Below are 72,089 nucleotides of genomic sequence, written 5' to 3' on the forward strand. Positions count from 1 at the left end.
AAAAGCAAAAAAATAATTTTTGACCGCTCGCTTATATGGAAATACCCCATAGTGCAATGTGGGTTTGTGGAGTATGCGTACGAAACAACGTGGCTGCTTTCAACACGCAATTCGCAACCGTCTCTGACCGCAACCCGACAGCGCAGCTCCTCGCTCCAGGAGTCACTCGATCGCGAGCTCACCAGCCTCAACGCCCAACTCGGTGTGGTAGCGCAAGAAGTCACCCTGCTGACGGACGAGCAGGAAGAGCTGCTGACCGCCCACGAAGCGCCCCCGAAGCGGGACAGCCTGACCGAGCAGGTTGAGGAGTTGACCGAGTCGGTGGCGGTGCTAGAGGAAGATCGGAACACGTTGCGCGAGGAAAAGTGCTGGCTGGAGGCGGAGTGCGAGCGGGTTGACGGGGAGTAGTGCGGGAAGTTGCTCGAGGAGCTGGCTCGGAAGAATGAGGAGGTTAGAAAGTTGTAGGAAGGGGTTAGGGGGTTGGAGAGGAAGCTTGGGGCAATCATCGAGAAGAAGCGAGCGGTGAGAAGGTTCGACAGCTGGAGGAGACAAATAGGACGCTGGAGGGTCCGCTGTCGGAGAAGGAAGCGATTCAGGGTAAGGTCGTCAAGTTGGACAAGTCCGTGGAGCAACTGCAGGCTGAGAAGAGTACGCTGGTAGCGGATAGATCTGCGTTGACGTAAAAATTGAAGATCTGAAGGAGTTGGACACGCAGGAAACGTCGAAGAAGCAGCTTGAAGTGGAGAACGGTGAAAAACCGCAATTCGAGCGCATGTAAATGTGCATGTTGATGTGAATTTCTAACTTTTCTTTTTAATAAAAGCTTCCAAAATTGTAGTTTAATTTAAATTTACTAAGGAAAACAAAAATGACTCTATAAGCACAATATTCCCTCTATTTCTGCACCACTATTTTTGCCACCACCAAAACAAAAATTACACATTGGATGCGTTTTTGACCAGAATCCAGCCAATGTGTTCCGGGCTGTTTACACGGCGTGATGGTTGAAGCGTGGTCTTGTGCGAAAATGGTTGGATTTAACACTTTTTGGCAAGCTTCCCATGCGCCAGTGTCAACGCACACCGCGGGTTTGGTTTTCTAGCTTCGGTACGTGCTTGAACCCATTTGTGTATTGGTATCTTGGTACATCGTGCCAGCGCACCACGATACTCTCGGCTCGCCCCATCGGTTTTGTGTCTGGCACTCACCCATGGCATGAACCCAGCGTGCTGTGGTACGCGCCGTGGTATTGAACCCGTTTTGTACCGCCAGCGCATACCACGGCACGTACCTCGGCTCGTACCGAGTGAAGCACCTTGGTTCATACACCGGGTTCATGCCATGGGTGAGTGCCAGACACAAAACCGACGCGGCGAACCGAGAGTTTCGTGATGCGCTGGTACGATGAACCAAAATACCCTCGGTTCGTGTAAGTCGGGTACGGGTGTAAACCGAACAAAGCAGGCGCAAAGCAAACCCGAGGGACAAGTGAACCGCGTGTACCGCACGGTGCAGGGAAGCTTGCTTTTTGGCGTAATTCTAATCTTCAGTGGCTACACCATGGGTCCCGCAATTTTTTTTATTTTTAGATTTGCAATTTTACATTTGTTTTACGGTTTTCTTGAAGTGTAATTTTACTTTTATTGTGATGGCTGCTAGTTTTCATAAAATTATTTTTATTATGTCCTTTTCGGTACAGGGACCTGGTTAGGACCGAGTAGGCTTTTGTAATAAGGGGTCTTGGTTGGCACTGCTGCACTATGGTGTATCAGGTGGCCATAAATCAAAAAACCGAAACACTCTAATTATTTTTTTGGGTTTTTGACAAAGAACTTTGTCCTAAGGTTTCTATACGTGGTGTCAATCCAAAATTTTCGCGAAGCGAAAACGTTACGTGACGAATTCCCCTCTCGGCCCATGATTTTTATTTTGGTGTCAAAAAATAAATGAGATGTGTGCCGGGAACATGGAGTTAAACTTTTGCAGTAAACTTTATAGCAACTCGACAAAAAGTTTAACTCCACGTACCGTTTTTTTCTTAACATTGTCAAAAACAATTAAAATTACAATAATAGTAAGATTAACACTCGAATCAACCCCTTCTGTTTTTAACCGTTACGTCCTTCCTAGTGTCCTGTATCCGGCATTTCAGCATGTACATGAATGGCCAAAAAGCAAGACGTGGCGGTTCCGGAGCGTAACATGTCAATTCCTGATGAGAAAGGCTGAATTACTAGTCAAAATCCTGTTTTTTGTTTGTTTTAAAGCTTACCTATAAACAGAACTAAGCACGTTCGCGTAACAGTACTTGTTGCTCAACAGTTATGACTATCTGCTTGGAATAAATATCTAAACAGCTGCTGTGACGATCCCACAACGATACCTAGTCATTAAAAAATTGTGTACTTTTGTATAACTATTCTACATCCATTCTACAATAGTTTAAATTTATAAACAATTTTTGTGATTTTTCTTAACCAGCTATTTCGCTTAATCAGCACTTGTTTACGTAAATAAACATTTTTGACGGATTTTTCTGTCTGGCAATCAATATTATTTTTGGATAACTTTCGCTTTCAAGCGAGTTTTAAAAACCAAGTTTGCCAGTGGTGCCCGGTTTTTTAAACTTGAATCTTAAATTGTTATGTTTTTTTTGCTTTGGTAGATAATAATAAATATTTAAATTGATTACATAAACATTTGTTTTAAAATTTTAAAATTATTTCCATTGTTGCTTTTAATGGTGAACTGCATTACCGACACACAGTGTTAAAAGGGCTGAAGCCAAAACTTGGAACCCTACAAATGTTCTGGGTACAAAGGATTTTCTTTAACGGGAATCGTAAGTACACTGTAACTGAAAATAGCACTTTGCTGTGTTCGTTTTCGCACCTCCCCATACGTTTTTTTCAGTTCAAATACGATTACACTTTTTTGTGTAATCGCAGTCCAACTGAAAAAATCGTATGAAAAAGTGCCAAAACAAACTCAGCAAAGTGCGATTTTCAGTTACAGTGTATATGATTACACTGTCCAGCAAAATTTCAGCATGCTCAATTCTTTGGGAATCCCCTTAAACACTAATATTGAGACAAATATCCAGAGTTTTTTTTTTTTTTTAAAAGGACCAATAATTGTCCTATTGTCTTTCATATGTTTATAGGACCTAATTAAAAAACCAGATATCTTATGTCATAACCGTGGTTCTGTTCTAACAATAGCTGATTCAAACAATTACAATCCCAACTTTTATCACACAATTGACGTGGCAGAATGTCCTCTTTAAGATCCTGTTATTGAATTTGCAGAAAAAATAACAAAATTCTTGAAAAATACAATTAAAAATTCAAATAATTATTCGTACCCCTGATAAAACTACGAAATCCTCTCGATTTAAGTGAATTCTTTTAGTAAACGTTGTTACTGTTTTAATACAAGTAGCTTAAGCTAGTTTTACACAATTTTGATCTTCTGATAACTTTACTTTTACTTTTTACTTATCAGAATATCAGATTTGCAAGGGTGGAGAATTTGGTACAAATTGTGCAATATGCTCATGAAAAACTATTTTTATTAAATTGTTATTTTATGTTATAAGAGCCTCTATTGAACTAGTTTCAACAATATTTGTTTAAAAATACATTGTTTATGATATATTATCGTCAGAGCCGTACCTAGGGTCCACGGCGCCCTTGGCGAAGCATCAATTTGGCGCCCCTCCAAATTTTTCATCATTTTGATATGTTTACTTAAATTTTCAGCGATTGCTTCGAAGGGTTTTAATAATATAATGGTAATTGATTGAATAAATATAACAGCTAAAAAATCCAACCACAATTTAATTCTTTGAAGAATATTCAAATTAATGTTTTATTATTTTTAAACCATTTCAATCGATTTATATCTTTCCAATACAGATAGGTTGTAACGAAAAGGTGCTTTAGGATTAATGTTTACTGAAAATAGCAGAGTGTTGTTTTATCGTTTTAAACAGAATTTGATCTGACCTAGCTTACATTTCATTGTATCAGCATTTTCCTGCATTTCTGAAAAATTGTTTAACTGATTAGAAAATGGACTCCTTTTCAAACTTGTTTTTGGATGGATTCCTTTTGAAACTATTTTTTTCAATTTATTTTTGAAAACAATATTTCTCTTCTCTGTGACTGTGTTTTTTGATTGATATAAAATTCCTAAAATTTGTTTTTTGAAAATTCATAGCTTCAAACAAAGGCAATTAGTTTTTACCTTTTTAACACATTGAAATTTTTTGTGTTTATTTTTCGACATCTAAAGTTTCTTAAAATTTTGAAAAACCATTACACTCAAATAGAGGGTGACGAGCGGGAATTCCGGGAAATCAACCAATTTTGGACCTCTCGATTCCCGGGAAATTTGGTCGAAGCAAAATTTTATAAACAAATAAAAAAAAATGGAAATTCGAAATTGTTCAGAACGTTGGGTGTTCAATGTAAGATGTTCAAGTTCGAATGAACTAATGCTTCTCTTATCTTCTAATTCAGAAAGTGTAAATTTTAACTTATTAAAAATTCCAATAACTATAATTGGGAAAACTTAAAATAATGTGGACCCCAAAATTAACCTTAAAGCATACTTAGCAGTTAGCCACAAGAAGAAAGTCTAATTTTTTTATATTTTTGTTTATTATTTCTAAGAGTATAATTTTCATATCCTCTTTCAAGCATAGCAATTCTTATAATCCATTTTTTTTATTCTTATTATTTTAATTTCGCTGTATCAAGGTAATTTCCTTTTTTGAAGTCATGGAGTCATTTTGTGTTTCGCTTAAACCTCAATATTAAATTATATCATAGAAAAAAAACTCTGGAAATCTTTGTAAAGTCCGCCAAATGTGAACATTCGGGTTTTCCGGATCACTATTTCTTCAATGCATATTTACAGTTTTAAAAAAGAAAAAAAAATATATTAAAATTGTTGTTTTGAGTCGCTATTTATTATATTGTAAAAATCCCGATACTGGGAAATTATATATTAGCTATTTTGTTATTTCACAAAAATCTAATAACAAGTTCATAAAACAAGTTGTATTGCAGATTCAGAAAAAAATCAAGAAGTAGATCATAGTTCCCAAAAATAATGAGGCTACTAATTAACGTTTCGTTAAATAAGCATGAACAAATCGTAACTGAATTCATTGAAAAGAAACACATTTATAACTTTTCTTTATACATTACTGGCAATATTGGCATAGTTATAAACACTACCAGGTCCCGGGAATTCCCGGGAAATTTCCAAATTCAACTCTCGATTCCCGGGAAATTGAAAATCTCGAGAATAGTCACCCTCTACACACAAAGCTTTTAGAACCGTTTGTGTAAATGTGAAAATTTAGGCGAAGTTTCACTGGATAGCCCAACACATGGAATCCATGAAATAAAAAAAATGTATGTGAAAGATAAGCAACTTTATCCATTCCATTAAAACATAACAAAACAAAAATTTTCAAGGAAAATGTTACTAACATTCTTCAAATTATTGACCCTAGAAGCAAAATTAAGTGGAACTTTGTGTTTTCCCAAAAATATTGCTGTTTTTGGAGTTGAAATTTTGCTTTGGTTTAAATTCTAATGGGTCCGCGATAATGGTGTTTCTGCAAATCAAAATTATACAAGAAATTGTATAATATTTTACTTTTACGACTAAAAAATTGGTGGGCATGCCAATCTATGCAACTTTGTCGAAGACACCCAAATTTTACTTTTCCACTCTTGCTACAAGCAATTGAATACAAGCAGCAGAATATAATATATTTAGAGCAATTTATGTGCTCTTAAAAACCAACATTTTTATGTTGAAAAAAATATTTTGCTAGAAATTTAACAAAAGTCAAAGCATTTTTGTGTTAGAAATATTCAATTTAAACACTTCAGTATTTCGAAAACGTAAACTTGAAATATCTTATTCTTTTATTTCAGATTTTTAATAGAAATCTGTAAATTTCAATTAAATAGCTGATTATATAAAAAAATACTTCAAAACATAAAAAAGCTTGATGGTTCCTGATGCTGGAAAAAATGGTGAAATTTAAATTGAATTTTATATACTGTAGTTGGAATATAAAATCTCTAGCTATTTCAAAGAATTGTTATAAAACCCTGAAATTTTTGCCACTTGAGTGCCCCCTTTGATAAATGAATTGAGAGAATTTAATTTTAAATTTAATTCTGGTATAATTATTGAAATAGTTGATTTTGGCGCCCCAAGTGTTATAAGTGATATTTGTAATATTACGACCAAGATTATCGAGTTATTTTGTAGTCCTACTTTAAAATTTGGCGCCCCTTTTGTTCTGAATACCTTTCTATGATTTTATAATAACATGACAAATTTGTACAATCATCGTTTTCGGCATGCCAACTGCGCCAACCCCTAGGTACGGCGCTGATTATCGTTTTAATTAACAGTTTTGACAAAACCGTGAAACAACCCGGATTTTCTCGGAACCGGTTTGATAAAAATAATTTTATGAAAAAAAAACAAAACACACATAGTAGTCTTCAGAGCTATTTAATGTTTATCTATCGATAATGGAACACTTTGGCATTGATAACAGTGTTGAATAAGACTATGATCCATCCATCGCTTATGTAACTTAACGATTCCTGGTTGTATAGAAGAATGACACTTGTGATCAATTAAATTTTCTTTAACAAAGTATGAAATTTTCATATAATAAATTGAGTTCTAAATTTTGGTTAAATAGTAATAAATTCAACTGCTGGAGGGTGGCTAGGGAGGGTAAATATCTGTACTAAAAAAAATCTGGAGGGTGGAGGGTAAATATCTGTACTAAAAAAATCTGGAGGGTGGAGGGTAACTAAATCGCGCTGCAACGCGGGACCACACGTGGACGGCAGGATCTGATTGGAATACGTTTGTTGCCTGAAAAAAAGATGCGTCAATCATAAATTGGCAAGCATTTATAAATAAAATTCAGATTTGAATAATAATAACATGAAAATTTCAAGATACTAAATTTAAAAAAATCCTCAAAAAATAAAAATTGCATGACTTTTTAAAAGTTTAAATCATCTAAGAAATTTAAAAATGCTAAAAAAATTAATGTTCTTATGCTTGAATTTCAAGATTTCAATTTTTTTGAAATTCAAAATTCTTTGAAATATTTTATGAACCGTCATCAGAGGTGACATTCTGTCATCAGGGGTGAGATTGGGTCAAACAAAAATGCTGAAATTTGTTTGACCCAATCTCACACCCCACACCCAATGGAACTATATAACTTTAATTTTTAAGGATTACAGAATGTTAAAATTTTAGAAAATATCAAATGTAACGAATTTTCAAAATATTCAAAAATTCTTAAAGTTAACAAATATCAAAACATAAAAAATGTATTAAAAATAATCTAATCAAAAATTTCAAAATTCTAAAATTCTAAAATTCTAAAATTTCAAAATTCTAAAATTCTAAAATTCAAAAATTCAAAAATTCAAAAATTAAAAAATTAAAAAATTAAAAAATTCTAAAATTCTAAAATTCTAAAATTCTAAAATTCTAAAATTCTAAAATTCTAAAATTCTAAAATTCTAAAATTCTAAAATTCTAAAATTCTAAAATTCTAAAATTCTAAAATTCTAAAATTCTAAAATTCTAAAATTCTAAAATTCTAAAATTCTAAAATTCTAAAATTCTAAAATTCTAAAATTCTAAAATTCTAAAATTCTAAAATTTTCTAAAATTCTAAAATTCTAAAATTCTAAAATTCTAAAATTCTAAAATTCTAAAATTCTAAAATTCTAAAATTCTAAAATTCTAAAATTCTAAAATTCTAAAATTCTAAAATTCTAAAATTCTAAAATTCTAAAATTCTAAAATTCTAAAATTCTAAAATTCTAAAATTTAAAATTCTAAAATTCTAAAATTTAAAATTCTAAAATTCTAAAATTCTAAAATTCTAAAATTCTAAAATTCTAAAATTCTAAAATTCTAAAATTCTAAAATTCTAAAATTCTAAAATTCTAAAATTCTAAAATTCTAAAATTCTAAAATTCTAAAATTCTTAAATTCTTAAATTCTTAAATTTAAATTCTTAAATTTAAATTTTAAATTCTTAAATTTAAAATTCTAAAATTCTAAAATTCTAAAATTTAAAATTCTAAAATTCTAAAATTCTAAAATTTAAAATTTAAAATTCTAAAATTCTAAAATTCTAAAATTCTAAAATTTAAAATTCTAAAATTCTAAAATTTTAAAATTCTAAAATTTAAAATTTAAAATTCTAAAATTCTAAAATTCTAAAATTCTAAAATTCTAAAATTTAAAATTCTAAAATTTAAAATTCTAAAATTTAAAATTCTAAAATTCTAAAATTCTAAAATTCTAAAATTCTAAAATTTAAAATTCTAAAATTTAAAATTTAAAATTCTAAAATTTAAAATTCTAAAATTCTAAAATTCTAAAATTCTAAAATTTAAAATTCTAAAATTCTAAAATTCTAAAATTCTAAAATTCTAAAATTTAAAATTCTAAAATTTAAAATTCTAAAATTCTAAAATTCTAAAATTCTAAAATTCTAAAATTTAAAATTCTAAAATTCTAAAATTCTAAAATTCTAAAATTTAAAATTTAAAATTCTAAAATTCTAAAATTCTAAAATTTAAAATTCTAAAATTCTAAAATTCTAAAATTCTAAAATTTAAAATTCTAAAATTCTAAAATTTAAAATTCTAAAATTCTAAAATTCTAAAATTTAAAATTCTAAAATTCTAAAATTTAAAATTCTAAAATTCTAAAATTTAAAATTTAAAATTCTAAAATTCTAAAATTCTAAAATTTAAAATTTAAAATTCTAAAATTTAAAATTTAAAATTCTAAAATCTAAAATTCTAAAATTTAAAATTTAAAATTTAAAATTCTAAAATTCTAAAATTCTAAAATTCTAAAATTTAAAATTCTAAAATTCTAAAATTTAAAATTTAAAATTCTAAAATTCTAAAATTCTAAAATTTAAAATTTAAAATTCTAAAATTTAAAAATTCTAAAATTCTAAAATTCTAAAATTCTAAAATTCTAAAATTCTAAAATTTAAAATTCTAAAATTCTAAAATTTAAAATTTAAAATTTAAAATTCTAAAATTTAAAATTTAAAATTTAAAATTCTAAAATTCTAAAATTCTAAAATTCTAAAATTTAAAATTCTAAAATTTAAAATTTAAAATTTAAAATTCTAAAATTCTAAAATTTAAAATTCTAAAATTTAAAATTCTAAAATTCTAAAATTCTAAAATTTAAAATTCTAAAATTTAAAATTAAAATTCTAAAATTTAAAATTCTAAAATTCTAAAATTTAAAATTTAAAATCTAAAATTCTAAAATTCTAAAATTTAAAATTCTAAAATTTAAAATTCTAAAATTCTAAAATTTAAAATTCTAAAATTTAAAATTTAAAATTCTAAAATTCTAAAATTCTAAAATTCTAAAATTTAAAATTCTAAAATTCTAAAATTCTAAAATTCTAAAATTTAAAATTTAAAATTTAAAATTCTAAAATTCTAAAATTTAAAATTCTAAAATTCTAAAATTTAAAATTTAAAATTCTAAAATTTCTAAAATTCTAAAATTCTAAAATTTAAAATTCTAAAATTCTAAAATTCTAAAATTCTAAAATTTAAAATTCTAAAATTCTAAAATTCTAAAATTCTAAAATTCTAAAATTTAAAATTTAAAATTCTAAAATTTAAAATTCTAAAATTCTAAAATTCTAAAATTCTAAAATTTAAAATTCTAAAATTTAAAATTCTAAAATTCTAAAATTCTAAAATTCTAAAATTTAAAATTTAAAATTTAAAATTTAAAATTCTAAAATTCTAAAATTTAAAATTCTAAAATTTAAAATTTAAAATTTAAAATTCTAAAATTTAAAATTTAAAATTCTAAAATTCTAAAATTTAAAATTCTAAAATTTAAAATTTAAAATTTAAAATTCTAAAATTCTAAAATTTAAAATTTAAAATTCTAAAATTTAAAATTCTAAAATTCTAAAATTTAAAATTTAAAATTTAAAATTTAAAATTTAAAATTTAAAATTCTAAAATTTAAAATTCTAAAATTTAAAATTCTAAAATTCTAAAATTTAAAATTTAAAATTTAAAATTCTAAAATTCTAAAATTCTAAAATTCTAAAATTCTAAAATTTAAAATTTAAAATTCTAAAATTCTAAAATTTAAAATTTAAAATTTAAAATTCTAAAATTTAAAATTCTAAAATTCTAAAATTTAAAATTTAAAATTTAAAATTCTAAAATTTAAAATTCTAAAATTCTAAAATTTAAAATTTAAAATTCTAAAATTTAAAATTTAAAATTTAAAATTTAAAATTTAAAATTTAAAATTTAAAATTTAAAATTCTAAAATTCTAAAATTCTAAAATTTAAAATTTAAAATTCTAAAATTTAAAATTCTAAAATTTAAAATTTAAAATTCTAAAATTCTAAAATTCTAAAATTCTAAAATTTAAAATTCTAAAATTTAAAATTCTAAAATTCTAAAATTTAAAATTCTAAAATTCTAAAATTCTAAAATTCTAAAATTCTAAAATTTAAAATTTAAAATTTAAAATTCTAAAATTCTAAAATTTAAAATTCTAAAATTCTAAAATTTAAAATTCTAAAATTCTAAAATTTAAAATTTAAAATTTAAAATTTAAAATTTAAAATTTAAAATTTAAAATTTAAAATTTAAAATTCTAAAATTTAAAATTCTAAAATTTAAAATTCTAAAATTTAAAATTCTAAAATTCTTAAAATCTAAAATTTAAAATTTAAAATTTAAAATTCTAAAATTCTAAAATCTAAAATTTAAAATTTAAAATTTAAAATTCTAAAATTTAAAATTCTAAAATTTAAAATTTAAAATTCTAAAATTCTAAAATTCTAAAATTTAAAATTCTAAAATTCTAAAATTCTAAAATTCTAAAATTTAAAATTTAAAATTTAAAATTCTAAAATTTAAAATTCTAAAATTTAAAATTTAAAATTTAAAATTTAAAATTTAAAATTTAAAATTTAAAATTTAAAATTTAAAATTTAAAATTTAAAATTCTAAAATTTAAAATTCTAAAATTTAAAATTTAAAATTCTAAAATTCTAAAATTTAAAATTCTAAAATTTAAAATTCTAAAATTCTAAAATTTAAAATTTAAAATTCTAAAATTTAAAATTCTAAAATTCTAAAATTCTAAAATTTAAAATTCTAAAATTCTAAAATTTAAAATTTAAAATCTAAAATTCTAAAATTTAAAATTCTAAAATTCTAAAATTTAAAATTTAAAATTTAAAATTTAAAATTCTAAAATTCTAAAATTCTAAAATTTAAAATTTAAAATTCTAAAATTCTAAAATTTAAAATTTAAAATTTAAAATTCTAAAATTTAAAATTTAAAATTCTAAAATTTAAAATTTAAAATTCTAAAATTTAAAATTCTAAAATTTAAAATTCTAAAATTTAAAATTCTAAAATTCTAAAATTCTAAAATTTAAAATTTAAAATTTAAAATTTAAAATTCTAAAATTTAAAATTTAAAATTCTAAAATTTAAAATTTAAAATTTAAAATTCTAAAATTTAAAATTTAAAATTTAAAATTCTAAAATTTAAAATTTAAAATTCTAAAATTCTAAAATTCTAAAATTTAAAATTCTAAAATTCTAAAATTTAAAATTTAAAATTCTAAAATTCTAAAATTTAAAATTCTAAAATTCTAAAATTTAAAATTCTAAAATTCTAAAATTCTAAAATTCTAAAATTCTAAAATTCTAAAATTCTAAAATTTAAAATTCTAAAATTTAAAATTCTAAAATTTAAAATTCTAAAATTTAAAATTTAAAATTTAAAATTCTAAAATTTAAAATTCTAAAATTCTAAAATTCTAAAATTTAAAATTCTAAAATTCTAAAATTCTAAAATCTAAAATTCTAAAATTCTAAAATTTAAAATTTAAAATTCTAAAATTCTAAAATTCTAAAATTCTAAAATTCTAAAATTCTAAAATTCTAAAATTTAAAATTTAAAATTCTAAAATTCTAAAATTCTAAAATTTAAAATTCTAAAATTCTAAAATTCTAAAATTCTAAAATTTAAAATTTAAAATTCTAAAATTCTAAAATTCTAAAATTCTAAAATTCTAAAATTTAAAATTTAAAATTTAAAATTCTAAAATTTAAAATTCTAAAATTCTAAAATTCTAAAATTTAAAATTCTAAAATTCTAAAATTCTAAAATTCTAAAATTCTAAAATTCTAAAATTCTAAAATTTAAAATTTAAAATTTAAAATTTAAAATTCTAAAATTTAAAATTTAAAATTCTAAAATTTAAAATTCTAAAATTTAAAATTCTAAAATTCTAAAATTTAAAATTTAAAATTCTAAAATTCTAAAATTCTAAAATTCTAAAATTCTAAAATTCTAAAATTCTAAAATTCTAAAATTCTAAAATTCTAAAATTCTAAAATTCTAAAATTCTAAAATTCTAAAATTCTAAAATTCTAAAATTCTAAAATTCTAAAATTCTAAAATTCTTAAATTCTTAAATTCTTAAATTCCTAAATTCTTAAATTCTAAAATTATAAAATTCTTAAGTTCTAATATTCTTAAACCTTAAAATTCTGAAATACATAAATCATCCAATTCTTAAGTTCTAATATTCTTAAACCTTAAAATTCTGAAATACATAAATCATCCAATGCAGTTCACGTAATTTCTTAAAATATTGAAAAAGTTAATAGTTCTTAGAGTTATTCAAAGATTTCTGGAGTTTTAAGAAGTCTTACAATTTTTAGGATTCTAGAATTTTTAGACTTTTGAAATTGCTAATTTTATAATTAATAGAGTTTTTCGAATTTTTAAAATTTTAGAAATTCAAAATATAAAGCTATCAACAAATTTGATTGTTATTTTATTTTTGAATTTTTTGAATTTCAAACTCATAATTTTTAGAATTTTTGGATTTTGTTTTTATTTCAAGTATTTTGGGAATATAAGAATTTTAATAATGTTAAAATTTAACAATTAAAGTATTTTAGAATTAAAGAATTTCAGTATTTGAGGGTTTTTTTTTTCAATTGCAAAATTTAAATATTTTAGATTTTCAGATTTTTAAAGGGAAATGTCTTGAGAACTTTAAGATTTCGAAAATTTTATGAATTATTAGATTCTATAATTTAAGAATATTAAAAATTTACACAATTCCATGAAGTAATAATTTTTCGATTGAATTACGATGTAAAACACAGCTGAAAGGAACACTAAAACTCTGTTGTGAACCTAAATGATCTCACTGTAACTTGATTATTTACAAATAAAACAGAATTGAATTAAATTGAACACTATTCCATGAATTTAAAGAAATTTTTACTCTTCGAATTCTTGCATTCTATAATTCTGAAATACTAGAGTTTCAAAATTGAGAATGAAAAACTTTAGAATTTTACAGTTGTAGTGTTTAAGATTTTTTAAATTCTGGTAATTTTTTCTGTGGTTTGGAATTATTGGGTAAAAACAATTTTGATGTTTTGAGGTTTTGAATTTAATACAATTTCACACAAACACACACTTCGTTTCTAAAACATGACTCACCAGTTTCATCAGGTATGTGCCCCAACCTCCCGCGGAAAGTAAAACACCAACCGCTACCTCGATCGCAAACCGGTTCCTTCCCATCTCGTCTTCCGCCACGAAGACCGAAATCTGGAATAAAAGACACTTTGATTCGGTCACTCGCGCACCCCGGCCGGAACATTTCGGCAGCAAAAATATCACAATCTAGCAGGGCCGTATCTAGGGGGTGTTATGGGTGTTCAACACCCCCCATGGAAAAAAATGGCTCACACCCCTAACGCCCCGTAGGGCCGCCATTTTTATGACTATCAAAATTTGACACCCAGAGAAAAACTTCACTCTCACTAGATACACCACTAGTGAAACCTCAACTCTCAGTAAATACGCCCTCATAAAAACATTTGACGCTACGAAAAAACTCCACTTCACAAAACACGCCCATCTAAAAATATTTAAAATAACTATGTTCGTTGACGCCAAGAGAAAAGTAAACTCTTACTCAATACGCCCTCATGAAAATATTTGCAAAAAAAAACTAATCGTTGACGCCTTGAGAAAACCCAACTTTCATTAAATACGCCCTCAAGAAAATTAAAAAAAAACTTTGATCGTTGACGCCTTGAGAAAAACTCTACTTGCACTAAATACGCCCTCAAGAAAATATTTAAAAAAAACTTTGATTGTTGACGCCTTGAGAAAAACTAAAGTCTCGCTTAAAACGCCTTCATAAAAATAATTTAGAAAAACTTTGATCGCTGACGCCTTAAAAAAACTCAACTTTCACTAAATACGCCCTCAATAAAATATTTAAAAAAATCTTTTATCATTGACGCCTTGAAAAAAAAAACTCAACTTGCACTAAATACGCCCTCAAGAATATATTTTGAAAAAAACTTGTATCGTTGATGCCTTGAAACTAAACGATACTCTTAATTATTTCATAAAGGCGTATTTACCTTCATAAAATAATTGAAAAAAACTTTGATCGTTGACGCATTGAAAAAAAAAACTTTCATTAAATACGCCCTCAAGAAATTATTAAAAAAAAAACTTTGATCGTTGACGCCTTGCAAAAAAACTTCCACAAAATACGCCCTCAAGAAACTATAAAAAAAGCTTTGATCGCTGACGCCTTGAATAAAAAAACTAAACTCTCGCTTATTACGCCCTCAAGAAAATATTAAAAAAAACTTTGATCGTTGACGCCTTGAAAAAAATTAAACTGTCACTAAATACGCCTTCAAGAAAATATAAAAAAAGTTTTGATCGCTGACGCATTGAAAAAAAACTAAACTCTCGCATAATACGCCTTCATAAAAATTAATTAAAAAACTTTGATCGTTGACGCCTTGAAATTTTATTTTTCACTAAATACGCCCTCAATAAATTATTTAAAAAAAACTTTGATCGTTGACGGCATGAAAAAAAATTCAACTGTCACTTAATACGCCCTTAAGAAAATATAAAAAAAGCTTTGATCGCTGACGCCTTGAAAAAAACTAAACTCTCGCTTAATACGCCTTCATAAAAATTATTTAAAAAACTTTGATCGTTGACGCCTTGAAAAAAAAACTTTCACTAAATACGCCCTCAATCAATTATTTAAAAAATAACTTTGATCGTTGACGGCTTGAAAAAAATCAACTGTCACTAAATACGCCCTTAAGAAAATATAAAAAAGCTTTGATGGTTGACGCCTTGAAAAAAACTAAACTCTCGCTTAATACGCCTTCATAAAAATTATTTAAAAAAAACTTTGATCGTTGACGCCTTGAAAAAAAAACTTTCACTAAATACGCCCTCAAGAAATTATTTAAAAGAAACTTTGATCGTAGACGCCTTGCAAAAAAATGTCCACTAAATACGCCCTCAAGGATATATAAAAAAAGCTTTGATCGTTGACGCCTTGAAAAAAAACTAAACTCTCGCTTAATACGCCTTCATAAAAATTATTTAAGAAAAAACTTTGATCGTTAACGCCTTGAAATTGTATTTTTCACTAAATACGCCCTCAATAAATTATTTAAAAAAAACTTTGATCGTTGACGGCTTGAAAAAAAATTCAACTGTCACTAAATGCGCCCTCAAGAAAATATAAAAAAAGCTTTGATCGTTGACGCCTTGAAAAAAACTAAACTCTCGCTTAATACGCCTTCATAAAAATTATTTAAAAAAACTTTGATCGTTGACGCCTTGAAAAAAAAACTTCCACTAAATACGTCCTCAATAAATTATTTAAAATATAACTTTGATCGTTGACGGCTTGAAAAAAAATCAACTGTCACTAAATACGCCCTTATGAAAATATAAAAAAGTTTTGATCGTTGACGCCTTGAAAAAAAACTAAACTCACGCTTAATACGCCTTCATAAAAATTATTTAAAAAAAACTTTGATCGTTGACGCCCTGAAAAAAAAACTTTCACTAAATACGCCCTCAAGAAATTATTAAAAAAAAACTTTGATCGTAGACGCCTTGCAAAAAAATTTCCATTAAATACGCCCTCAAGGAAATATAAAAAAAAGCTTTGATCGCTGACGCCTTGAAAAAAAACTAAACTCTCGCTTAATACGCCTTCATAAAAATTATTTTAAAAAAACTTTGATCGTTGACGCCTTGAATTTTTTTTTAACTAAATACGCCCTCAATAAATTATTTAAAAAATAACATTGATCGTTGACGGCTTGAAAAAAATTCAACTGTCATTAAATACGCCCTCAAGAAAATATAAAAAAAGCTTTGATCGCTGACGCCTTGAAAAAAACTAAAGTTTAGCTTAATACGCCCTCATAAAAATCTCGAAAAATCGAAATCGCACTAAAAACGGCCAGCTATTTTTATTATAAAGCCTTTGACTAACTGGATGGGCCCTATATGGTGGTTACTAACCGAACCGTCTCAGTTGAAATATACTGTGGTCATGGCCAAGTCCTGCCAAGGCGGGGGTTCAAATACATACATACATACATACATACAAAATACTTAGATCGTTATCGGCCAGATCCAAATCCAACTTTGACTATGTACGCCAAAGTGTTTTTTTATATAGGGTCATTTCTCCCCAACTGGAAACAAAAAAGTACAAATTCAAAATCTACTTTTTCTGATCCTGCTGAAATTTGGCGAAACTGTTTATCATATCGAAACATGCAAAAATCTTCTATTTTTTGGCACTGCCCCAAAGTTTTGCGATTTTCGCCAGTTAAAAAATATTGTCAAATATTTTGGAAAAAATGATAGAGCAATATTCGACTGCAATTTAGAAAAAAACTTGACGCTGATTCAATTCAGCGTCAACATTTTGATTAAAATCAAACATGGCAGCATTTTGAGCAATTAGAATAAATGATGCAGGGATGGATGTAGGTAAATTCTGCTACTTTAAGCTTATAAATTTGAAATTCTCAAGAGATATCAACTTGTCCTGACAAGTAAAGTTTGATTCGAATAAAAAATTTGATGATGCCATATAATTCAGCGTTTCTTAAAAAAGCAGTCGATTTTTGCTTTTTTGTATCCCAGACATGGCCATTTGAAAACTAATTTAAAGAAATAGATGAAAATCGTAAAACTTTGGGGCGGTGCCAAAAAGGAGGGATTTTGCATGTTTCGATAGGATAAACAGCTCCGCTAAAATTTAGGCATATTCAGAAAAAAGTCAACTTCGAGTGGTGTTCCGCTTCGTGAAATGGCCTCGTAAGCAATTGTATGGGCAGCTGTCAAACTTCTATGGAAACTTGTACGGACAAATCAATGTTTTTTTTACGATATTATCTTTTTTATCTACAAACTGTTCTCTGAAATGTGATTGATTCGAAAATGTTTAAAAATGTTATTGTGTGATATGACGAGGATTGAAAAAAAAAAATGTTAGTTGGTAGGGGAACAGCATCTAATTCCAGCGTGCCTCTAATGTTGTCATATCAGTACTTTGACATTCAATTACAGCTTATTAAAAGCGTTTTCGACTGAAATCGAGTGATAAATAGCTCAATAGGAAGTGAGCAAGCAAGTTTCTATCGAAAGTTTTGCTAAATTAGTTCTTTAAATAGTGAAAATCAGCAAATTGGATGGAGTTGGGAGCGAGAGATTAACCTGCCAAACATACGAAAATTTCCCTATGTTACATTTGACAAGAAAAAAATATCTGTCAGCTTTGATGTTTGTCTTCTTTCAAAGAAAGCTAGAAATCTGGTAAGTTTGGTACGAAAACTTTTTGTTGATTTTGATTTTCCAAAAACTTTATGAGCTTATAGTTTAAGTTTTAAAGAACAACTTTGTTGAAAACATCGAAGAGATACGTCTACATCGCCTTAATTTTTTTAAACTAAAATCTAACTAACTATGTTAAAAAAATAATAAAAACTGCGAAAACCCAAACGCATAGATAATACGAGTTGATTTCCATTTTGAATTGATTTGGCTTGAGATGCTCGAGTTCGTTACCAATCTGGCTTAAGCTGTGTATAGATAAAAAAAAATGCTCTCATGTAAAATTTTCTCGAAAAACTAAGGGGCAAAACAAATTACTGAAGAGAAAAAAAATAATTGGAAACAAAACAATCTAAACTATCAAGGGATTCAATGGCGTTATTTCAATATTTTCTATCACATATATCACATCAATGATATATGCAAGAATAACAATATTTTCATGAACTTATTGAATTTTAGATATTTTTTTAGCATTACTGCTACAATATATAAAGCAAATTTCACTTTTTTGTTTGGTACGCATTTGTTGACTGTATACGCCCTTCCTATAACACACATACACCCCTAACGCCTTATAAGGGAAAACACCCCCCATTGAAGAATTCTGGATACGGGCCTGCAATCTAGAACTAAACTTACCTATTATCCGTCGAAAATCGTCCAAAATCTTCGAAGCTCGTAAACCAAATCCCAAAAGAAACGACAGCTGGTTCGATTCGGTTGCAATCAAGTCCGAACAAGACACGGAACAAGATCAACTGAAGAGAACTGTCAAACTGTTTGTGTCGTCGAAAATCGTGACGTCGAATTGAAAGAAAATCGATGGAAAAACAATGTCCGGCATGTCGAGTGTTTGGCGTACGTTTGTCGTCCTTTCGACCAATCGATATCGAAACGGTAAAATCAAAACCGTGCGACAACTCGTACGACGTGCGACATTTTTCAAACAGGGAATTTTCCGTCAAATGTTACGCTCCCAATGTCCCATCCCAGAGGGTCCCGGAGTACCAAACCTTCTTAGCATGGTGCTCCCAACGAATACAACCAAATCTCGGAGCGTATGGTGGTGTGTCCCCACGCTTCTTCCTCCCTGTCGATTCAGAATTGTGTTGATGTTCGAACACTCAGTGCTCAAACTCAACCCAATTACGAGTCATCTCTGCGATACGGCTTTACGCAGTAGGCCTGGCCGCTTTAACGCTTGTGATGTGTCAATGCATTATGCGCACTACAAATGTTAATAAATGACCAGAAGAGTGCTAGGCGTCATCTAACCTAAGGCACTCTCCAGGATCCCTTCGAAAGATTGGCTGCGCTAGTGTCTGATTAGATTAGATTAGAAGCAAATCAATCAGTTAGCGATCATTTTTGTTGTTTTTCGATTGTGTAGTGATACGTATTGATCTGCATTGTTTTGACTGAAATAAATGAATCATTTTGTGACGTGAGCATATAATTTTAAGTGATAACTTATTTTGTAAGAAAACCCTCGTGATTATATTTGCTTTGATGCTTTGAGACAGTCGAAAATATTGATATGAAATATTGATCGTTAAAAATACAAAAATTGCCGTAACACCCGTCTGACCTGTGTCCGATTGTTGGCCAATTCGGTCTTACCGGATCACCTGAAAATAGTTTTGCTTGTAAACCTATCAATTAACTCGTAATGAGGGTCCCTTTGTTCTCTAACTCTACCACGTCCTCGTGTAGCGTTTCCTTCGAAGACCGGAAAAAGGCACTAACCAGGCACTAACTGTTGGCTGCATTTGTCCCTGGGAGCCTGTGACAGTTCTCTATCTGGAAGAATTTACCAGCAGAGCTTTTTTCTTCGTCTTTGGCTGGATCCGGGTTTGTTATGGTTTGGTTTGCCATGAAAACTGCTTAGTGTTGGGACAACCTAATCAGCGATGGTCCCCACCAGTCCGCACGCCGCTGGACTCGAACTTGGCGTCTGGAACGCCCAGGTCACGACGTCACCACAGCGCATACGTAGAGGAGGTTCCGGTTGTCAAATGGATTCAATAAAGCCATTCCGTGTTTAATTACTTACAAGATAACACGTTGTTTTATTTGTTGGACATTAAGTCTTATTTTGTCCTTGCTTTTAATTTGTTAAATGTTAATTGTCTCTCACGTACGAAATCGGCCACTGGGCGTACGTGGTGATACAAAAGTGGCGACTCGGGTTAGTTTTGGCCTAATCTTTACGGGTCCAAGACGACGCCCACGCGGAAACGTAGAAGACTTCGGGAAAGTTCCGAGAGCTCGATGGACGGCGACGAATCCATGAACGGCCAGGTTCCGCCGAACGGGCAGGTGCCGCTGAGCGGACAGTTGCCGCCGAACGGACAGTTGCCGCCGAACGGGCAGTTCGGGCAGCAACCACATGGATTCCGACCTGGGGCAGATCCGTACATGCAGTGGTTCTCGCAGCAGCAGCAAGTCTACGTGACGGAGATGTTCCGCCAGCAGCAGGAGGTTCTCCAGCAGCAACAAGCGGCCATGCAGCAGCAACAGCGAGCGTTCATGGAGCAGCAGGAGCAGCTTCTACGGAACGTCATGACTCGGATCAATGTACAGGTCCCGCCGAACCCGGAGGTCATTCTGGACTCGCTTGCCAACAACATCAAGGAGTTCAGGTATGATCCGGAAAACAACGTCACCTTCGCGGCCTGGTACAATCGTTATGACGAGCTCTTTGCGAACGACGCTAGCCGGCTGGACGATCCGGCCAAGGTGCGCTTGCTGCTCAGGAAGCTGGGGATGTCGGAACACGAGCGGTACACGAGCTACATACTGCCGAAAACAGCTAAGTTTTTCTCGTTCGCGGATACCGTGGCAAAGCTTACGTTACTGTTCGGTACGGCCGAATCGGTGATCAGTCGACGGTACCGCTGCTTGCAGATCATGAAGCAACCTTTGGAGGACTATGTCACCTATGCCTGCCGCATCAACAAAGCTTGCGTTGAATTCGAACTGCCCAAGCTCTCGGAGGAGCAGTTCAAGTGTCTTGTTTTTGTGTGTGGTCTGAAGTCAGAGAAAGACGCAGAAATAAGAACGCGGTTGCTGTGCAGGATCGAGGAGCGAGCAGACATAACACTGGAGCTGATTTCGGAAGAATGCCAACGCCTTCTCAACATTTGGCACGACGCGGCGATGATCGAGGAGCAGGTAGCCGCGGTGCAAGCGTTGGATTCGAAGCCGAAGTTCCCGAGGAAGCAGTTCAAGTCTGGTCCAGCTGGTGATCGCACGAAGTCCGGTAGAAGTGGTCCAGACACGGCCTGCTGGTTGTGTGGTGGGATGCACTACGCAAGGGACTGCTCGTTCAAGGCGCACGAGTGCACCGACTGTGGACTGGTTGGCCACAAAGAAGGCTACTGCCGGAGCGCTGAGAAGTACGTCTCGACGAAGGTGGTGAAAGTTAACACGTGCAGCGTGGAAGATCGTCGGAAGTACGTGCCAGTCGTGATGAATCGCACCTCTGTGCGGCTGCAACTCGACACCGGGTCCGATATCACCATCATCTCAACGGGAACGTGGCGCAGCATTGGAAGTCCACCGATGTCAACAACTTCCGTCGTGGCAAAAACTGCTACGGGCAAGCCCTTGGGGATCGACGGTGAGTTCTGGTGCGAAATGGTGGTCGGGGGACGAAATTCTTCTGGTCTGGTTCGAGTGACAAGTCAACCTCTGAATTTGCTGGGCTCTGACATAATTGACAGCTTTGGGCTGTGGTCAGTGCCGCTTTACACCATCTGTCATCTGGTTGAAACGTCAACAACAACAACAACAAATGTTGATGCACTCACATTTCCACATTTGTTTTCTGGAGAGTTGGGCTTGTGCGTGAAGACGAAGGTGAAACTTGAGTTGAAGCCGGAAAAATCACCCGTTTTTCGGCCCAAGAGACCGGTTGCTTACGCGATGTACCAAGCTGTGGATGATGAGTTGGACCGACTCGAACGCTGCAACATAATTTCTCCTGTGGATTTTTCGGAGTGGGCAGCTCCGATCGTGGTGGTACGAAAGGCAAGCGGGGCAGTACGAATCTGTGGAGACTATTCCACGGGGTTGAACGACGCGTTGCAGCCCAACCAGTACCCGTTGCCTCTTCCCCAGGACATTTTTGCTAGTCTGGCCAGTTGTACCGTCTTCAGTCAGATTGACTTGACCGATGCGTACCTGCAGGTGGAGATGGACGAAAGCTCGCGTGCCATGCTCACCGTCAACACGCACTGGGGACTATACCAGTACAACCGCCTGGCACCTGGAGTAAAGCCAGCACCGGGAGCTTTCCAGCAAGTCATCGACGGGATGCTGTCCGGGCTCGTGAGGACTTGTGGTTATCTCGACGACGTGGTTGTCGGGGGTTTGGACGAAGAGGACCATAAGAAAAACCTACGGGCGGTGCTGCAGCGCATAGAGGAGTTTGGTTTCACGATTCGTGCGGAAAAATGTTCGTTCGGTCAGCCGCAAATTCGCTACCTGGGCCATCTTCTTGATCTCCAGGGATTGCGGCCGGATCCAGCTAAGATCGAAGCAATCGCCGATCTCGCCGTTCCGACCGATGTCAGTGGAGTTCGGTCATTTCTGGGAGCCATTACGGCAAGTTTGTGGCGAACATGCGCAATTTGCGGTATCCCCTCGACGAGCTGCTGAAGGATGGGAACAAGTTTCGGTGGACGCCGGAATGCCAGCAAGCGTTCGACCGATTCAAGCAGATTCTCAGCTCCAACTTGATGCTGGCCCACTACGATCCGACGCAGGAGATTATTGTCTCGGCCGACGCGTCATCCGTTGGGCTAGGCGCAACCATCAGCCACAAGTACACCGACGGCTCGGTGAAAGTCGTTCAGCATGCAGCTCGGGCGCTGTCGAAGGCGGAACAGGGTACAGCCAGCCGGACAGAGAGGGTCTAGCCATCATTTTTGCCGTTACCAAGTTCCACAAGATGATCTTCGGTCGCTCGTTCCGGCTCCAGACCGATCACGCGCCGCTGTTGCGGATCTTCGGGTCGCGTAAGGGCATTCCCGTGTATACGGCGAACCGGCTGCAGCGTTACGCGTTGACCCTTTGCTGTACGATTTCACCATCGAGCACGTCCCGACTGAGAAGTTCGGTCACGCCGACGTGCTGTCACGGCTTATCAGCAACCACGCCAAACCCGACGAGGACTACGTTATTGCTAGCATCACCCTGGACAACGATTTGAGGTCAGTAGTAGTTGACGTAGCAAGTGCCCTTCCTCTCAGTTTTAGGGTTGTGGAGCGTGACACGCAAGTCGACCCGTTGCTGAAGAAGATCTACCGTTACCTGCGCAATGGCTGGCCACAGAAGCACACGATCGTCGACTCGGAAATTTTGCGCTTCTTCGCTCGGCAGGACTCGCTGAGCACTGTGGACGGGTGCGTTTTGTTTGGAGAAAGGCTGGTCATCCCTGAACGGCACCGGCAGCGGTGTCTGCGCCAGCTGCACCAAGGACACCCGGGGATCTCACGCATGAAGGCCATCGCCCGAAGCTATGTCTACTGGCCTTCGATTGACGACGATGTGGAGGCACTTGTGAAGGCGTGCAAGCATTGCGCATCAGCGGCACGATCCCCTCCGCACTCAGCACCAGTTCCGTGGCCTAGACCGACGGGACCATGGAAACGTGTGCACGTGGACTTCGCTGGTCTGATGGAAGGTGCGTGCTTTTTGCTGATTGTAGATGCCTACACCAGTCTATCCAGCATTCTGTCGAACCTGTCTATAGACCACCTCGGAGGAGCATAGCAGCTGCAGTAGAAGACTTCGTTAACCTTAGCGATCACGAAGCCCTCCTCTGCTGCTACTAGCTCCTGAATTGGGAACTGACCCGTCACCCAGATTGCCGCAGCCTTGGGTGGGTCGCTGGATAGACTGACGGATGCGCTTACAGGTAAAAGCCCTGCAGTGGTGGCCGGCGACTTCAACGCGTGGTCCACACAGTGGGGTAGCCGCGAGTCAAACCGCAGAGGCCAGGACCTACTCGAGGCACTAGCCAGGCTAAACGTTGATCTAGCCAATGAGGGATCTGCGAGCACGTTCCGTAGGAACGGAGTCTCGTCGATTGTTGACGTTACTTTCTGTAGTCCCAGCCTTCTGGCAAGCATGGACTGGAAAGTGGACGAGGGTTACACTCACAGCGATCATCAAGCGGTATCGTTTCAGATCTGCCGTGTGGCCCCACGTCCTGCACAACCGGCACCGCACCAAGTGTGCCGGTGGAAGACATCGACCCTGACAAGTGAGGTCTTTGTCGAAGCGCTAAGAAGAGAAAGTGCCACTCGGGACATTCTAGAACTCGACTGCGATGGACTAATGACCATCCTAGTGGGCGCCTGTGATGCAGCAATGCCGAGGCAAGCAAAGCCACGAAACGCGCGGACCCCAGTTTACTGGTGGAACGACGATATAGCGGCCATACGTGCGGCCTGTCTGAGGGCCCGGAGGAAACTCCAACGAGCTCGCTTTGACGAGCAGAGGGAAGCCAGGCGGGTGATCTACAAAATCGCTAAAGCTACCTTATGCAAGGCGATAAAGGAGAGCAAGAGGAACTGCTTCGGCAACCTCTGCCAGGAAGCCAACAATGCACCATGGGGTAACGCCTATCGGATTGTTATGGCTAAGCTAAAGAGTGGTGCGGCTGCCATTGATCGTTCTCCTGAAATGATGTCACGAATCATTGACGGGCTGTTTCCTCACCACGAGGTTCAGCCCTGGCCAACGACCCCCTATTACCATGCGGGGTTGACGGAAGATGAATCCAGCATCACGAATGAGGAACTTATCAAAGCCGCATCAGCCCTCAAAGCGAATAAGGCACCGGGGCCCGATGGGATCCCCAACCAGGTCCTTAAACTGGCGATAGAGGAAAACCCGGACATGTTCAGGTCGGCTCTCCAGAAGTGCATGGACTCGGGGATCTTTCCGGATCGGTGGAAGCGACAAAGGCTAGTCCTGTTGCCGAAGCCGGGGAAGCCACCCGGCGACCCATCCGCGTATAGGCCCATTTGTCTCATAGACACCGCTGGCAAGTTGCTTGAGAGAGTTATTCTGAACAGACTAACGATCTATTTAGAGAGGGGTCTTTCGGACCAACCATTTGGTTTTAGGAAAGGGAGGTCCACGGTCGACGCGATCAGAGCTGTCCTCGAGAAAGCCAAGATTGCCGTTGAACCAAAGCGTCGAGGGATGCGCTTCTGTGCCATCATCACTCTAGATGTCAAGAATGCTTTCAATAGCGCTAGTTGGGAAGCCATTGCGAGATCTCTCCATAGATTCCGCGTCCCCAACTACCTGTGCAAGTTGCTCAAAAGCTACTTCGAAAACCGAGTCCTTCTCTACGAGACGGACGAGGGTCTTCGCGAACTGATCATCACGGCGGGGTCCCACAAGGCTCCTTGATCGGTCCTGGGTTGTGGAATGGTATGTACGACGGGGTGCTGACTCTACAGCTTCCGACGGGCGTTAGCATAGTTGGCTTTGCCGACGACATCGTCCTGATGGTGCTGGGTGAGTCGCAGCTCCAAGTCGAGGTACGAGCAACCGAAGCAATACGGACAATCGAAGAATGGATGGGTCTACACCATTTAGGGCTGGCGCATCAAAAGACTGAGGTGGTTGCCGTGAACAACTTCAAGTCTGCACAGTGCATTAACGTCAGGGCAGGAAACTGTACAATCGACTCCAAGAGGTCACTACTATACCTGGGTATCCGGGTGGATGATAAATTGAGCTTTAACAGCCATATTGCGTATGTCTGCGAGAAAGCAATGAAAGCGATAGCATCCCTATCTCGCATGATGGGGAATAGCTCGGCGGTCAAGAGTAGTAAAAGGCGTCTGCTGGCGAGCGTAGTTACCTCCGTTCTCCGCTATGGAGCGCCGGCATGGGGCGCCGCCCTAGAAGCAAAGACTAACCTCCAGAAAGTTACGAGCGTCTACAGGCTGCTTTGCCTTAGGGTATGCAGCGCGTACCGCACCGCATCAGCAGAGGCGGCCTGCGTTCTAGCTAGCATGGTACCGATTGGACTGCTTGTCCGAGAAGACATGCGATGCTACGAGCTAAGAAGGGTTGAGGGTCACCGTGCTTCGGCCAGGATAGCCACTATGGCTGAATGGCAAAGAAGCTGGGATGACTCGACCAAAGGGCGATGGACATATCGCATGATACCCAACCTGGCGAGGTGGGTAAATAGGACGCATGGGGAAATTAATTTCTACCTGACCCAAGTCCTATCAGGGCACGGGTGTTTCAGACAGTACCTGCACAGATTCGGACATGCAACCTCACCCAACTGTCCGAACTGTACGGGTACCGTTGAAACGGTGGAACACGTGGTATTTGACTGCCCACGGTTCCAGACGAGTCGAGAGATCTTGTTGCTGGGTTGTGGGATGGACACAACGCCAGACAACTTGATAGACAGAATGTGTCTTAGTGAGGAAGCGTGGGTGCAGCTTCCAGAGCCATCACTCAGATTATGCTCAAATTACAGAGGAAGTGGCGTACGGACCAGCGTGCGTCCCGGAACGAAGGGTCTTCACCCAGTAGTTCCGTTCGAGAGGGTACGGGATGAGAAGGATTCAACTCCATCTCATAAAGAAGGCACGCGCACGTACAAACGTACGTACCAGCGGGTGTCCCGGAACAAAGGGCTACGGGCCCAACCGTTCTGTCACGAGTGCGCTTATTTAGCGCTGCCCTCCCTGAAGTAATGTCGAAAGACAGTTCCGGGAGGCTTGAAGGCCTACCGTGATAAAGTGGCGTTTTTAGTGAGTCGGACTCAACTCCAACCTCACACGATGTCTGCAGACAGATTTTTCGTCCTACTGAAACAAAAAAAAAAAAGATGCCTACACCAAATGGCCGGAGGTGATTAAGACGAATCGCATCACTTCGGTAGCAACAATCGGCATGCTTCGCAGCGTTTTTGCTCGTCTGGGTATGCCAGAACTGCTGGTCAGCGATAACGGGACACAGTTTACGAGCGCTGAGTTCCTGGAGTTCTGTACAACTAACGGCATCCAGCACCTTACGACGGCCCCGTTTCATCCGCAGTCCAATGGCCAAGCGGAGCGGTTTGTGGATACGTTTAAACGAGCAGTGAAGAAGATTCAGGCGGGGAGGAGCTCAATCGACGAAGCGCTGGACGTCTTCCTGATGACGTATCGAACTACACCGAATCGTCAGGTCGAAGGCGGCGTGTCACCATCTGAAGCCATGTTTGGACGCCGCATCCGGACGAATCTGGAACTGCTCTTGCCACCACAACCAAAACCACCAAGCGAGTCAACGGAGTTAAAAGGTGGTTCCCGGAAGCGACGGTTTGAACCACACGTTCTGGTTTACGCGAAGCTGTACAGCGGAAACAAGTGGCACTGGGCGCCTGGCGTTGTTTGCGACCGGGTTGGCCAGGTGATGTATACCGTTTGGGTTGAGGACCGCCGTATGCTCCGATCGCACGCAAATCAGCTTCTCAGTCGTGCAGATTGGGATCCGAGGACAGATGGAGCAGAGAAGCCGATGTTGCCCCTCGACATCCTGCTGGATTCCTGGAATCTGTCGAAACCAACACCGGCTGCGGATCCAACAACACCGACGGTCTTGGACGCGTCACTACAGTCAGCAAGTCCGGATCAACGCTCGTCACATGGTGTCCCAGAATGCTCGCCATCCATACCAAGATCACCCGAGCAGGTTGTACCACCTGAAAGCGAGCCTGCGTCGCTGGTACCGGGGCTTCGTCGTTCTACACGAGTTCGAAAGAAGCCTCAGCGGTTCAACTCGTACCAGCTCAATTGAGAAGGGGGGATGTTGGGACAACCTAATCAGCGATGGTCCCCACCAGTCCGCACGCCGCTGGACTCGAACTTGGCGTCTGGAACGCCCAGGTTACGACGTCACCACAGCGCATACGTAGAGGAGGTTCCGGTTGTCAAATGGATTCAATAAAGCCATTCCGTGTTTAATTACTTACAAGATAACACGTTGTTTTATTTGTTGGACATTAAGTCTTATTTTGTCCTTGCTTTTAATTTGTTAAATGTTAATTGTCTCTCACGTACTACATCGGCCACCGGGCGTACGTGGTGATACAAAACTTAACATTAAGTATCTTTGATTGAATTGATTTTTCCACTGGGCCCAAACCCGCCCGGTGTTTAATTTGATCTAAACTTAATTAATAATCATGAAATTCCAAAACTTGCTCGCCAATTCGCTGAATGTTTTCCTCGCTGTGTGAAAATTTGGTCAAAACAGTGCGAAAGAGATGAACGAAAAACAACATCACTACCATGTTTGACTGTGTGTGTGCGCGCATATTTTGTTTCACTGTGTGCGTGTACGGGCATTGAAAAGCGCGACAACTAAGATGTCAGCCCACCAGATGGCTCTGCGGTTTTGATGATTGAGCGTTGTTCCCAGATTTTGGGAGTTGTCTTTTTAAATTAGGTATCTTTGATTTAACTCAGGCTCCGAGTTATTTTGGATGTGCGTGTATTCGACTCGAAGTGATTAACCCGGTGTACACATTCAATGTGTATGGTCAACGCAGATCCGGCGTAATTTAAAACTCCAGTGTACAAAAGCCATTTTTGATTGCCACTCAACAGTTGTTTTTATTATTCGGGCATGGACGCTCCTATTTCTTGAAATATTACAGCAATGTGATATTTTAAAGTTTGTGTTCAGTTTTATAATCTATCTATCTCTATTATCGTAATTTTGAAATTTTCAATAAATTCCGTTTGGTGAGTAAGCAAACAGATCGTTAACATGATATATGCCATTGACCACGCCCGTTTTATTTTAAAAGCTGGATCCGGAAAATGCTGTTTATTTTGTATGTATCAATTGCTTTATTTGTTAGAAATGCTCACAGTCAGAATGTCAAATATAATTTGGGCAACAATCAAAACACACCACTTCAGTACCAATCGTTCAATGGCCCAACCCCTTCAAATGATGACTCATTCTATGCAAGTGTGGGACGCTACAAATCACCGGACAAATTTGGCCTAAGAATGCAAGAAGAAAACTTTTGTCCGGAACATTGGAGAACATATAGAAGCACCTGTCTTCGTATTCATAAGTCACCACGAAAAGATTATGTGAATGCGCAGAAAATTTGTCAAGCATATCAGGGGGATTTGGTGAGCATCGATAATTTAGAGAAACATTCTTTTGTTTTGAAGCTGTTAGACACTGAAACCATAAGCAAGAGCAGTAGATTTTTTATCTCAGCGCGCCAAGCTTCGCCTGGAAATTGGATAAATGCGGACAAGACCCAACTGCTAACCCTGGAGGATGCCTTTAATTATGATACGGAAGTTGATAGCAGTAGCTACGAAGTTATTTTTAACAAAAACAAATTTTCGTCTAAATATGACCAGCGCAAGAAAAATCTTCTCGGTTACAACGATGAGCGAAACAATCTTGTTTATGCTTTTAACATGAATAGCGAGAAATGGCAGTTTGTACCTGTTGAATCAAGCGATCATAACTTGTTTATATGTGAATCAGATCGATTATATTCAATTGAAAACGTGAACATTTTGGCTGATGATAGGCGTGGATACGATTACGGAATTGAAATAAAAGACATAACAAAGGTTCCACGGGGGCCATATTTTATAAAACAGCCTCGTGACACAACATATGATACGGGTAAAATAAAAATAACAAAAGATGTAATGCTGAGTTGCCTTGCTGGAGGTTATCCAATCCCAACGTATTCTTGGTATCGTGAACTTTACACAAATGACAATGTAACGGTTGTCAAACTGGACCCGCTGAAGAATTCGAGATATACAACAAGTGGTGGCAGCCTGATAATTCACGATCCTCAACAAATTCAAGATCAAGGTACGATTCTTATAATTGGGTACTAAAGCCCTATGTCAATTTTTATGTACAACGATAAAAACACGATTAAAAACAATTTCTGATCACTTTTTTTCATTTTAATGCAATTTTTTTTTGACAAGACAACATTTTTTCGATGGATCAACTATGGTCCCCTTGGAACGAGCTGTCAAGTAGGAACTTTTCTGTTAAGAAGGACCGCGAGGTTAATTTTTCAAAATTGATTTAAAAATCCATTTTAAACTCTTTGTGGTCGTACAAAGGGTCATTGTACTCAGAAAAATAAGCTTTATCGCTGTAAACAATAATATCAGCAATCTAAGCTTCATTTTAGGACCCAATTTAACATAAATTTAAGTTCCGACAGCACTGCAATGAACAGTCTTTAACATTAAAATTTGTATTGATCCATTACAGGAACATACCACTGCATTGCTGAAAACAAATATGGAAAGATCATTTCGGAAAGCGTCGAGCTAAACTTTGGTTACATCTTAGAGTTTAATCTGCAACGGTCGTCCGAAAACGGTGAAATGAACTGGGGTAAATCTTTGTATTGTGACCCACCTCAGCACTATCCAGACGTACGGTACTACTGGTCACGAACATACTTTCCAAATTTTGTTGAAGAGGATCAGCGAGTTTTCGTTAGCCACGACGGATCATTATACTTTTCCTCGCTAGAAATCAAAGATCGAGCAAACTACTCTTGCAACGTTCAAAGCACAGTCAGTGATACAGGAAGAAACGGTCCATTTTTCAACTTGCAAGTCGTTTCGCATCCTCATTATCAGGACCTTATTTTCGCGAATACGTTTCCCAAAATTTATCCCGAGGCACCGGTCGCCGGGAAGGACGTAAGATTAGAATGTATGGCATTTGGGTACCCAGTACCATCCTACAACTGGACCCGCAAGAGTGGAAACCTTCCTCGGCAATCATATTTAGAAAGCTACAACCGAGTACTTGTGATAAGAAACTCAACGGCGAATGATAATGGCGAATACACCTGTACAATAAAAAATGATCGAAAATTTCTCTCGAAAAGTATTCTGGTAAATATCCAGATGGAGCCAAACTTTACCATTCCACTTAAGGATAAGTTGAAAGATTTTCAAAGTTCCGTGACTTTTTTGTGCGAAGCAACTGCTATTCCTGATGTAAACTACACATGGTATAAAAATGCCCAATTGATGGATCCCGAGAGCAGTAAATTTAACAAAGATAAATATATTATACAAGACAATATTCTGAAAATTAATTTCCTTGATCCAGAAGAAGACAATGGAATGTATCAATGCAAGGCATCAAATCAATTGAAGGGCGTTTACTCATCTGCTCAGCTACGAGTTTTATCAATGAAGCCGTCATTCAAAAAAAAGCCATTGGAATCTGAAATTTATTCTATATATAACGGAAACACCACCATTGAATGTGAACCGGAAGCAGCACCACGACCGAAAATAGTATGGAAAAAGGATGGAAATGTTATAGGCAGCGGTGGTCATCGGAAAATCCTGCCCGTAGGCACCCTTTACATTTCGCCTACTAGTCGAGACGATGAGGGTGTGTATACATGCGTTGCTAGCAATACACAAGGAGTGGCAGAATCGAAAGCTCGGCTTATAGTACTGCAAGAGCTTCGATTTATCGAGCAACTGCCGCCTAAACTGATAAAACAAATCGACGAAATGTTATACTTAAGATGCGATGTCAGCTACGATGAAGTCCTAGATGTGGCGTTTCTGTGGGCACATAACGGACGATTGATTAACAGTGACGATGATGTTTTCAGGAATAATTCTCGATTTTTTGTTAATAACAATCACCTGGAAGTTCACAATCTGACTCTTCTAGATTCAGGAGAATACGAATGTATTGTAAAATCTGCGGTAAATCAAGTCGTTTCGAAAACGAACGTGTTTGTGCAAGGTCCTCCAGGTGCTCCAGGCGCTATTAAGGTCATAGATATTAAAAAAACGGATGCTGTTTTGGAATGGATAGATGGTAGCGATAATGGTAGACAAATTATGTTCTATAATATTCTGGGAAGAACCACTTGGAATAAAACCTGGGTGAACATATCGGAAAACGTTGTTGCTCAGGAAATCGATCGATACAACGGAAGAAAGAGAGCAGTAGTAAACAATTTGACACCAGGATGTGGGTACGAATTTAGTGTGATGGCAGTAAACGATTTGGGAGGAGGCACTCCAAGTCTACCAAGTCCGCTTTATAACACCCAAAAAGATAAGCCGTACCTTTTCCCCAAAAATATTGGTGGAGGCGGGGGCAAGATTGGCGATCTAACCATCACTTGGACACCTTTACTTCCTGAAGAGCAAAACAGTATTGATATTCACTACAAAGTGTTCTACCGTTTGCTCGGCCAAAAAGAATTTGCAACTGATGTTTTGAAAAATCGTGGGAACACTGGAAAAGCCGTTGTGCACATCCCTTCTGATAAATACTACACCAAATATGAAGTCAAAGTGCAAGCAATCAATGATCTAGGAGACGGTCCTGTCAGTGATATAGCAGTAATTTACTCGGCGGAAGATATGCCACAAGTGGCTCCACAACAAACCATTGCAAGAAGCTTCAATTCAACGGCTCTTAACGTTTCTTGGGTGTCTGTACCTCAAACTAGGGAAACCATTAGAGGAAAAATGATTGGTCACAGGGTAAGAAAATTTCGCAAGGTTCTATTTCATTATACGAAACAGACCATCTTTTGTACTTTGCGATCCTACGCTGCTCCGCGTTGACAAAAACTTATACCTTTCTTTCTAAATACTAAGCCTGGTCTACAACAGGAGACTCGCAGGATCGCAGACGCAAGCGAAAGTTTTGTACACATGAAAATCAGTCTGATTTTCTACAATGACAATGCTGTGATGCTGCGGTTCCATACTGAAAGCACAGATCGGAGATCGTATGTTCTAAATTCAAAAAACAGCAAGCAACGCAGCACATTGTAGATACTCACAGGCAGTAATTGGCCGAACCGTGCATTGTTTGCCGGGTCCGGTGGCGCAGTGGTTAGCGTGGTAGCCTCTCACCCCAGTATGGCCTGGGTTCAATCCCAGACGGACCCGGTGGCTTTTTTCGAGACGAGATTTGCCTGACCACGCCTTCTATCGGATGGGGAAGTAAAACGTCGGTCCATTTGCTTAAAAGAGGTTTTGGGTGACTCACCACACATAACCTTCGGACGCCTAGAAATGAGCAGAAACTTGCAACCGAGACCAAAAAAGACCCAGGGGTCGTTAAAGTGGATTACTTTGCTTTGCTTTGTGCATTGTTTGAACTTTTCTCACAATTTGGGTGAGAACCCACGTCCAAAAAACAACTTTTTCAGATTCCGTTTTGGGGCGGATGTTTGAACACAAACCCTAATGCACGTTGAAGGAGGTATTTTTTGTCTGCGATGATCTCAATGGTCTGTCATTGTTGCTGTGATTTACCTTTTGGATCGTTAAGTATTTCCAAATTTAGAACTTAAAGTACAGAACTGCAGCACCGCAACATCATCACTGTAGATGATGCGTGCAAACGGTTCAACCTAGGCGGCGAGCTTAGTTTTCGTTGTAGTCATCGACATCTTTTTAAAGTACAAATCGCATCATTGCTTAATTTCACAGCTAAAATACTGGAAGAAGGAACACAAGGAAGAAGATGCTGTTTATTACTTATCTAGATCCATCAATTCATGGGCGTTAATTGTCGGTCTGGAGCCTGACACCTACTACTTCGTTAAATGCATGATATATAATGGAGCCGGGGAAGGCCCAGAATCAGAGAGGTACCTAGAAAGGACATATCGCAGTGCTCCCCAGAAACCACCCTCTTCTGTGAACATTTTTGGAATAAACCCATCTACGATTCGCGTTGTTTGGCGATATATTGCTCCTTCGCAAGACGAAGAGCCTGTGCAAGGATACAAAATTCGGATCTGGGAAACGGATCAAGATATGACAACGGCAAATGACACCGTGGTTCCAATAGGAAACAAACTCGAGAAATATATTGATAATTTAACTCCAGGTAAAGCACGCTCATAAAGAAGGCAAAAATGACGATGTATGTTGTTTTCAGGTAAATCGTACAATCTTCGCGTGCTGGCCTACAGCAATGGAGGAGATGGAAGAATGTCCAGCCCACCGTTAAAGTTTCAAATGGGTATGTGAGATGTGAATGTTAGTATCCTCAAAGTCTGTGATCAAACAAATAATATAAATAATACTGTTGGGATGAGTACAAACTCCCTGAAGCAGCGGTTGCATCATTCGTTCGTTCATATAATTTTCCATATAAATTTGGCAGCTGTCTATGGGTCATTCCATCTGAAGCGGAACAGCATTTGAAAATTACCATCTCCGATTCTACTCAAATTTGGCAGAGCTGTTGAGACTATTAAAACATACAAAAATTCCGAATTTCATCCAAATCGGACCACCCCCTCCATTTTTGTACCCTCCTAAAAATCGACTTTTTTGCGATTTTTGAGCGAAACCTCTATCTTCAAACGACGATAACTCAGGAACCACAAATCTTAATCGGTCTTAGACTCAATTTTGAAGGAAATTGGACGTAGAACCCATTTTCGTGATCAAAATTTAGATTAAAATATTTTTTCTACTTGTGTTGCGCAATTGAAAACTTTAAATGGCCGTATCTCGAAAGAGTCCTATTTATTTTTTTAATTTTAATTTGACCTCACCATCGTATTCCCCGTCCAATTTTACATAAGAATCACCTATCGACAGAAAGGAATATGTTTTGTTCCAGAGATATCGAATTTTAAAGTTTTGAGTATTTGAGATTACCTAAATTAGCTGCACTCGCCGCATATGCATAGAAGCACTCAGTCGTCACCATGGAATTAATTTATTGTTCGAATTTCAAAATGCCAATGACATGTTTTTCACAGCGGAACTTCCCTAGGACATCACTGGTACTGAACAGACGGTTTGAGTCCATTCTACTGTATCTGCAGACGTCGCATACCGTCAGTGGGGGTGACTATGGGTCAAAAAACGATACACCTCTCGAAATTTCTTAATAATAAAAACAATTTAAATAACATCGAAAATCATTCAACGTAGATTTGTTCTTAGATAGTTTACTAACATTTTCCCAAAATATGGTGGATTTTGATGAACACTACCTTAAATGCCAATAGTTTGAAAATGGACCCAATCTCATCCCTTAGAGGGGTGACATTGGGTCAAATGAAACTAAAATGGTAAAAACAAGTCATCCAACAGCGTTTCTTGTTCGAGGGAATTTTTTTTTTCTTAATCTGTTTATTTGCTCAAAATTAAAATATTTACAAAAGTAAATAAATGGGGTTCTTTACATCATTCGCTGCGTCCATCTTGTCTTTGCTTATCCTGTAGTATCTTGGCTGTTGCTGCTCTTTTTTCTAGTATTAATTCATCTCGGTCGTCCCAGTATTTCGCAAATTCTTTGTCTATTATTAGCTTCCTTTCTCGAATCGGAATGGTTTCTTATCACTTGGATAAGACGGTGGTCCCTCGTTTGTGTATGCTGGTTTTGGAGTTTCTTGTTGTTTGTCTTCCACTCTTGAGCCACCAGACAACGGTTTGTCTGGCTGGGAAGGTGTCAAACACTCTACTAATACACTCGCGAATGAGCTAGCCTTTTTTGACGAGTTGGTTGGATTCTCTAGCACTTTTCCTCGATACTTACAATTTGCCTTTAAATGATCCTTTGAACCACACACGAAACATTTGTCACTCAACCCTTCGTAGTAAATCCTTGCGTTTAATCCCTGAATCCTAACCTGAGCTGGTATCGCATCGATCACCTCCATAAACACTCCACGAACACCACTCCAAATTGGGAATCCAGTTTCCGCACCGTATCCCGATTCAGCTGTTGAACATTTCCGTATTTTTCCAGAACCTCCTTAATCCGATCATCCTCAACCTCCGGTGGTAATCCGAAAATACGAACATATTTCGATACGCCTCCAGCATCCGCTACCGTAACATCCGCCGCTGTTCCATCACTGTACGAAAACGTGGTTTTCGGACCTAACCTAGAAAAGGCTTCTCCCATTCCCTTGGCCGACTTGAACCGGACGTACAGGCTATGGTCTTCCCGGTACATCGCACTCAAGTCACTGCTGGTCCAACCTTGTTTCCGGAAGAACTGGAAAATTTCTGCATCCTTTGGTTTCCGGGAACCTACTCCGAAATGTATTCTCAGAGTGAACTCTTTCCGTGGCTCCATTGTTTCTCGATGAAAATCAAATGACCTTGAACTGAAGCTGTGCACTGACACGCACGTCTGATTCCAGCGCTGTCTGGAAGACAACTGCCTTAATCGTATTGACACGCTACAATGTTTGAAGTGGAGATTTTCAAACATTTGGGTAGTTTTCAAGCAATTCTAACAAAAATATTAGAAAAATGATTTTTCGAGAGGTCATTTTTGACCAAAAACGTACCCCAACTTTAGGCATGTGCCAAAATAACAGGATTTGTTCTAGGAACCAGATTTTTAAGCGAAGTCATCTTAAGATGTCCCCTACACAACCCTTTTAACAGAATTCAGTTTCATTGAGAATAACCTGAAAAATGGTAAAATCCGTAAAAAATCACTTTGACCCAATCTCACCCCCAGACCCAATGTCACCCCCACTGACGCTATTAATGTAAGCACAGACAAACAGACGTAAATCTCTTTTTAAATCCATCAATCAGGAATATAACGGCTGGTTTGAAATAGATTTGAATTTGGATGTAGTTCTCGGATCATCCACCCGGTGCGGGATGGCACTACAGTCAAGGCACAATCAAACTGACGTTTCAACTAGCGCGCCAAACGTTTCTTTGTTTGTTTTGCCTGTGCGGTGTTCTTCGAGACCACCAAATTTTGTTTTATGGATGACAGTTATCAACACCAAAGCGACCCACATATAGTGGGGCACATACATTTTTAGGCTACAAATATAGTGGATCATCGAGATGGAGTTGGTTGGAACTAGGTCTGGACCTTGGTTCTTCTGAAGGTTATCGTTAAGCTGATAATGGTTACAGTAGAACGGCTTACCGAAAAGATCGGCAATCTTCACGTCGGCTGCAGTTTGTCGATTTTTGGGTTTGGTAAAGCAAAGGGTCTTTTTCGTGGTGACAAAGAGCTAGTTCTGATTCCACAAGCTTGGTTCAAATTCCACTTCTGACGTTGAAAAGCAAACGGGAGCTTCAATTTCAGCAGTAATCGCAAATTCACGGCCCAAGCTTCTCAAAATCTCCGGCATTCCTCTCTTGCAGGCTAGACACCTCAAGTCCCCAGTGGATGCGGAGGTTGACCGAGCAAGCCGCCTGTAGGTCGGCCAATTTCATCAGCTAGAAGAAAATCCCCCAAACCAGCTCGGGGTTACCGAGGCCCGACAGTAACAAGTATGCCATCATATTTCTAGAAAAAAAAACTCGATTTCTCCTTGAAACTTAAAGTAAACAAATCTGCCAACTCTCACTACCACAAACACGATCGCATGCCGTGTCGCATGCACTAATACATTAGTAACTCATACATCGCAATGATCATTTCTAGTATTGGCCACCAGATTGAGCTAGTTGATGATTATTTTCCTACTTTTGTGGTGGTTGATGGATTTTTATAAAATTTGTTCAATGATTTACGTCTGTTTGTCTGTGATGTAAGGTAACCTGCATGTTGGTGTTGGTTCGTTAAACTGTCCTGGAGTTAGGAATGATCGTGCTCGTCAATTTGGAAGTTTTTTGTTTGTATGACTGTGTGCATAAGTCATGTTCTAAAAGATGCACCGACGTCGTCCGGGGCTGCAGTTCGAGCACGTTCTCGCGATCGCGCACCCCGCCCCAGTCGAAGACGTCATCCGGCCTGCGTACGGTCAAGTCTTCCATGGTGGGATCGCCCAAGTTTGTGGTTGATTCAACGTCAACGGCGCACAAACTCGATATGAAAAATTAATCACGATATGTGAAACTCTTCCACGAACACCTGTAGGAAACCATGTTTTGATTGGTGCACCTGACTCAAGATTTTTTTTTTTAAATGGCCGCCCGGGAAGTATACAGCCTTAATCAATAGAGATATTTTTAGACTCTGAATAACAAAAAAGTGATAACATAAACACAATTTTATGAAATCTTTGATGATTTTTGCTTTAAAATTTTACAAATTGAAGTTGAATAAAGAAGTGAAGTTTTTTGTCGACCTGCTGGATTTATGTTTAAAAATATGATAGACATAAATAAACTTTAAAGAATTCGTTAAATAGAATCTACAAAATACATTATAATTATAAAATCTACAAAATACAAAATAATTTATTTTCCCTGAAAGAGCACTCAGGTAGCAAAATCTAAACGTAGAAATATGTACCCTAGGGTTACAATATAATTTTAATCGGGCGTTCTTATACTAAAAATTGCGAATTGCGAATATTAAAAGGAAAAACTTTTACCGATACAACGATTTTGTTCCAGAAATGCATGGTAGTATCAACAACTTTCCAACTTTTAAATTTAAAAGTTTGAACTTTTTACGAATATTCACCAACGCAAACTTTTAATCCAACGAACGATCTTTTTAAATTGAAAGTATTTTTTCTTAAAAGACGCTACACATGTTTTAGACATTTTTTTGAAAGAATTTCGTACAATTGGGTCCTAAAATGAAGCTTAGATTGCTGATGTTATTGTTTACAGCGATAAAGCTGTACGACCCTTTGTACGACCACAAAGAGTTTAAAATTGATTTTTAAATCAATTTTGAAAAATTATCCTCGCGGTCCTTCTTGACAGAAAAGCTCCTACTTGACAGCTCGTTCTAAGGGGACCATAGTTGATCCATCAAAAAAATGTTGTCTTGTCAATTTTTTTTGCATTTAAATGAAAAAAAAGATCAGAAATGGTTTTTAATCGTGTTTTTACCGTTGTACATAAAAATTGACATAGGGCTTTAGTACCCAATTGTACGAATATAAACGGACAGATTGTTTAGTTAAACCATCTTTTCCATATTTCCAGGAATAACTCAGTCGCCATTTAACGGATCCAATAAGAAATACTCGATGCCAGCAATTGTCATAAGTATCATGGTCAGTGTGTGGCTCACATTACATTTCTAACTTAAGAAGGAAAATTCTGGATATCTGAGAGAAAGATGCCATTTTGAACATATTCCATCCATTCGTGCATTGCAGTGATTTGTAGGTTATGAAGCTAGAAATAAAATAGATTATTAAAATGGGTAAAAGAAAGCTGTTGCTCTTTTCATTGAGAAACCCGTTTTCGTGCTGGACATACCATACCTTAGGCCACCTACTTTACGGATTATTTCCGTACCATATGGATTTTGTCCCTCTTCGCGGATTTTTAACAGGTTAGATTGAACGGATTTTTTTTTTCGTGTAATACGGTGTTCGTGCAAGACGGTATTTGTGTCCGTCCCCTGTATGTTTACTTCTCTACTACTTTTGTACTGATCAGAACAATAAAGCATTTCTGCCTCTTCGCGCGCTGACCACCGTCCGAGACGGTTGGCTCAGCAGTCAATTCATACGATTGTTTTATTCTATTCAATTTGGAGATTCTACGCGCCTGGACAACAACAACACAACGTAGGAATTCAAAGTTAGCATCTGGCATACGGATTTGTTAGGAATTTGATGATGACAATAACATCTTTTTAAAAGGAGAATGGGCAAATTTGCGATATTTCAACCTTCTATCGGATGAGAAAGTAAAACGTCGGTCCCGACCTTGGTTGTTGTTAGGCCGTTAAGTCATTCCAAGTAAGTGAGTCGTCTCCCTGCTATAAAGACAAACATCACACCAAACCAAGCCTGCTCCTGTGGCATCGCTGGCGGAGGTTGGACTTGCAATCCAAAGGTCGTCAGTTCGAACCCTGGAGTGGAAGGGTTCCTTGGAGTAAAAAGAGGTTTGGGTGCTCTCCCCATTCAAGCCTTTGGACTCATAGGTTCGAGCAGAAACTTGCAATAGAGACCACAAAAGACCTGGGGGTCGTTAATGTGGATGGCTTGATTTGATTTTGTTTAAATTAAATATATCTTTATTGAACTTTCTTATAATAATTACATTTCCTTTACATGCTAAGTGGTATAGCTTAATGCTCTTCATCTTTGTTGTATTTTTCGTTTTATTATTAACTCTTACATTTTGTTGCGGTGGCGATTGCGGAACGGCGAGCAGTCTCCAGTCTTCAAGACCCGGGTGAGCGCGTTTCATGTTGACATTTCAAGTATGTGTGGAAGTGAGTGTAGAAAAATGAATGATGAGTGTGAGCGTGAGAGCCATCTGCGAGTGAGAACTGTTTGAGCATGTGAGTGTCACTTAGTGAGTGACATTTGGTACGCTTGTCTACTTTTACTGGAAATTCAACCCAATTTCGGGTACTTAGTTATTCTGGAAGTTTGATTAGCTGAATTTCAGGATGATTACAGAACAGACAAACAGGACACTCGAGTGCCAAACCATCGTCCTTCTAAAACGGTTATTTCAAATGAAATTTTGGTTCGGCATCCACTCACCCGGCGCTGATGTCGCTGCTGTCGTGACAGCTCGCCCGTCTTTTCTTAGTGTGTGTGATGTGTGTTTTTAAGTTGAGCTTGAGCACGTGTGAGGCAGCAAATGAAAACAAAACAATTATGATGGAATTCAAGAATTCTAACGATGATCCACAATCCAGGCTTTGCTGGACAAGATTGGGGCAGTCTTGGTCAGGGTCATATGAGCGGCTGACTAACGAAGACATACCTTTGCCCCACTATTAACCCGGGAGGACTTCTCAACAGCCCGCCGATGTTGAGGCTGCTGCTGAGGCGCCCGATACTGCGGAGGAAGCCGGATCCTATGGTGGAGTCATCTCCTTCGGAGGAACCTGATGCTTATCCTTCGTGGACTGCTGCTCAGATTTCTGCTGCTGGTCGTCCTTTTGGCGATATTGCGTCGATCGTGGGCGCCACTCAATCTTCTTCTACAGTTGAGTTTCTTTGATTCTGTTTCGATGTATGATTTTGTGGTAGCGTTTTTTGGAATCTTTGCGACTTTTTGCTGTTGTTGTTTGGCGCAACTTAACTGCTCCGTGGACACGTTCCCCGCGGATGTTTCCAAACGCCCATCATGGGGACCAATTCTGATAGATTTGAATTGGATTTTTTTTCTATTTCAGCGGTCACTACTGGTGTTTTCGTGACCAGGGGTATTGAGATTTCGGTGGAGGAGGAATCTTCGACAGAATTTGGAAGCAACGGGAGGACCAGTTTTTTATTCTCTGTCGTTGCGGTTGTGTTGCGTCGGTGCTGATGCTGCCGCATGATTTGGCACATGAGGTTCTTCCATTGGCAACGGAACCAACCGTGGAACCGACCCACCGTCATCTTCGGCTATCGGTGTTGATTTTTATGTTTTCATCGGGTACTGACGATCAGCAACAACAAAATTATTTCGATCAGCTGATTATGTTTACAATCGTTATGGCTTGATTGTCTCACACATACATTGACATGACACATGACAGTGAAGGGTATTGGTATGTTTGGGCTGCGCTTCGGCATCAGCTCACCAGGCAGCGCTGGCGTCGCCGTGATTTGGTGGTTTGATGAAGGACGATGGATTTCAATAATAATTTGTATGGAGAGTCACGTCTGTTTGTCTGTGATTACAGTATATCGATGCCTCTGTGAAATGATGGCAAATTTTCATAAATAATTTCAAAGTCCATGATAAAAATCTAAGTTGCATTTATGGCAAAGTCTAAAAATATGTATTGGTGTATGTGTGTATGGGAGTGTGGCTGAGCTTGGTACAAATATTCTTGTTTTCAGGGATACCTAAACTGAAACACTTAGGCATCTCCACCGCAGAGATCTAATTGCGTGGCAAACCTATCGGTTGGATCCCCAGTTTTAGCTTTGCTCCGTAGCTAATACACGTTTTCGCACCGCTGGGACCTAATTTGGCTACCGAATCACCGCAGGGATCTAATTTATTTATTTTATGATAGAACATGCTTCCAATTGCATTATATGTCCTTATAGTTTACTTACATCAATAAAATATCATATTAAAATTTTTAAAAGAGTTCATCCGATTTGCTCCCGACATGTTTGCACCCCAACTTTCGCACCGCGGGTAGCAAAGCTAAAGCTAAATTAGCCTTCGAGTTCATTCAGCGAAGAAAAAGTTCATCGGGGATCCGTCGAGTACCCAAGATAGGTGCTCGAGAAGTCCCCGAGCTGCAAGTGGCTAATTTTTTCAGCGATTCTTTGAATTATTTGTCTTTGTTTTGATTGAAGTTGCATTTATTTTGATTAACAAATTTGAATGAATATTGAAGAAATTAGTAATTTGGTTCAAAACTACTTTATTAAATTGAAAAATTGTGTTATTTATCATTTTTTAGTAATTTTTAAATAAAAAATAATCAACCACCTATATTTAAAATAAGCAAATCATCACAGAAAATTTAAACATGAATGTTCAGAATTTAAAAATAACTTTTTTTAAATAGGGACCATCCACAAACCACGTGGACACTTTTTTGGGAATCGCAACCCCCCCCCCCCCATCGTGGACAATTTCCATACAAATAAAATCTTTTTTGTATGGAGCGTGGAAATCGGCAAACCCCTAAGTTGTCCACGTGGTTTATGGATGGTCCCATAACACATTTTTAAATTATGTATTAAAATTCAAATATATATCAAGAATTTTCCTTTTGTATGCGACTGAATCTCACAAACGTTTCAATAATATTGTATTCGATTTAATAATATTGAAAATCCCCACCGAATCTCATGCAGAAGTTTGAAATTAAAAGGACAGATATAGTTTTTTGGACGAAATGAGTACCGTAATCTGGGGTGAATCGGGACTACAGTCTGAATAGGGACAGCAGTTTCTAGAGCACTTAAAGCTTTTAAATTTGGAAATGGATGTACACATTTTGTTGGCCTGAGTCTGTTCTAACCGAAACCAACCAGAAAAATCAGAATATTATGCTCCAACATGGTTAAAACTGCTGTCCCAATTCGCCCCATGTGTCCCGATTGACCCCAGTTTACGGTAACAACAGAAGTTGTCTTTATATCTGTCGGCAACTATTTCTAGTAAACACCAGCAACCTCTGGATTGTGAGTCCAGTGCGCTGTTCAATTGGGTACTAAAGCACTATGTCAATTTTTATGTACAACGGTAAAAAACACGATTAAAACCCATTTCAGATTCAGATGGTTGAGCGTTCTAGCAGAATGCATTACTATGAATACAAAGAGACGAGTCGTTAATTTAACATTTTTTCGATGGGTCAACTATGGTCCCCTTGGAACGAGCTGTCAAGTGGGAGCTTTTCTGTGAAGAAGGACTGCAAGGTTAATTGTTCAAAATTAATTTCAAAATCCATTTTAAACTCTTTGTGGTCGTACAAAGGGTCATTGTACTCAGAAAAAATAAGCTTTATCGCTGTAAACAATAATATCAGCAATCTAAGCTTCATTTTAGGACCCAATTGATCCGCACGGATCGAAATGAAGTAAACTAGAGTGAAAATAAACTTGACAGTTATCATACAAATATCTATTATCTGACTGAAAAACTCAATAGTAAAAAATCTCAAATTTGGAAATTCTAAATAAAAAATATGCAGAGTTGAATAATAATTTTAATATTAAAGTATTTATTTTATTCAGAAATAACAAGTCGAAATTAAAAAAGCTTAAAAATCTGAAATTTAGAAATTCGAAAAGACAAATTCCGCAGTAACAGTTCAATAGGGCGTATCTGCGTTTGTAAACAAGCAGTCTATCCCTGTCTTACTTGACGTGAACTGTCACTTGAGCAAAAGGGATAGACTGTTTGTTTACAAACGCGGATTCGCCCTATTGAAATGTTACTACGGAATTTACAAAAAAACCCGAAATTCTAACATTCAAAAACTATTTTTTTATCAAAAATAAAAAAAAAATGAATTCAAAATCAGGAATTGAGAATTTAAAAATTTAAGAATTTAAGAATTTAAGAATTTAAGAATTTAAGAACTTAAGAATTTAAGAATTTAAGAATTTAAGAATTTAAGAATTTGAGAATTTAAGAATTTAAGAATTTAAGAATTTAAGAATTTAAGAATTTAAGAATTTAAGAATTCAAGAATTTAAGAATTTAAGAATTTAAGAATTTAAGAATTTAAGAATTTAAGAATTTAAGAATTTAAGAATTTAAGAATTTAAGAATTTAAGAATTTAAGAATTTAAGAATTTAAGAATTTAAGAATTTAAGAATTTAAAATTTAAGAATTTAAGAATTTAAGAATTTAAGAATTTAAGAATTTAAGAATTTAGAATTTAAGAATTTAAGAATTTAAGAATTTAAGAATTTAAGAATTTAAGAATTTAAGAATTTAAGAATTTAAGAATTTAAGAATTTAAGAATTTAAGAATTTAAGAATTTAAGAATTTAAGAATTTAAGAATTTAAGAATTTAAGAATTTAAGAATTTAAGAATTTAAGAATTTAAGAATTTAAGAATTTAAGAATTTAAGAATTTAAGAATTTAAGAATTTAAGAATTTAAGAATTTAAGAATTTAAGAATTTAAGAATTTAAGAATTTAAGAATTTAAGAATTTAAGAATTTAAGAATTTAAGAATTTAAGAATTTAAGAATTTAAGAATTTAAGAATTTAAGAATTTAAGAATTTAAGAATTTAAGAACTTAAGAATTTAAGAATTTAAGAATTTAAGAATTTGAGAATTTAAGAATTTAAGAATTTAAGAATTTAAGAATTTAAGAATTTAAGAATTTCAGAATTTCAGAATTTAAGAATTTAAGAATTTAAGAATTTAAGAATTTAAGAATTTAAGAATTTAAGAATTTAAGAATTTAAGAATTTAAGAATTTAAGAATTTAAGAATTTAAGAATTTAAGAATTTAAGAATTTAAGAATTTAAGAATTTAAGAATTTAAGAATTTAAGAATTTAAGAATTTAAGAATTTAAGAATTTGAGAATTTAAGAATTTAAGAATTTAAGAATTTAAGAATTTAAGAATTTAAGAATTTAAGAATTTAAGAATTTAGAATTTAAGAATTTAGAATTTAAGAATTTAGAATTTAAGAATTTAAGAATTTAAGAATTTAAGAATTTAAGAATTTAAGAATTTAAGAATTTAAGAATTTAAGAATTTAAGAATTTAAGAATTTAAGAATTTAAGAATTTAAGAATTTAAGAATTTAAGAATTTAAGAATTTAAGAATTTAAGAACTTAAGAATTTAAGAATTTAAGAATTTGAGAATTTAAGAATTTAAGAATTTAAGAATTTAAGAATTTAAGAATTTAAGAATTTAAGAATTTAAGAATTTAAGAATTTAAGAATTTAAGAATTTAAGAATTTAAGAATTTAAGAATTTAAGAATTTAAGAATTTAAGAATTTAAGAATTTAAGAATTTAAGAATTTAAGAATTTAAGAATTTAAAAATTTAAGAATTTAAGAATTTCAGAATTTCAGAATTTCAGAATTTCAGAATTTAAGAATTTAAGAATTTAAGAATTTAAGAATTCAAGAATTTAAGAATTTAAGAATTTAAGAATTTAAGAATTTAAGAATTTAAGAATTTAAGAATTTAAGAATTTAAGAATTTAAGAATTTAAGAATTTAAGAATTTAAGAATTTAAGAATTTAAGAATTTAAGAATTTAAGAATTTAAGAATTTAAGAATTTAAGAATTTAAGAATTTAAGAATTTAAGAATTTAAGAATTTAAGAATTTAAGAATTTAAGAATTTAAGAATTTAAGAATTTAAGAATTTAAGAATTTAAGAATTTAAGAATTTAAGAATTTAAGAATTTAAGAATTTAAGAATTTAAGAATTTAAGAATTTAAGAATTTAAGAATTTAAGAATTTAAGAATTTAAGAATTTAAGAATTTAAGAATTTAAGAATTTAAGAATTTAAGAATTTAAGAATTTAAGAATTTAAGAATTTAAGAATTTAAGAATTTAAGAATTTAAGAATTTAAGAATTTAAGAATTTAAATTTAAGAATTTAAGAATTTAAGAATTTAAGAATTTAAGAATTTAAGAATTTATTTAGGAATTTAAGAATTTAAGAATTTAAGAATTTAAGAATTTAAGAATTTAAGAATTTAAGAATTTAAGAATTTAAGAATTTAAGAATTTAAGAATTTAAGAATTTAAGAATTTAGGAATTTAAGAATTTAAGAAATTAAGATCAGGATTGCTAGGATTGCTTGTTTTCAAATCCGTATTGGCTTATTTAAAATGTTATGCTTGAATTTAGCTTTTTACTCAATACAAATGACTTGTCTTTTGCATATCCGGCAGTAGATCGACAATGCGTTGACCAAAATTAAACAAACACAGCCCCAATCTGACCCAAAAAACTAAACTGCATCACCCCAGATTACCAAAAGTAATTGTGCAACTTGTGATTCCCGGCGCGGAGATGATGACTTACCTCTCCGAAGGTTGGACGATGAAAGAGGACGAGGACAAAGCCCGAGTCGGCAGCTTGCGTCGAGCGTGGTGCTCCATTGCCCTGACGTGTCATCAGACGTCAAACGTTACACTGCTTACGAGGGGTGTGTTCATGCCCACACATCTCTCCCCCTCTCCAGAGATAAAAAACTTTAAAAAGTTTTGGTATTTGTTTAGCCTTGCTTAATCTTAGCTCTTAGTGTATGCTTTCGTTTGGTGAAATGAAAAAAAAAAAAACTAAATCTTGCCTCGATTTTTTCTCACTGGGTTGTTTCACTTTCCGTTTTGTTCCTATTTGGATTTCGTGAAACATCAAAATCCATCTCCACACCAAAATAAATGGTATCAGAATCCCTCAACAACTGACAGTTGGCATGACAACTGACAAATCGCATCGAAATGTTCAAATCTCAAGCAGCCAAGTCAGTTTCAGTCCAGGTAAATTCACTCGTAACAGTTAAATACCTACTACTAAAGCTAGAATTTGGTGTTCTGAACCCTTTATTCTTTGAGCCCTTTGCTTGTCAAATTGTTGTGCACAAACAAAAAAGATTAAACCGAAGAATCTCCTCGAATCGTCGATTCCTAACCGGACCGAACTGCTATGAAACAAAAATCAATTCTGGAAAAAAATGATTGGATTTTAGGTCATATCGAACAACACAGCCGAGAAACCCACGCATCTACCTGTTTCGCTTTCTGATACGCCAAGTCCTCCTCCACCAGCCGCACATAGTCTTGTAGATAGAGTGGAACCTGCTTCTGCCTGGAAGGACGAGCCTCCTGTCCGGATCGGGACAGGTCGGGTATAGCGCTTCGTCGGCCACTGCCAGCAGGTTGGAGTGGATATGCAGATGCATTTGGCCGCACGGCCTCTTCGGATTGCGGCGAATCGTTTGCTGTACTGGACCGAACGCCGTGTCCGGGGGATTCACCTCGCCACTTGTGCGCCCGCTTCGTCTGGGATACGTGTCTTTTAATGCGTAAGCCTTCGTCGTCCTCCAGAGTGAGGTTCCCGTTAGTTTGTTCAATGACCATGTATTTTGTTGAGCCGAATTTGCAGTCTCCCTTTGAGCGCGACTGTTTTTGGATTATCACTTTGTCACCGGGCTTGATGTTACACTCACGAGCTCCCCGCCGGGCATCTTCGCGTTCCTTTCCTTTCTGCTTTGCTTTCCGGTCCCTCTCGTCGATGGCCTCGTTGTCCAGTCGTATCTCCTTGTTCACCAGCAGAGGCAAATTTCGTCTAATTTTCCTCCCGGACATCATTTCCTCTGGAGGAACCTTGGTGATTGAGTGCGCGGAGGAATTGTGGGCTCTGACCGCGGCTTGAAGTTCCCTCTCAAAACCAGTTCCGCTCAGAGCAGCAGAGGCCATGGCCTTGTTGACCAACTTCATGTAACACTCGGCCATCCCGTTTTGTCGAGGGAAGAGTGGAGTTGAGAAGATTGGCTCGATTCCTCGCTCCAAACAATAGTTTTTATACTCTTCTCCGTTAAACGGTGGCCCGTTGTCGGATTTGATCACTTTCGGGAAACCTTCCTTCTCGAAGATGTCGTCAAAGATGCGCTTGGTGTTTTCAAAATTAGTCGACTTAACTGGCCGGGCGTACACGAATCGCGACCGGTATTCCACCAACACCAGGATGTAAATTCCGCCAAACCTGGCGTAGGGTCCGTTGAAGTCAACTGCCAGCATCTCCCATACCGATTTTGGAGCAAAGATTCGAATTAACGGCGTCGTCTTTTCAGGCATTCCATTCATCGTGCACGTTTGGCAGGACTTGACCCAATCCTCGGCATCCTTGGACATCCCAGGCCACCACACCCGTTCGCGGAGGATGCTCTTCAGCTTTGCAACGAGCGGGTGACCTTCGTGCGCCACAGTCAAGGCTTTGCGGCGGAGGGGTTCCGGCACCACGACACAGCCTAACTTGGCGACGATACCGTTCCTGACATAGAGATCGTTTTCAACAAGCTGAAACCTGCGGATTTCTTTCGGCCACACCCCGGACCTCAGGGCCCGTGATACAAGCGAAAGCTCGTGATCCCGCGCAGTAGCCTCCTGAACTTCTCGTTCGGTCAGAAATTTGGCGTCCACCGCATCGATCTTTGCGACCTCCCATGGGCTCTCAGCTTCATCGAACGGGTCGTCTACCCCGACGTAAAGCCGAGAAGACGGATCTGCAATATTGAACCTTCCCTCGACGTACTCCACGGTGATGCGGTACGGACTAAGCCTCAAAGCCCAACCATCAGCCCTGGTCAGAGCTCGCTTGGAGTTCTCGCGCGTCCTGTTCAAAATGAATGCCACTCCTCGAGCATCAGTCCTAAGCGTAAAGTGTCTTCCCAGCAGGTAGAATGAGAAGTACACAGAAAAAAATATTCCTGTAAATTTACATTATTTATCATGTACCAAAAGGTATCATGATAAATGATGTATATTTACATTAGGTTCATTGGAAATTTACACTAGATTCATTGGAAATTTACATTAGTTTTGAAAATTTACATTAGTTTTGGGATTTACATTACTTTTGAAATTTACATTAGTTCAAATCAACTAATTCTGATTGGCCAATGGGAAAAAGAAGCTCGACTTGGATTGCAGTAGGAAAGGGTGTGGCCTATGTTCTATTTTAAAATGGTTGAAGCGGGCAGCAAAAGGAAAATCTGATTTTAAAAAGATGTTTCACAGGTAGGGGACGCTTTCTCGTCGACGGCCAAGTGGAATAATGCTGGACTGGAATCGAACGGACGACGGGTAGGATGTTCGGTGTTACTGCTGCTACCCGCTGCCGACTGAGCCATCTTCGCATTTTATAAACGAACGGCTAAAGCATCAACTTGTTCAGGTGGGCAAGCGAAATATGAGAGCGATAGAAAGAGAACCAAATATAACTATTTTTAGTTCGGGTAGTTTTGAAGTCAACGTTTGGCAGAAATACATTGGATATATGATTTACATTAAATAGGAATTTACAGGAAGCCGAACACGGGTAGAATTCCATCAGATTTGAGTTTCCATGCTCAACGTTTCCATTCTATTCATGATTTACATTAGATTTAGATTTACATTGGAGTAATTTCCATGACTTTTTACTCTTTACATCATATTTCAACATTACATTGAGTGAGTTTACATAAGAAACAGTAATTACGTGCTGTGTAAATTTACATATTTTTTTCTGTGTACTCTACGGCCCAAACAGCAGCAAGTGCCTCCCGCTGGTTTTGAGCGTATCTCCTCTCCGTCGGATCTAACGCCTTTGAAGCAAACGATATTATACGAGGACTTCCAGACCGAGGTTCTTGGACCAAAACGGCGCCCAGCGCAGTTGGAGAAGCGTCGGCGTAGAGTACCGTTTTATCCGAATCCGAGAAATATCCCAAAGTGACTGTGCACTGAGAGATGCGCGTCTTCGTTTTCTCGAAAGCATCGGATTGTCCTGGGCCCCATTTCCACGTTTTTGTCGAAGCTACTTCCCATAGCGGACCGGTCAGCCGTGCGAAGTTCTGGATGTATGGACTGATGAACGATGCCAGCCCTAGGAAGCTCCGTAACTCTGAAGCCGTTCTTGGCTGCCGGAACTTCTCAACGTGCTTGATTTTGTTCTCGTCCACGTGGAAGCCGTGTTCATCCAATTCGTGTCCCAGGAACGTGATTCGACGCTTATCAAACTCACACTTTCCCGGATTCAGCGTGAGGTTGTTGGCCTTCAGAACCGCCATTACCTTAGCAACCGTTTCCCTTAGGTCTTCGAGTGTCGCACCAAATATTAAGATATCATCAATATAAATGATGATGTTCTTAATTCCCTTAAGGATCCGTACCATCTCCCGCTGAAAGATCTCAGGCGCAGCGTTCACTCCAAAGAGAAGCCGGCAGAAACGATACATTCCTTCCTCGCTCAAAAAGGTGGTCAAATCGCGAGATTCCTCGGCCAACTCTAGGTGGTAGTAGGCGCTGGTCAGGTCCAACTTGGTGAAGTATTTTGCGCCACTTAACTTCACTTTCATTTCCTGTACCAAGGGTAGTCTAAAGTACTCACGCTTGATGGCTCTGTTGGGAGCTTTCATATTCACCACCAGCCTGAAATCGTCCTTCCCCTTTGGCACCGCTGACATACCACTAATCCAGTTCGGGGCGGATTTCACCTCCTCGATTATTCCCTTTTCCAGCATTTCCCGAAGCCGCTTCCTGGCGCCCTCGCGGAATGCAGCTGGTACATTGTAGTACGCATTCTTTTCGGGCACCACCGAGCGATCCACACTGAATTGCACCTTGACGCCGGGCATCTTGGGGAACACATCCAGCTCCTTGACTCCGCGACAAGCATTAGTTTCCAGCCCGACCCGCAAGAGTTGCATGTCGCTTGCTGTCGATCGGCCGAGAAGTGATCGAGTGCCGCCGGGGACAACAAGGAATTCGGCGCGGACTGCCCTGCCGGAGACTCCTGCGATCTGTATATCCGCTTCGAACGCGAGCTCTACCTGCAGCGGTTCGCTTGACGCGTACGCACGGAGACTTGTGGTTCTTGAGGTCTTTACCATTCGGATCGCTGCGCGGCCACGGTCGACGTCAATGCGAAGTTTCCTCCAATCCAAACCCCCAATTATGTTAGCATCCGTGCCCGAGTCCACCATGAACTTGATCGGTTCCGACAAGCCCACACAGCAGTCAACGAGGACGTCGTCTAGGGACAACGTGTTTACATCAAGCTGCAGAGAGGGACATAACGGGGAAAGAGGGATGTAATTTCGTTCCTTCGACGATCAGTTAGTCATGAATGATTCAATAATACTAAAGTTTGGCTTCTAAATTCGTGTCCATTCGCATGTATTTAATTCAGATCAAAACATTTGAGTTAGTGCTAAGCAAAGTAACATTTCAGTTTAATGAATAATCGTTAGACAACGTTTTTGTAAGGTGATTCCACATGAGAAAGGGAAAAAACAAAAGGTGTTTCTTCATACCTGGTCGCGAGAATTATCCCGTTCGATCTGTCGAGCGAACTTCCTCGATCCAGGGAGACGACAGGCAGATGCAAAGTGACCAACTCCATTGCATCGCCAGCACTTCCTGTCCGTGGCGGGACACGGCTCTCGGTCATTATGGTCACTGTAGCAGTTGGGGCAACTTTTGCGCCCATTCGACACTCTAGCCGACGAGCTCCTGTTCCTCCCTGGTCCGTTTCCTTCGTTGCGCTGGATGTCTCGTCCACGTGAACCCTGTCCACGTGTTCCTCCGGAGTTCCGCCCGTATTCCTGGTAACCACCGGAGCTCCGCCCGTTTCCGCTTGTGTCACCTGGTCCGTACCTGCGGGTTGTCTGCTCACGCTCGTGGTAGCCCTTCGCGCGTCCGAGGGAATTCTGTTCACGCAAACGTCCTGATGCTCTTCCTGACTGCAAAGCGAATGATTCGTGCACTAGCGCTCCCCTTGCTTGCGCCTCTTTCGCCAGAGCCTCCTTTCTCTTACTGGCCAGATTCTCTGCGCGGTGAGCGTTGCTGATCAGCTCTCCCAGAGCGTGGTTGTGGATCCTCGCGTGTTCGGCCAAGCTTTGATCGATCATCCCCTTCAAAAATTGAGATCGCACAAACCGCTCCTCGTCGTCCGTGTGATAGCCGCACGCACTGACCTTCGACTTGAGTCTGGCTACAAACTTCATCACCGGTTCGTCGGGTCCCTGCTTCATCTCGCCGAATGCATCATGCTCCGCTGAGGCGTCGGTCAATGAGCGGAAATATGATTCGATGTTCTTAATCATCTTCTCGTAGCACTCAGGGTCCCCAAGACTCGGGCGCAAGCCGTTGGTACGTACGATCTCCTGAAGGTCATCACCCATGGCCAGGTACAACAGCTTAGCTTTCTGAGCTGAATCACTGACGTGGTAGAGAGACAACGATAGATTAAACTTCTCCAGGTAGGCGGTGAAGGTTTCCCAGATCAAGCCATGCGGCACGTTTTTTGGAAATTGCGGCAGGCTATCCACACTAGCGTGGTTCACGTTTCTATGAAAAAGACAAAAGTTGTTATTTTGTCTTGCATCAACCGGAATTTCGTTCTTTTATGTCCCCAGAAGCACTCCTGAAAATTTGAGCCCATTTGGTAAGGTCTAGGAGCTCCAGTTTTAATTTGAAATTTATATGGGATTTTGATTTATTTTCCATGGAAACTATCTTTTACATTGTATTAGGATTTTTTATAAATCGATGAAATGACTTGATTCTTATAGTAGGAGATAGGTTTTGAACTGGGGAACATACCAACATGCTAGGAAGTGACCCTTTAAAGATACAGATACTTTTAGATGGTGGCTGGCCTTCAAAGCCACCATCTAAAAGTATCTGTATCTTTAAAGGGTCACTTCCTAGCATGTTGGTATGTTCTACAAAGTTGTTCCCAGTTCAAAACCTATTTCCTACTATAAGAATCAAGTCATTTCATCGATTTATAAAAAAATCCTAATACAATGTAAAAAGATAGTTTCCATGGAAAATAAATCAAAATCCCATATAAATTTCAAATTAAAACTGGAGCTCCTAGACCTTACCAAATGGGCTCAAATTTTCAGGAGTGCTTCTGGGGACATAAAAGAACGAAATTCCGGTTGATGCAAGACAAAATAACAACTTTTGTCTTTTTCATAGAAACGTGAACCAGGCTAATCCACACGGACCGTATTGACCGCGTTTGCTGGCTTGGTCGATGGATCTGCAGTGGCCGACCAGGTGGCGTCAGCTGGCGAACTTTCGTTGTTCTGGTGTCTCTCTGACAGAGATCCAGCAATTGTGTTCAACACTTTCTCAACTGCAGTCATTCGATCGTCAAAGCTAGTCGACGCCCCAAGAGCTCTTGGCGGGTCCGATGACACGTTCCTCAGCTGGCGATCGGGAATCGACCGGGGTGGCTCACTGGAGGTGTTCTGGATGCCTTCAGCGACGAAGGTGTTCTGGATGCCTTCAGCGACGTTAGGATGGTTCGAACTCATGACTCTCGTCGATTCGACGATATTCTCTCCGCCGATGCTATCCGATACTTCCCAGTCCGAGCTTTGATTGCCTTCCGAATCAACTTCCCAGTTCTCCGGGGGCCACTTTACAAATCTCCCGCCTCTGTAACGCTTCATGTTTTTTTCTGAAAGTAGACCAATAAAAACACTTTTTTTCATTCTGTCCAGTAAATGCCAGTTGAGTCTGCTCATTAACCAAAGGACAAGAGGACCTTCCAGCGAACGCCCACAAGCCGTTGGGACTATTCAGTGAGTTCACAAGCCAGACAGGCCTATTCAGTCAGAGCTCACAATCCGGGGGGGCCTTCTCAGCAGACGTTCACAAGCCCATCAGGCCTATTCAGTGAACGCCCACAAGCCGTTGGGACTATTCAGTGAGTTCACAAGCCAGACAGGCCTATTCAGTGAGAGCTCACAATCCGGGGGGGCCTTTTCAGCAGACGTTCACAAGCCCATCAGGCCTATTCAGTGAACGCCCACAAGCCGTTGGGACTATTCAGTGAGTTCACAAGCCAGACAGGCCTATTCAGTGAGAGCTCACAATCCGGGGGGGCCTTTTCAGCAGACGTTCACAAGCCCATCAGGCCTATTCAGTGAACGCCCACAAGCCGTTGGGACTATTCAGTGAGTTCACAAGCCAGACAGGCCTATTCAGTGAGAGCTCACAATCCGGGGGGGCCTTTTCAGCAGACGTTCACAAGCCCATCAGGCCTATTCAGTGAACGCCCACAAGCCGTTGGGACTATTCAGTGAGTTCACAAGCCAGACAGGCCTATTCAGTGAGAGCTCACAATCCGGGGGGGCCTTTTCAGCAGACGTTCACAAGCCCATCAGGCCTATTCAGTGAACGCCCACAAGCCGTTGGGACTATTCAGTGAGTTCACAAGCCAGACAGGCCTATTCAGTGAGAGCTCACAATCCGGGGGGGCCTTTTCAGCAGACGTTCACAAGCCCATCAGGCCTATTCAGTGAACGCCCACAAGCCGTTGGGACTATTCAGTGAGTTCACAAGCCAGACAGGCCTATTCAGTGAGAGCTCACAATCCGGGGGGCCTTTTCAGCAGACGTTCACAAGCCCATCAGGCCTATTCAGTGAACGCCTACAAGCCTAAAATATCCGTCGCAAAATCACAATTTATCTCACTATTTCCCATTTGTATTCTTCTCTCACAGTGCGATTTCCTTTTAGACACTATTTGCATTTATCGCAGACATGCACAGAAAAATATGGCGGAGAAAAAAAAAAAACATCAGGGTGCAAAGAAAAAGAAACTTCTGCTAAGGACCTTTTTTTTAAATCCATTATCCCTCTTGATCACTTCCCTTCTCCCATGTTTTGCTGAAAACTTTCTCGATAAAAACCTTTTAAAAGTTTCGTTAAAACCATGCCAAACCGAGTTAACAAAAAAATATCCACTGGCTTACGAGGGGTGTGTTCATGCCCACACAGTAATTTCATGCCAAGTTTCATGCGTAAACTTGCAGCACGGGAGGGAAAATATCTCCAAACTCAAAGAATTAAAATCGAAAAATCAATCATCACTCCTGACGTGAGCAGGATAAACTCTTTGTTTACAAACTCACATTGGCCCAATTACATTGTTTTGCTTGAAAAAAAACCATCCGTCAGATGATTTGCTCCCGGTAGATCCCGGAGCTAACCTGAGTTTTGTTTAGATTCGGATGAACACGGATGAACTCGAACCTAAATTAGCTCTCGCACAAGTACCGCGGTGGGCTTGACGCGGGTGCCAAATTAGCTTTGCAATCGAAATTAGGTCCCTACGGTGGAGATGCCCTTAGTGAGGACTTTCCTTTATTATTGTATTTATTTTCAAAATTTTAAATACACGCAGAAAAATAAGGCATATCTGAATCAACAAAACGTTTTGTTGATTTGAAAATCATGATTTTTGTTAACTCAACGCTAAACGTCAAAGCAGCTTTTTCAAAACAACAAAAGAATTTTGTTGAATCGAGAAAATCAAGGTTTGTTTCAACGCAAAATCGGCGTTGATTATATTCAACAAAAATTTTGTTGATTCAAACCTCGTACAGGCTGATTCTACAAAACATTTTTCTGCGTGTATGCTGGTTAAACACATTACACAACAAAGTTGATAAATAACTAATTATACTTTTTGAATCGGTCACTCATACATTTAAATAAAACAGATAAATAAATAAATAATGTTTACTCGGCATCGCTGTAAGAGCAACCTTACCAGCGTGAGTATTAGGCCGGTTTTAGCGTTTTGTAACGCGTGTTAGTAACTTCCCTGTTTGAAAAATGTCGCACGTCGTACGAGTTGTCGCACGGTTTTGATTTTACCGTTTCGATATCGATTGGTCGAAAAAACGACAAACGTACGACAAACACTCGACATGCCCGACATTGTTTTTTCTATCGATTTTCCTTCAATTTGACGTCACGATTTTCGTCGACGCAAGAGTTTGACAGTTCTCTTCAGTTGGACTTGTTTGAACATGATTGCTGTTGAGCTTCGCAAGGATTTTGGCCGGTTGATAGGTGAGTTGTGTTATTTTTCTGCTGGAAAGATTCAGCGGCCGAATCATAGTGTCATTTGTTCCAGGTTTCCTGATTTCGGTTATCGTGGTGGTGGAGGCGAAGGAGGATGGGAAATAGAGATAACCCGGCGGCCATGCCGGAAGACGGGATGGGAAGGAACCAATCTGCGGTCGAGGAAGCGGATGTTTTATTTTCCACGGGAGGTTGCGGTGCATTCCCAAAGAGAAAAAGGATTAAATACCAAGTTCTGGTCAAGGGAACATAAATAAGGAAACGGAACTTCCAATTCCCAGAGAGTTGTTCACTGTTCTGGGTGAATGAAAAGGCGGAGGAGGACGGAATAATACGCTCCCGGTGGCGTTTCTGATTCGCCAGAAGTTATTATCAATGGTGAGTTTTGAAATAATAAAAAAACAGACATTCAGAATTAAAAAAAATATTTATAAATTCATAAGCTCAAAAATTCCAAAAAAAAAACTACAAAAAATATAATTCAAAAATAACAAAATTCAAAAATAAAAAAAAAATATCTGAAAAAAATTAACATAAATCAAATTGAAGTTTTTTTAAAAAAAAATTTTAATTTCTTGAATTTATAAAATCTTAAAAAATCTATGATTTAAAAAATATAAAATCCAAAAAAAAATTTCTTACACGTTTTAAAATTTTAAGACTTCTGCTGTTTTTAATTATTTTTTCAAAATTTCTGAATTATAAAATTTATTAATTACAAAATTATAAAATTATAAAATTATAAAATTATAAAATTATAAAATTATAAAATTATAAAATTATAAAATTATAAAATTATAAAATTATAAAATTATAAAATTATAAAATTATAAAATTATAAAATTATAAAATTATAAAATTATAAAATTATAAAATTATAAAATTATAAAATTATAAAATTATAAAATTATAAAATTATAAAATTATAAAATTATAAAATTATAAAATTATAAAATTATAAAATTATAAAATTATAAAATTATAAAATTATAAAATTATAAAATTATAAAATTATAAAATTATAAAATTATAAAATTATAAAATTATAAAATTATAAAATTATAAAATTATAAAATTATAAAATTATAAAATTATAAAATTATAAAATTATAAAATTATAAAATTATAAAATTATAAAATTATAAAATTATAAAATTATAAAATTATAAAATTATAAAATTATAAAATTATAAAATTATAAAATTATAAAATTATAAAATTATAAAATTATAAAATTATAAAATTATAAAATTATAAAATTATAAAATTATAAAATTATAAAATTATAAAATTATAAAATTATAAAATTATAAAATTATAAAATTATAAAATTATAAAATTATAAAATTATAAAATTATAAAATTATAAAATTATAAAATTATAAAATTATAAAATTATAAAATTATAAAATTATAAAATTATAAAATTATAAAATTATAAAATTATAAAATTATAAAATTATAAAATTATAAAATTATAAAATTATAAAATTATAAAATTATAAAATTATAAAATTATAAAATTATAAAATTATAAAATTATAAAATTATAAAATTATAAAATTATAAAATTATAAAATTATAAAATTATAAAATTATAAAATTATAAAATTATAAAATTATAAAATTATAAAATTATAAAATTATAAAATTATAAAATTATAAAATTATAAAATTATAAAATTATAAAATTATAAAATTATAAAATTATAAAATTATAAAATTATAAAATTATAAAATTATAAAATTATAAAATTATAAAATTATAAAATTATAAAATTATAAAATTATAAAATTATAAAATTATAAAATTATAAAATTATAAAATTATAAAATTATAAAATTATAAAATTATAAAATTATAAAATTATAAAATTATAAAATTATAAAATTATAAAATTATAAAATTATAAAATTATAAAATTATAAAATTATAAAATTATAAAATTATAAAATTATAAAATTATAAAATTATGAAATTATAAAATTATAAAATTATAAAACTATAAAATTATAAAATCATAAAATTATAAAATTATAAAATTATAAAATTATAAAATTATAAAACTATAAAATTATAAAATTATAAAATTATAAAATTATAAAATTATAAAATTATAAAATTATAAAATTATAAAATTATAAAATTATAAAATTATAAAATTATAAAATTATAAAATTATAAAATTATAAAATTATAAAATTATAAAATTATAAAATTATAAAATTATAAAATTATAAAATTATAAAATTATAAAATTATAAAATTATAAAATTATAAAATTATAAAATTATAAAATTATAAAATAATAAAATTATAAAATTATAAAATTATAAAATTATAAAATTATAAAATTATAAAATTATAAAATTATAAAATTATAAAATTATAAAATTATAAAATTATAAAATTATAAATTTATAAAATTATAAAATTATAAAATTATAAAATTATAAAATTATAAAATTATAAAATTATAAAATTATAAAATTATAAAATTATAAAATTATAAAATTATAAAATTATAAAATTATAAAATTATAAAATTATAAAATTATAAAATTATAAAATTATAAAATTATAAAATTATAAAATTATAAAATTATAAAATTATAAAATTATAAAATTATAAAATTATAAAATTATAAAATTATAAAATTATAAAATTATAAAATTATAAAATTATAAAATTATAATATTATAAAATTATGAAATTATAAAATTATAAAATCATAAAATTATAAAATTATAAAATTTAATTTTCTTGTAATTTAAAAATTTATAATTTTTGTAATTGAATAATTTTAAAATTTTTGTAATTTAATAATTTTAAAATTGTGGAATTTTATAATTTAATGATTTTATAATTATAACATTTTAAATTTATAAAATCATAAAATTATAAAATTTTTAAATTATCAAATTCTTGAAATTTAAAATAATGTTTACTTTGAAATTCCTAAATTATGAAATTCTTGAATTTTCAAATAATAAATTTTTTGTATTGTATAATTAAGAAATTATAAAATAAATAAAAATTAGTAACAATATTAATTATGAAATTTTTGATTAATTTAATTCTTGATTTGTCAAGTTGTTAATTTATTGAATTGATAAATTATGAAATTGTTAAATTATAAAATCGTCAAATTATTTTTTAAATGGCTGCATATTTCTAAATTTATACAATTAAAATATTTGAAATCTTCAGCATTCTAAAATTCTATGATTTAAAAATACTTATTTCTAGAATCTTTTATTCGATTAATCTTAAATAAAATTGGGTATTTTTACCTTGTAATTTTAAAATCTTGTATTTTCCTGTAAGCAAAAACCTCTAAATATGAATGGTTAAACGGAATCACCCTATCTTATTTCAGACATTCGAAAATATTCCTATCTGATCCTGCCGAAAGTCTTGCAAAGTGCGCAAACCCACGTTATCCGTTACTTCAGTGGCCATCAGTCCATCGGACATAAAACAGTGGGGCAGCACCAGGACCGTTTCAAGTCAACTTTGATCAGCATCTGCGGCAGCAGCGAGGAGCAACAGTCCATCTTGACCAAGATGCTGCCCCGCCTGCATCGGAAGAAGCGACTCGCAACGGCGCTCGAGAAGATGACTGACGAATTCCTGCCGAGCAACGAGGAGAACTGGAAGACCAACCGGAAGACGACACCAAGATGTACGTGAAGATCCGCGACACAACAAGTATAATGAATTAATTGATTTTTACTCCGGGAAAAGTGCAAATTACATTAAAAATAAAACAAATTAAAAATAAACAAATATCTATTTTTAACTTCAACATAACCTAAAAACCTGAAAAAGCACACGACAAAGGCACGACAACCTAAATAACAAAACCGTGCGACGTCGGTCGAATGTCGTACGACAATGTCGAACAATTTCGATGATCGATCGCACGACAAATACGACATTTTGGTGCAAAAACGTATGACATTCGTGCGAATGTCGCACGACATTGTCGTGTGACGTCGTACAATTGCACGGACGACAAACGACGGACGTCCGATGGACTTTTCAGTCAGGGTTTGCTCCCACACCGGTCGTTGCTAAATGGGTTGCTAAACTAAAACGTAACGCGTCGGTTGGGAGCGAGTTACCAAATCTAGCAACGCGCTAGCAACGCAACTAAAACTTGGAACTGTCAAAGTTCAAAACAAAGTTTGTTCAGTTTTTATGTTCGAATGTTGTTTATGTGTTTTTTTTCGTCTTTTGTCGGTCGAAGTGACCAAACCGCGCAAAAATTAAAAGGAGTTGGATTGCGGCAATAGAAAATCCGGTAAGTATCGTGAAAAATGGCCTGGATTCCGGGTTTACTGGCCACGGAACCGGATACTGAAGGATTGACTGTTCATGAGAATGGTTTTCCCAGTTTTCTGAATACTCGGAAGGCCAAACAGCATCCTTTCTCTAGCGCAGGGGAACTCCTTCCGGATGGTCACGGAGCTGGCAGCAAAATCCGGCAGCATCATCTCATGCGCAGGGAACTCCTTCCGGATGGTGTTTGCTGGTTTCGTTACCATCCGGAACGAGTTCCCTGTGCAAGAGGGAGGATGCTGTTTGGACTTCCGATAGTCAGAGCCGGCAAAAACATTTGGACACCGGTGGCCACGGGAATCGGCTACAACCGAAAAAAAAGACCTTTTTGAGACCCCAACTTTGACGACCTGTATCTCCGGTAAATTTCAGCCAATCAGGATGCTCCGGGTTGCATTAGACAGGTATTTACCTGTACTTTGACCACAAATATTAATATCAGGGCCAGGTGACCTACCGGTTCCGGAACATCCGAAAAGTTCATGTTTTAATGTTTTACACATATATATGATACAAATACTCTCACAATGGTTGAAATTGATCCATAAAACTTACTAAAAATACAATACACGATTGCCAGAACCACTCTGGAGTGTTAGTGGCCACTTCCGGGTATCCTGGAACCGGTTCCCGGGTACCCGATGAACGGCCAACTTGACTTTTTTTGGTGAAAACCCATCATGTTGCACTTCAAACTCCATGAAATTGAAAGATATGTCCATCTTTGGTAATGCCGTTATTAGCTGAGCCATCCTGGCCAATCTGGAACCGGTTGCCGGTGGCCCCTTGGGGACACTTCCGGAATATGAGAGAAATCCTATCATCCGACATGTCAAACTTCATGAAATTGATAGATATGTCAATGTACGGTCTTGCCGTTGTTCGCTGACCCATTCTGGCCATTTTGGAACCGGTTCCCGGTGGCCCCTTGGGGATACTTCCTTAATATGAGAGAAACCCTTTCATCATACATATCAAACTACATGAAATTGATAGATATGTAAATAAACATCGACATATCAAACTTTATGAAATTAAAAGATATGTTAATTTACGGTCATGCCGTTGTTCGCTGACCCATTCTGGCCAATCTGGAACAGGTTACCGGTGGCCTCTTGGGGACACTTCCAGAATATGAGAGAAATCCTATCATCCGACATGTCAAACTTCATGAAATTGATAGATATGTCAATGTACGGTCTTGCCGTTGTTCGCTGACCCATTCTGGCCATTTTGGAACCGGTTCCCGGTGGCCCCTTGGGGATACTTCCTTAATATGAGAGAAACCCTATCATCTTACATATCAAACTTCATGAAATTGATTGATATGTAAATAAACATCGACATATCAAACTTTATGAAATTGAAAGATATGTTAATTTACGGTCATGCCGTTGTTCGTTGACCCATTCTGGCCATTCTGTAACCGGTTACCGGTGGCCCCTTGGATACACTTCTGGAATATGAAAGTAACCCTACCATCCGACATATCAAACTTCATGAAATTGAAAGATTTGTCAATCTACGGTCTTGCCGATGTTCGCCGATGTGACCCATTTTTGCCAATCTGGAACAGGTTACCGGTGGCCCCTAGGGGACACTCTCGGATTATGAGAGAAACCCCATTATCCGACATATCAAACTTCATGAAATTGATAGATATGCCAATCTTTGGTCATGACGTTGATCGTTGACCAATCTTGGCCAATCCTGAACCGGTTACCAGTGGCCCCTTTGGCTAAGGGGGTGGGCTTCGGGCAAACCCCCCCCCCCCTGAAAGTTTTTGGAAGAAAAATGGGAGAGAGGGAAGAAGAAGAAAAAAGAAGAAAATATCATGTTCAAGCCCCCCCCCCCCCCCCCCGGCCCAAAATTCTGGCTACACTTCTGATGTGTCAATCTACGGTCATGCCATTGTACGCTTATTCATTCTGGCAATTCTGGAACTAGTTCCCGGTGGCCTCTTGGGGACACTTCCAGAATATGAGAGAAACCCTATCATCCGATGTATCAAACTCATCAAACTCATAGATATTTCAACCAACGCACCATTGGGCCATCTCCATACAAACAGGCGACCAAATTATTTTTTTGCTTTTTAAATGTTTTTTCATACAAATTTGGGTGATTGTATGGTATTGAAATGATATACGTAAATTTTTATGACTTTTCATGTTTTTCAATAGTTGATTGTTTCTAATAAATAGTCTTTTCATACATTTGCAAGTGCAACAGAATTGCGTATATATTGTAATGCAGGTTTATATTATTAAATTATGGATAAGCTAATACATCCCCACTTTAAGGACACAACCCCTCCCTCCTCTTTCTTTAACCCCCCCCCCCCTTCTCCTCCAACAAAATTTTGTTAAGCGTAATAAATCATTTTAAGTCAAATATTTATTATTTACTGCTGTGTGTTTCTTTTTGTGAGTCCATGCCATATAACTTGAGACCCCCCCACCCTTACGGGCATAAATTGCGAAAATTTTAATTGTTAAATCAAATAATAGAAAAATTAATTTTATTCAAAATATTAATTATGAAGTAAAACGATAATGTACAAAACATATTCTTACTAATCCTAATGTTCTTGTCCATGAAAATGCATTTGATTATAGAGTTTCTGACGGCTTCAGGATATGTCAAAGGTACTTTTTATGATGTTTTGTACTAACCAACATAGAACTTAAATGTGGATTGATCGCAGAAATTCATCATGCTAAGTCAATATTTAGCTGAATACTTTTTTCGGTATCAAACTGAGATTCTCCAGTTTCGCTTGAGAAACTTCGGTACGAATACCTTATTTTGACTAAGGTACTCAATTTTAAATGTAGGCAACAGAAAATTCCAATAAAGTCATTACGAACTTCTTGAAACCAGGTATTGATTTTTGAAGCGACGATGCTTACGAAGTAGGTAGCAAAGCAAGTGAAATAAACGGGCGCATATGTAGATTGAAGCAAATTTTGATAAAACGTAAATGTTCAAAATGACATATCTCCGAAAACGGAGTCGCGTGGTGTTCGTGGGAGAGATCGGTTGAAGAATCGACGCGTGAGAATCCGCGAGAAAGTGCTAGAAGATTCTGAAATTCATTGAAAAATTGCGTCGCGTCGTGGCCTTGGGAGTTTGGCCCTCAGTCGCGTGGTGTTCGTGGGAGAGATCGGTTGAATAATCGACGCGTGAGAATACGCTAGAAAGTGCTAGAAGATTCTAGAGTTCATTGAAAAAAGTGTCTCGTCGTGGCCTTGGGAGTTTGGCCCTCAGTCGCGTGGTGTTCGTGGGAGAGATCGGTTGAAGAATCGACGCGTGAGAATCCGCGAGAAAGGGTAGAAGAATCTAGAGTTCATTGAAAAAAGTGTCTCGTGGTGGCCTTGGGAGTTTGGCCCTCAGTCGCGTGGTGTTCGTGGAGAGATCGGTTGAAGAATCGAGAATCCGCGAGAAAGTGCTAGAAGATTCTTGAATTTATTGATAGAAGGCTTCGCGTCGTTGTGTATATATTTTCTTTCTGTTGTTGAGCCGGTTGTTCGCGGTCCGGACTGGGTAAATTCCTGGTGAAGTTTGTTGCAAAGAAGTCATGCGCGAAGAATTTCATTAAATCGATTGAAACAGTTCGGTATATCAGCACTATTTCAGGTTTACATGATAACGAATATTACGTTGCTAAAAATTTCATTTTGTTTTGAAAGCCCTTCCCTTAGCATCGTGGCTCGGATGGCACGACGACGGATCTATTTTAAATTGTACGTTACCGAATAATGCGTTAATTCAAATTTCATTTCGTTTTGAAAGCCCATCCCAAAGCATCGTTGCTCGGATGGCACGCCGGCGGTAAGAAGTAAAAAATACGCGAATGATAAGTCCTTCTCATAGCGTCGTAGCGCAGAAGGCAACGATTATGGTTCACAGTTCGCATTCTGGTCATATCATCTACCAAGATGAATCCTAACCTTCCCTTTCCTTCCCCTTCTAACACAATTCCCCCACTTCCCGTGATGCTTGAAGGAGATGCTGTGGATTCAACGGTCTCATGCGGTGTCAACAGGTATCGAGAAATTAAAAGTGAGAGTGTGTGCGTGCAACATGGAGTTAAACTTTTCGAAGTGCCATGGGAACCTTCACAGCAACTGCACAGAAAGTTTAACTCCATGTTGCACACACTCTCACTTTTAATTTCTCGATAGAACGACAAACTCTGTGTCTGATGAGTCTGCAACTTCAACTATCGGACTAACATTCCTACCTTTGTTGAACTGCATCTCCTTGGGGGGGCGCCGGTATTGACTTAAAGCAGAGATCTTCAGGGGTTATACAGTGAGGATGATTAGCTCCCACTACTCATCTGTTGGTTCATTGTGTAACTTCAGCTGATCCGTCAATAACGGAGTAGCAGCTCATTGGCAGTCAACCATGCTCATGCTCATGCTCATGCTCAAATGACATATCTCCGAAAACGCAAAAAATCGCAGGCTGGAAATTTCAGCAATGTTAGATTATGATCCAATCTTTTAAATGATCTTAGTTTCATGTTTAGCATCGGTTAGCAAAAAAAAGTACTCGATTAACAAACACAAAAAAATAAGTGTTGTCAACAAAATGCTCCAGTTATTCGATGAAATTTCAGTTTTTGGTTTGGAAACAACATGTTATCTATTAATAGTTTTAAAGCTTATCTCATTACCTTTCCAACGATGTATAATTGTCCTAATAAAATATTTAAAATGGCTGAGCTATGTTAAAATTAAACAATCAGCCTTTTTTACGAAAAACGCTAGTTTTTTACCCCATTTATTGACTTTCAGCTTGCGTATCTGTGTAATAAACAAACTTAGAGCTTTGAAAATTTGGATTTTCTCAGTTAGAATGTTTACTTTCGAGAAAAAATACCAAAAATATTTGGAGAAGGTCGCTTTTTTAAACTTGGCCACCCAATGTACCATAGTGCAACGGTCAGCGATCAATTGCATAACTGTAGATTAAGGTAGTTTTCAATTTCATGAAGTTTGATATGTCGGATGATAGGATTTCTCTCATATTCCGGAAGTGTCCCCAAGAGGCCACCGGTAACTGGTTCCAGAATGGCCAGGATGGGTCTGCGAACAGCGGCATGACATCAGGGTGCTCAAAGTTTTTGAAGGCCGGGCCAAATTTGAAGCTCAAATGAGCTTGCGGGCCAAATTTACAAAAAATGTTGTTAAAAAATAAATTACGTTATTTTAATGTAAATAATCAGACATTTCTGTTATTCAAAAAAATCTTTTCAAAATAATAGGAACCACAAAATAACGAGTTTCTTTGGTATTGTAGTTTCTGGTATTTAAAAAAAGTGTTCTTAGCTGAATGTACTTGCATCTTCAAAAAAAAAAGTTTTGTTTTTATATTTCGAAAATGGTGGTGACATTACATGTTGAACAATTCTAGATTAAATTTTCAAAAGGTTCTATCTGCATAGGACCCATGAGGGATAGGTTGTTTTGAAAATGTAATCTAGAATTCTTCTATAAGTTAAGTGTGGCTAATGAAAAATCGTTGAGATCCAGAATTTCAACATTTCAATGATTTTTTGGAAAATGCTTCCGTATAGTTAACCTGCAAACATTATTTTCAAAAAAAGCGAAACAACATTTATTTATTTCATCGAAAATTCACTAAAATTCAAATTATTTTTAATAAACCCAAACATGCTCAAATGATTTTAAATGCAAAGGAATGCATATTTAATTAATTTCAGCTGAATGCTCTTAATTTTTTTAAGTTGTTTGAAAATATATTTTTGCTCCTGGTTTTCGAGTCAATTTTTAAATAATGGTGGAGGGTGGGTTGATCGACGAAAGCTTTGTAAAATATTTGCTGCAAACTTGATCCTCCGACTTCCACATTTTGTCTGCCTGAATCAGTTGATAGTCAATCAGATTCGTTATCTAACTGTAATGAGTTCGAATCCCTAATGAAGTGCAATGTAAGATTGAGGGTGACTTGCAAATTAATAAAGAAAACTTTTTTGCATCTATTACAGAATTCTACCTAAGGCAAACTTGAACGTCTTTTGATATTTCTAAAAATGTTTGATGAAAGTTTTGACGACTCACGAGTTTAGTTTCACTCACATTGAAACGTGTGAAATTGTTTTAATTATACAATATTTTGAACATATTATTTGTATCCTAAAGTGGGGATCAAAATATTGATAAATCATAAGTTTTTTATTAGCAAAAATAAAAAGATTAGCATATAAAAGCTTAAAATAAACCATAATTTTGAAAAAGCATAAAATCACTTTACAAGTGGTCAACGGGCCATTTTACATGATCATTCAAAATGGGTATCTTTCAATTTCATGAAGTTTGATATGTCGGATGATAGGATTTCTCTCATATTCTGGAAGTGTCCCCAAGAGGCCACCGGTAACCGGTTCCAGAATGGCCAGAATGGATCAGTGAACAACGGCATGACCGTAGATTGACATAACTATCTATTTCATGAAGTTTGATATGTCGGATGATAGGATTTCTCTCATATTCCGGAAGTGTCCCCAAGGGGCCACCGGTAACCTGTTCCAGATTGGCCAGAATGGGTCAGTGAACAACGGCATGACCGTAGATTGACATATCTTTCAATTTCATGAAGTTTGATATGTCGGATTACAGGGTTTCTCTCATATTCCGGAAGTGTCCCCAAGGGGCCACCTGTAACCGGTTCCAGATTGGCCAGAATGGGTCAGCAATCATGGGCATGACCGTAGATTTACATATCTTTCAATTCCATAAAGTTTAATATCCAACATGACAAGGTTTCATAAAAATAATCAAGTTGGCCATTTTTCTGGTATCCGTTTCCATGTTAACTGGCCATTTGGCCAATAAGCATCCAAAGTGGTTCTGGAAGGCGCCTTCTGTTTTTGTAGTATGTTTTTTTGTATCAATAAAAAAATATAATTTAAAATGGTGAAAGCTTTTATGTTTTCTTCAAACAATGATTTCGAATCATTTTCATGAAACTGCCATACAGCAACCACCGGTAAGGTTGCCGGGTAGTAAATTGCTAACCCATTTTAGCAACGACCGGTGTGGGACCGGGTGACTAAACTAAAATAGATGCGTTACGGGTTAATAAAATAGCAATAATTTCCGCAACGCACCGGTAATGATGCTCTAAGAGTTTAAAATCAAAATTCCAAGTATGCGTTAAAACATTTATCAGCAATTCCCTACGAAAACAGCATGATTCGAAAAAAAAAGTTCTCCGATCGAGCTCAAAATTTTTCTGGGGGATCCTTGGCCGAAATAATTAGACCCGTATTTTGTTTGTTTGGCCATTAGGGTGACCTACGCCTTGTTAGGGTGGTTCGAAAAATGGCAATTTTCATCGATTTTTGCAAAAACCACTTTTTTCAAAAAATCATATCTCCGCGCCATTTCATCCGATTTTATCTGTCTTAGACGCAAAAGAAAGATGATTAGTTTGGCTGTTTGGGAAAAATAGTATGTAGTTTCAAAAATCTAGCTTAACATTTGAAAAGGTTTGATGTTATGGTACCAAAAGTTGCGTCTTTCAATTACGAAAATTTTGGTACCCTAACATGTTGAAATTTTAAAATTATCGCAGTTTTAGTGAAAAAAATTTTGCCGTTTTCGTCATTTTCCCATTTTTGCGCGTGGCGCGTCGAAAAACCCAGTTTTTATTTTCAAAAAATCGTATCTCAGAGTATCGAGAACATAACTTCACCATTTTTTGATATGTTATGTGAAATTTTCCGAGGAATCCGATAATAGTAGTTTATGCAACAAGTTGCAAAAAGAAGATTTTTTCAGAACGAGTCGTACATTTATCCAACGAGGTTCACCGAGTTGGATAAATACGAAGAGTGCTGAAAAAATCAAGTTTTGCAACGAGTTCCATACAACATTTTTTGCAATTCCGAAAAACACCCATTGAGTGAAATTTTAAGTCAAATTTTCATATATTTTGTCAATAAATCGTTTAAATAAAAAAAAATGTTGAAAAGTGTTACTTTTCGAAACAAGTGCTGAAAAGTTCAACTTTTCAGCACCCATTTCAGTGCTGAAAAGTAGAACTTTTCAGCATTTATTTTGAAAAGTGTTGCTATTCGATTCTGTTATTTTTGGTACAGAAAAGTAGGCTATTTCGTCGTTCAAGAATGACAGGAAAAGTACGTAATTTCACGACGGAATTGCAAAAAAATATTTTCAGACATAGGCTCTTTGGTCCCGAGACCTCCAAAACAGCATGTTTTGTTTTCATACAACCTTTTCAAATGTTAAGCTAGATTTTTGAAACTACTTACTATTTTTCCCAAATAGCCAAACTAATAACCTTTCTTTTGCGTCTAGGACAGCTAACATCGGATGAAATGGCGCGGAGATATGATTTTTTGAAAAAGGTGGTTTTTGCGAAAATCGACGGAAATTGCCATTTTTCGAACCACCCTAACACGGCGTAGGTCACCTAATGGCCAAACAAAAAATACGAGTCTAATTATTTCGGCCAAGGATCCCCCAGAAAAATGTTGAGCTCGATCGGAGAACTTTTTTTTCGAATCATGCTGTTTTCGTGGGGAATTGCTGTTATGACCTCGAATTTCGCTTAAACACTTAATAATTTTAAGGAAAATATAAACTTCTCTTTACTCTTAGGCTGGATTTTCATGGATCATGCAACGACATCGTAAGCACGAGCATCGAAATTTTACGATGCTCTTGGATGGCGTTATGACTTAGCTATAACTCAAACCTAAATAACGGGCAGACCGCCATTTTGCCCGCAAGCGTTTCAAGAAGGAACGGTAGAAAATGGGAGAGAAACGCTTGGGAAACGTCAACACAAAGCAACACGTGCACGGAAAAACCAAAGATAAAAATTTTAGACAAATGCAGGGAACTTTAATTTAGAACCATTCAAAATTTATTTCCGGATAGCACAAAATAATATTAATATTAATAATGTTTGGCAGCATTTAGTAGAGCACGACAAAATAGACCAAAATAAGACCGGCGAGAACGGGAAGTATCTAATTATAGATCGAAAAATCAAAGTATGCTATTTGAAGGGACTGAAAAATAATTGATAGATGGAGCCAATTGATATTGAGAAAATTGACAAATTCAGAAATTCAGAAATTCAGAAATTCAGAAATTCAGAAAGTCAGAAATTCAGAAATTCAGAAATTCAGAAATTCCGAAATTCCGAAATTCCGAAATTCCGAAATTCAGAAATTCAGAAATTCAGAAATTCAGAAATTCAGAAATTCAGAAATTCAGAAATCCAGAAATTCAGAAATTCAGAAATCCAGAAATTCAGAAATTCAGAAATTCAGAAATTCAGAAATTCAGAAGAGGAATCCGTTCACCGGTGGACGGATTTCAGGGTTTTGTTTTGCAGGAGGACGGCTGTGTGTGACAACTGTGTGTTACATCATAATTACCATTTTGGAACAGTTATTGCTTGTAAATAAAGGTGTCACCAAGAGTAAGAAAAAAATAAAAAAAAAACTTACTAAAACTGCAAGGGAAAGGGGATAGAAATAGAAAAAGCTTAAAACTAGATCACAGTTTTTTATCCTTTATAGATGTGCTTGATCATCAGCTCCCCAAGGGCCAGGAATTGCTCCGCCTTGTTACGGCAGGTCCGAAACCGCGTCATCATCTCCCCTGCGAGAGCAAAGAACTCTGGCAGGGTAAAGAGATCTTCTCCGGTAACTTCTTGCTGGGCCGTATTGCCACTGCCGGCAGCGACCACGCTGGCGAACGATCGCCCCCATCCAGGAGGGAACGCTGAGTTGTCCGCTGGAACCGTACGATGACCAGCTGCCGGCACGGTTTCGCTCGTACTTCGCTGAGGAGGGTGGGACGCTGCTGCTTTCTTCTTCCTCTTTTCCTGCTCCTCGAGGTAATTTTTCCGTGCGCTGCATCCACGGTAGTTGCTGGTATGGTTACCTCCGCAGTTGGCGCACTTGATGCGCGCCTTCGTTGCTCTGCCTTGTCCCCCAAGTCCGCTTTGCATGGCAGTGCACACGCCTCAGAGAGGTGTGATTCACCGCACTTCACACAGCGGGGCGGGAGGTTGCAGTTCCGCGAGCCGTGGCCGAATTTCTGGCAACGGTGGCATTGTGCTGCGTCCGACGGGTTCTTTGAGTAGAACCGCCAGTTTACCCAAAACCCGTCCAACGCCTTAGTTCGCCGCAGGTCTTGAATTTTGACGGTGCCGCGGTCGAAGTACAACAGGTACAGTGTGTGTGTACCTGTGACTGTAGTCTTCCGCGAGAGCACTTTTATGTCACGCGGCGTTATTCCAGCACCCGAGAGGTCCTTCTTGAGATCGGAGATCGGGCGGTCTTGGTACCCCTGCAAAACGACCTTAACGGCAGTCTTCTGCACGGGGTCGAATGTAAAACTTGAAGTTTTGACGCTTCAATTTCTCCACAACCAGGTCGAAGTTCTTTTCGTCAAATGTAAAAACTTGCACTGACGACTTACCGATTTTCAGACAATATCCGAGGCCTTCCAGCAACTCGTCAACATCGTCCGCCAACGTGTCCAAAACAAAAATTGGAGGTGGTCTACGTTCCTTTGAAGAATTGTTCTTTTTTGGCGTCGACACTTTCTTCCGTGCACGCCCGTCATCGTCGTCGTCGTCGGTAGTGCTGCTACCGTCGGTGTTGTTGTTTTCTTCGTCGTCGCTCAGCACTGGTCGTGGCACCGGAAGTACCGGAACGGGTTCGCACTGGTGATCTCGGAACGTATCCGGGATGTAGATACTTTTTGTCGATTCCATCTGCGCTCACGCTCCCCTGCGCGATGGCGGCCGACACGGCGTTTGTTTGTTTACCTTTTTGCACACGGCCGGTAGACGAACTTCGCGGGTTTTTCGAGGCCGCACTCGAACTGCCACGGCCACGACCGGCCTTTGGCATGCTGGAGAAGCAAACTCGCGGGTAATCACAATCAACTACGGCGAAAAATTTCGAAAAAACGATAGAGCACAGAGCACTTGACTGCTGCTTGCTCTCGTGCGTACACGGAGGTGATCTCTCTTTAATTTTTTAAATTTCTTAAATTTCTTAAATTTCTTAAATTTCTTAAATTTCTTAAATTTCTTAAATTTCTTAAATTTCTTAAATTTCTTAAATTTCTTAAATTTCTTAAATTTCTTAAATTTCTTAAATGTCTTAAATTTCTTAAATGTCTTAAATTTCTTAAATTTCTTAAATTTCTTTTTTTTTTAAATTTCTTAAACTTCTTAAATTTTTTAAACTTCTTAAATTTCTTAAATTTCTTAAATTTCTTAAATTTCTTTAATTCCTAAAATTTCTAAAATTTCTAAAATTTCTAAAATTTCTAAAATTTCTAAAATTTCTAAAATTTCTAAAATTTCTAAAATTTCTAAAATTTCTAAAATTTCTAAAATTTCTAAAATTTCTTAAATTTCTAAAATTTCTAAAATTTCTAAAATTTCTAAAATTTCTAAAATTTCTAAAATTTCTAAAATTTCTAAAATTTCTAAAATTTCTAAAATTTCTAAAATTTCTAAAATTTCTAAAATTTCTAAAATTTCTAAAATTTCTAAAATTTCTAAAATTTCTAAAATTTCTAAAATTTCTAAAATTTCTAAAATTTCTAAAATTTCTAAAATTTCTAAAATTTCTAAAATTTCTAAAATTTCTAAAATTTCTAAAATTTCTAAAATTTCTAAAATTTCTAAAATTTCTAAAATTTCTAAAATTTCTAAAATTTCTAAAATTTCTAAAATTTCTAAAATTTCTAAAATTTCTAAAATTTCTAAAATTTCTAAAATTTCTAAAATTTCTAAAATTTCTAAAATTTCTAAAATTTCTAAAATTTCTAAAATTTCTAAAATTTCTAAAATTTCTAAAATTTCTAAAATTTCTAAAATTTCTAAAATTTCTAAAATT

General features: G+C 36.4%; 4 protein-coding genes and 2 long non-coding RNA genes across 8 annotated transcripts; 4 read left to right on the forward strand and 2 right to left on the reverse strand.

Annotated features, from left to right (window-relative positions):
* Nucleotides 1-6,863: 6,863 nt before the first annotated feature.
* LOC119765075 lies at nucleotides 6,864-18,590 on the reverse strand. Its single transcript, XR_005276486.1, has 3 exons — nucleotides 18,470-18,590; nucleotides 13,634-13,744; nucleotides 6,864-6,924 (listed from the first exon to the last, which is right to left on the reverse strand). It is a non-coding gene; the product is annotated as an uncharacterized LOC119765075 (long non-coding RNA).
* Nucleotides 18,591-19,172: 582 nt separating this feature from the next.
* On the forward strand, nucleotides 19,173-22,752 carry LOC119769867 (uncharacterized protein K02A2.6-like). The gene is given in 2 exon segments (XM_038263600.1): nucleotides 19,173-22,427; nucleotides 22,430-22,752. Coding segments are annotated over 2 exon segments (2,649 nt in total). The 5' UTR covers nucleotides 19,173-20,101.
* Nucleotides 22,753-26,773: 4,021 nt separating this feature from the next.
* LOC119769870 (uncharacterized protein K02A2.6-like) lies at nucleotides 26,774-27,661 on the forward strand. The gene has a single exon (XM_038263613.1). The coding sequence runs from the start codon at nucleotides 26,774-26,776 to the stop codon at nucleotides 27,659-27,661; it is 888 nt and encodes a 295-aa protein (XP_038119541.1).
* A 763-nt stretch (nucleotides 27,662-28,424) lies between these two features.
* LOC6051726 (contactin) lies at nucleotides 28,425-39,001 on the forward strand. Of its 3 annotated transcripts, none has more exons than XM_001868085.2 (6): nucleotides 28,429-28,611; nucleotides 28,677-29,725; nucleotides 30,143-32,409; nucleotides 33,370-33,772; nucleotides 33,824-33,907; nucleotides 38,773-39,001. In XM_001868085.2, the coding sequence occupies exons 2-6, from the start codon at nucleotides 28,690-28,692 to the stop codon at nucleotides 38,871-38,873; spliced, it is 3,891 nt and encodes a 1,296-aa protein (XP_001868120.2). In that variant the 5' UTR covers nucleotides 28,429-28,611; nucleotides 28,677-28,689; the 3' UTR covers nucleotides 38,874-39,001. The 3 variants fall into 3 exon arrangements, with proteins under 3 accessions (XP_038105436.1, XP_001868120.2, XP_038105430.1); XM_038249502.1 differs by having other exon boundaries at nucleotides 33,824-33,924; nucleotides 38,773-38,912; XM_038249508.1 differs by lacking the exons at nucleotides 33,370-33,772; nucleotides 33,824-33,907 and having other exon boundaries at nucleotides 28,425-28,611; nucleotides 38,773-38,902.
* A 1,614-nt stretch (nucleotides 39,002-40,615) lies between these two features.
* On the reverse strand, nucleotides 40,616-52,102 carry LOC119769872 (uncharacterized protein K02A2.6-like). Its single transcript, XM_038263619.1, has 4 exons — nucleotides 51,233-52,102; nucleotides 49,560-50,977; nucleotides 46,944-48,585; nucleotides 40,616-40,741 (listed from the first exon to the last, which is right to left on the reverse strand). Exons 1-4 carry the CDS (start codon nucleotides 52,100-52,102, stop codon nucleotides 40,616-40,618), a joined length of 4,056 nt encoding a protein of 1,351 aa, XP_038119547.1.
* Nucleotides 52,103-55,645: 3,543 nt separating this feature from the next.
* On the forward strand, nucleotides 55,646-56,021 carry LOC119765072. The gene is made up of 2 exons (XR_005276485.1): nucleotides 55,646-55,799; nucleotides 55,864-56,021. It is a non-coding gene; the product is annotated as an uncharacterized LOC119765072 (long non-coding RNA).
* The last annotated feature ends 16,068 nt before the right edge of the window (nucleotides 56,022-72,089 follow it).

Source organism: Culex quinquefasciatus, chromosome 1 (genome assembly GCF_015732765.1).
Source record: "Culex quinquefasciatus strain JHB chromosome 1, VPISU_Cqui_1.0_pri_paternal, whole genome shotgun sequence".
In the NCBI taxonomy this organism is placed as follows: Eukaryota; Metazoa; Arthropoda; class Insecta; order Diptera; family Culicidae; genus Culex; species Culex quinquefasciatus.

Coding starts and splice junctions, on each gene's coding strand:
- LOC119769870 (XM_038263613.1), top strand. CDS start 26,774: ATGCTTCGCAGCGTTTTTGCTCGTCTGGGTATGCCAGAACTGCTGGTC.
- LOC6051726 (XM_001868085.2), top strand. CDS start 28,690: ATGCTGTTTATTTTGTATGTATCAATTGCTTTATTTGTTAGAAATGCT. Junction 29,726..30,142: donor TCAACAAATTCAAGATCAAG/GTACGATTCTTA, acceptor GATCCATTACAG/GAACATACCACTGCATTGCT. Junction 33,773..33,823: donor TATTGATAATTTAACTCCAG/GTAAAGCACGCT, acceptor TGTTGTTTTCAG/GTAAATCGTACAATCTTCGC.
- LOC119769872 (XM_038263619.1), bottom strand. CDS start 52,102: ATGGGTGATGACCTTCAGGAGATCGTACGTACCAACGGCTTGCGCCCG. Junction 50,978..51,232: donor GGGATAATTCTCGCGACCAG/GTATGAAGAAAC, acceptor CCCTCTCTGCAG/CTTGATGTAAACACGTTGTC. Junction 48,586..49,559: donor GTTTTGGTCCAAGAACCTCG/GTCTGGAAGTCC, acceptor CTTTACGCTTAG/GACTGATGCTCGAGGAGTGG.